The following is a 72089-nucleotide window of genomic DNA, read 5'->3' on the forward strand; positions in this document are numbered from 1 at the left end:
AATTTGTTACAATATTGCTCCTGTTTTATGTTTTGGGGTTTGTTTTTTTTTTGGCTATGAGGCATGTGGGATCTTATCTCACCGACCAGGGATTAAACCCACACCCGCTGCATTGGAAGGCGAAGTCTTAACCACTGAACTGCCAGGGAAGTCCCAAAAGACAGTTTTTAAATGGGAAAGTACTGAATAGATGTTTCTTCAAAAACAATGTAAAAATGGCCAATACACACATGAAAAGATGCTCAATATCATTAGTCAGTAGGAAAATACAAATCATAACCACAATGAGATACTAATTCATGCCCACTAGGATGTTTATAATAAAAAAGACAAAAAATAACAAGTGTTGGAGAGGGTGTAGAGAAATTGGAACCCTCATACCCTGCTGGTGGGAATGTAAAGTGGTATAGCCACTGTGAAAAACAGTTTGGCAGTCCTCAAAAAGGTAGACATAGAGTTACCAGCAATTCAATTCTGACTTTATGACCCAACAATTCCACTTTTATGTCTATACCCAAGAGAATTGAAAACATATATCCACACAGAAACTTATACATGAATACTCATAGCAGCTTCGTTCATAATAGACAAAAAGTGGAAGCCATCTAAATGTCCATCAATTGATGGATACACAAAATGTGCTTTTAACCATACAATGAAATATCATTCAGGCATAAAACAAAATGAAGTACTTACATATTCTACAACATAGATGAACCTTGAAAACATGCTAAATGAAAGAAGTCAGAAGGCCGTGTATTGAATGATCTGTTTATATGTGTAGGAAAATGTGTAGAAACAGAAAGTGGTAATCCAGGGGCTAGGAGGCAGGGAGGAATAAGGAATGATGGCTAATAGGTACGGGATTTCTTTTTTTATTATTATTTATTTATTTAGGCTGCACGGGGTCTAGTTGCGGCACAAGGGATCTTCCTTGTGACACGCGGGATCTTTTAGTTGCAGCATGTGGGCTCATTGTTGCGGCATGCCGGCTTCTAAGTTGCGGCATGTGATCTCTTAGTCACGGCACGCATGCAGGATCTTGTTCCCCGACCAGGGTTCGAACCCGGGCTCCCTGCATTGGGAGCGTGGAATCTTACCCATGGACCACCAGAGAAGTCCTAGAATTTCTTTTGTAGGTAGATGAAAATGTTCTGAAATTAGGTCATGGTGATGACTGCACAACAGTGAATACATTAAAAACCAAAGAATTGTACACTTTAAAGGATGAAGTTTTATGAAATGTGAATTATAGCTCAATAAGAAAAAAAAAAAGGAAGATCTAGGATATGTCACAAACAACTTTCTGATGGTTAGTTTCATGTGTCAACTTGATTAAGCTAAAGGATGCCCAGAGATCAAGTGAACCTTATTTCGGGGTGTGTCTGTAAGGATGTTTTTTAGAAGAGATTAGCATTTGAATCAGTAGACTAAGTAAAGAAGATCTGTCCTCACCAAAGTGGGTGGGCATCACATCCAAGCCACTGAGGTCTGAATAGAACAAAAAAGGAGGAGAAAGGGTGAATTTTCTCTCTCTCTCTTCTTGAGCTGGGATATCCTCTTCTGCTCTCAGACTTTGGAGTTCCTGGTTCTCTGGGCCTTTGGACTCCAGGACTTCCACCAGCAACATCCCACTCCCCCATCCTGTCCCTCATCCCAACCTCCAGCCACAATCTTATTGTGTATGCATTGGAGAATCTTGAAGGCTTCTAAGGAGGAAAATGATAAAGATATGTTGAGAAAGATTCTTTGGGTTGCTGTGTATGACATGATCATAGGATCATAGGCTGGGGGCAATATCAGTGAGAAAGCTGTCGTCATAGTTCAGTGGAGGAGTAATGAGCGCAGAGGAAGTGTAATGATGGGGATAGATGGAAAAGACATTGTAGTTGCAGAACTAACCTGATTTAGATTTAGCCAGATGTAGAAACACAGGAGAGGGGAGACCAGGATGAAACTGATGTTGGGGTGATGCTGTTACCTAAAACTGGAGATGCAGGTAAAAGAGCAGATTGGGAATGGAGGTTTTTTTTATGTTCGCCATATACTGAGTTTGAGGTACCAGAGGGAAAATCAAGTGGAAAAGTCTACCAGGAGGTTGAGGATGAGATTTGAACTTGAAGAGTCTGGGCTTGAACATCCCTCTTGTTATTGGCATAGAAGCAGTAATTGAAGCTACAAGGTTGTCAAAAGAAAAATATATAAAGAGAAAACAATAGAGTGATCCTTGGGGATATCCACATTTAAGGATGAGGAGGAGAAAGATACCAGGAAGACTTGGCCAGGAAGTCCTTGATAGAACTTCATAGTGGAACACCCTGGAGAAGTAAGAAAACTATGACGCCAGGGTCCAAGGACCACTGGTTTGGTAACTCTGGTTCATGTGACCCGTGGATCTTGTAGATTTGGTAAAATGATTAAGGTGAAATCCAGATGGCAGGCAAGTATGGAGTAAATGGGAAAGGTGAAATGGAGAGGGTGTAGACTAGCCTAAAATTCACATAAGACAGTGGCTTGAAAGAGAGGGACTTTATTTGAAGGGGGAAGCAGAGCTTGTTTTCAGACTGAAGGCTCAAAGAGAGAGGAAGAGATTAAAGATACAAGAGACTTGAAATAATGCTCAGTCTTGGAAGAGGACTGACCTATGCCAACAGAGGGACTAAGAATCCGACGTGAGGGACTAAGAATCGGACGTCTGGAGCAGGAAGTCCTTACCAAATAAAGAAGAAAAGATGCTTCTTATATCATCATTCAAATAGTGAAAAACTGAGAATGACTTACCATACAGAGACATATAGGTATAGGCATGACCACATAAATGAAAAGAGAGAAAACAGTGTTAAAATATTATGCCATTTATGTTTAAAATGAATATATTGTGTTTATATATATTAAAAGAGAATGAACATTTTTAACAATAAGTAATTTTTATTTTACATTTTAAAGTTACAATAATATGTGCTCTGTATAAAATGAAACAAAGAATACAGATGTGTTTATTCAAAATCACTGACTTTCCGGGCTTCTCTGGTGGCGCAGTGGTTGAGAGTCCACCTGTCGATGCAGGGGACACGGGTTCGTGCCCCGGTCCGGGAAGATCCCACATGCCGCGGAGCGGCTGGGCCCATGAGCCGTGGACGCTGAGTCTGTGCGTCCGGAGCCTGTGCTCCGCAACGGGAGAGGCCACAATGGTGAGAGGCCCGCGTACCACAAAAAAAAAAAAAAAAAAAAAGAATAAAAAATATATGATATCACTACATAGCTACTAACATAGCTGAAATACAAACCACTAACACCACCAAATGTTGGCAAGGATGTGGAGCAAAGGAACTCTACAAAATGGTGCAGCCGCTCAGGAATACAGTCTTTCAGTTTTTTCCAAAGTTACACACACATAGGCTTACCATACAATATAGAAATTGCTCTCCTAGGTATTCACTCAAATGAGTTGAACACTTACATCTACACAAAAATCAACACACAGGGCTTCCCTGGTGGCGCAGTGGTTGAGAGTCCGCCTGCCGATGCAGGGGACGCGGGTTCGTGCCCCGGTCTGGGAAGATCCCACATGCCGCGGAGTGGCTGGGCCCGTGAGCCATGGCAGCTGAGCCTGTGCGTCCAGAGCCTGTGCTCCACAACGGTAGAGGCCACAACAGTGAGAGGCCCGCGTACAGCGCAAAAAAAAAAAAAAAAAAAATCAGCACACAAATGTGTTTGTAACAGCTTTATTCATAATGCCAAAACTTGGAAACCACCAAGATGGCCTTCGGTAGGTGAATGAACAATCTCTGGTATATCTACACAATGAAGTATTATTCAGCAATAAAAAGGAATGAGTTATCAAGATATGAAAAGACATGGAGGAATTTTTTTTAATTAACTTATTTTATTTATTTATTTTTGGCTGAATTGGGTCTTCATTGCTGCGCACAGACCTCCTCTAGTTGCGGTGAGCGGGGGCTACTCTTCATTGCGGTGGCTTCTCTTGCTGCAGAGCACAGGCTCTAGGCGCGTGGGCTTCAGTAGTTGTGGTTCACGGGCTTAGTTGCTCCACAGCATGTGAGATCTTCCTGGATCAGGGCTCGAACCCGTGTCCCCTGCATTGGCAGGTGGATTCTTAACCACTGTGCCACCAGGGAAACCCGACATGGAGGAATTTTAAACACATATCACTAAGTGAAAGAAGTCAGTCTGAAAAGGCTATAGAATGTATGGCATTCCGGAAAAGGCAAAACTATAGAGAAAATAAAAAGATCTGCAGTTGCCAGGGGCTTAGGGAGAGAGAAGGATGAATATGAGGAGCACAAAGGATTCTTAGGGCAGTGAAACTATTCTGTATGATACAGTAATGGTGCATACGTGACATTATGCAGTTGTCAAAACCAGGAACTATACAACATGGAATGAGCCCTAATGTAAACCCTAGTAGACTTTCGTTTAATACTAATGTATCAATATTGTTCATCAACTGTAAAAATGTACTGCAATAATGCAAGGTGTTAATAGGAGGAGAATTGTGGGGCATGGGGGACTATATGGAAACTCTGTACTTTCTGCACAAATTTTCTGCAAACCTAAAGTTACTCTTAAAAATAATGTTTATTAAAAAGAAAAAAGGTTGGGGAGAAATGTTTGTGGAGCAATTAATAAATGATCTTAATCTTCTCTTTTTTTCCCTTTTTTTAAAAACTGAGGTGAAATCCACATAAAATGTACTATTTTAAAGTGTACAAGTCAGTGGCTTTTAGTACATTTACAATGTTGTGCAACCATTACGTCTATCTAGTTCCAAAACATTTCAAGAACCTCAAAGGAGACCTTGTCCCCCTTAAGCAGTCTCTCCCCAATCCCCTCTCACCCCAGTCCCTGGCAACCACCAATCTGCTATTTGTCTCTATGGATTTACCTATTCTGGACATTTCATATAAATACTGTCATACAATATGTGACCTTTTGTGTCTGACTTCTTTCACTTAGCATAGCGTTTTTGAGGTTCATCTGCATTGTAACCTATATCAGTACTTAATTCCTTCTTATAGATAAATAACTTTCCATTGTACGGATATACCATATTTGGTTTATCCATTCATCTGATGGACATTTGAGTTGTTTCCACTTTTTGTCTGCTGTGCCTACAGCTATAAGCATGTATATAGGACTACTTGTTCACCTGTAATCTACCTTTTAGGTGACCCTTGTGGGGAGTTGGATTAATCTGTGATACTTAGTGTATACCAGCCGATATTGCAGAGGCATTTATTGAAAAGAATTTGTATTTCTTGAATGTTTGCTTATTAAGTGTGTGATAGAGCCAAAGTGGAAAAGCCTGGACCCATGGGTCTTGCAGCTTTGGTATGGCACAAGAAGGAGAAGCAGAGGAAGTGTTTCTTGGAATAGAGAGGGCAGGTTCTTGAAAAATCAGTCATTACATTTAATGGCCTTGACTGAATGCTACATTTCCATCTCTGGAGCTACTGTAGGCAAGGAAGGGTCTGGCTGGGAAACAAGAAATTGTGGATTTACAAGCAGTGAGTCCTTTGGAGTCATTATCTGTGGCGATCCTAAATATATGTGCAGAGTTACTGTTTCTTCTTTTTTTGTTGTTGTGTTTTTTTTTAAATACTTATTTATTTTTGGCTGTGTTGGGTCTTCATTGCTGTGCGTGGGCTTTCTCTAGTTGCAGTGCACGGGCTGCTCATTGCGGTGGCTTCTCCTGTTGTGAAGCACGGACTCTAGGTGCCCGGGCTTCAGTAGTTGTGGCAGGTGGGCTCAGTAGTTGTGGCTCGCAAGCTCTAGAACGCAGGCTCAGTAGTTGCGGTGCACAGGTTCAGTTGCTCTGCGGTATGTGGGATCTTCCCAGACTGGGGCTCGAACCTGTGTCCCCTGCCTTGGCAGGTGGATTCTTAACCACTGCACCACCAGGGAAGTGCTACTGTTTTTTCTTTATATTCAGTTTTGTGTATGTATCTTTCAAACTCTTATTCACTGTAAACCAGGTCCAAAAGCTGGTCTATACTGATGATTCAGTCAGAACTTTTCCTTGTGGATTACATCTCTTATGAGGACAGTGTCCAAATCCTACTAATGTCTTAATAAAGCGTCTCCATCTCTCCAACAGAAACCACAAAACTATAAAAGGAAATAAATGAGAGCATCATACATACTAAAAACTTAGGTCAGCTCAGGTGTTAACATTACATTTTTTAACAATACATACATACATTTTTAAACAATAATTAAAAAATTAAAGTGATTGCCTAGGCAAATATTTATTTTAAACTTACAACATGCATAAACATAAAAAAACACTTTAATCAAATAACAATGTACCAGTCAGACTAGGTTAGGTTAAAAGAAATGTAAATCCCACATTTTTTTCTCTCACATAAATGTCCAGATGTAGGTAATCTAGGGTTGGTATGGTGACTCTGCTTCTTAATGTCTTCACCCAACAAGGCTCCTTCCTGTTCACCACTTGGTCATCCCTACAGTGTGGCTCTTATCCTCACAATTCAAGATGGCAGCTAGAGCTCCAGCCATCACATATGCAGTCTAGTCACTAAGACAGAAAAAGGGACAAAGGGGTGAAGGGCAAAAAACAGTTGCCTTTTAAGAAAAATTCTCAGCAATTGCCAAACAATACCACTGCTTACATATTATTTTCCAGGACTAGACACATGACCACATCTTGCTACAAGTTAAGGCTTGGACAGCTAGACTGTATTCCGTGAGGCTGTGTGCCCAGTTTCAAATTAAGACGTCTATTACTAGAGAAAAAGAGAATGGATGTTTGGGACAGTGAGCAGGGTCTGCCACACAGACAAATTGACAAGACTGACCTCAAATTGTGACCTCTTGGTGGCATAAGTAACATGCTTAATCCTGAAAACTTGCTCCTAGAATATGGGAGAAGAGATTCCCATTTCAAACACTGCAGACAGAAAAAGCTGTCAAGTGACCCCTACCATGGCCTATTCATGGAAGAGGATGGAAGGCGTTGGGGACTGGAACTGGGGTTGACGAGACAGTCCTCCTAACCAGTGGCCCAGAAAAGCAGCCCTGAGACCACGGGTGCTGCTACTGAAAAGAAGGGCTAGAGATGAGACAGAGAAGTGAAGGCAGAACTATAGGAAAGAGTAGTCCCTTCAGTACCAAAGAACCAGCTGGTCAAAAGCTGATAGAGGGACTTCCCTGGTGGTCCCGTGGTTAAGATTCCACGCTCCCAATGCAGGGTACCTGGATTTGATCCCTGGTCAGGGAACTAGATCCTGCATGCATGCCACAGCTAAAAATCCCTCATGCCGCAACTAAGACCTGACACAGCCAAATAAATAAATAAATAAATAAATGTTTTTAAAAAAAAGTTGGAGGAATTACCTAGACGTTACTTTAGAGACCAATATGTTTAAATATACAGAGATAGAAAAGAGGATTTGGAACACAGAAAGAAAAGATACCAGCCATAGTTCTGTCATCCATATTTTGGAATATTTCTTTCCAGCCTTTTGTTTTCCTGTGAGACATATTTTTTGGGTTTTTTGTTTGTTTGTTTTTGGCCACACCACACGGCATGTGGGATCTTCCCCAACCAGGGCTCGAACCCATGTCCCCTGCATTGTAAGCGCACAGCCTTAACCAGTGGACCTCCGGGGAAGTCCTGTTTTGCTTTAAACGTACTTAGCTATAAAAATAAAGGCTCTGTTTATGGCTTGAGTTTATATCCTAGGCTGGGGTGACCAAGGACAAGCTACTTAGCATCCCTTTGCTCACTTTCCTCATCTATAAAATGGGAAGAAATAATAATGAGGACAATAATACCTACCTCAAAGAGCTGTTTTGAGGATTAAATGAGATAATTCATGTAATGAGCTAAGAACAGCTTATGTAAGCCTTTATTATTTGTATATATAAGTTTAGCGGTTACATAAAATTCCAACCAGTGGACGTTTTATCATAACCATGCTCCTGTTACTAAACACTTGACGAATTTTCAGCTGGGGGCTATTATAAAGTTTTAAATATTTTAATACATTTATCTCTTTTATATTTAGGGCTATTACTTAAAGCAGTATCTTCAGAGTCTTCATATAGATTTTAGAACATTTCATTTAAGCTGGGTTGTGGGTATGTATTCATTATATTGTTGCCTAATATAATTCTCCTTTAGCATGCCTTAAATATTTCATTTAAAAACTATACTCAATGAAAAAGAATAAGGCATTTAGTAATCAAATTGCTCATATACACAAAAATGTCAAAGAAGTAGTTGTAGACTCCACTATTAAAGTGAGAAAAATAACTCACAAAATAACTTACATGAGAGCTGACTAAAAGACAGAGATGGGGGTCTTTACAGCTCTTCACATGCCAAACCACAGGCACCTCCTGGCTTATCACTCACCATTGCTCACATTCTCTCTGCTCCAGATAAAAGTTACACTCATGGTTTTTAAAACATGCCTTACATTTCCCTTATCTGACCCTTCGTTTGCTTTGTTTCTTCTCCTGCAATGTATTCTCTTCTCCACCTCAACCTGCCAAAATCCTACCAATTTTCAAGGTTTGATTCAACCTTTTCAAAATAACTCCTCCATAGTGTGCTATAATAATAACAGCTATGTTCGCATGGCATCACCAGTGCAGTCATAAAAACTCTCATTGGGTATGATCATAAAGCCTCTCTCATTTCATCCTCAGAACAATTCTGCGAAGTAGGCAAGGGAAGGCAAGGCTTTATTCCTCCCATCTTGTTGGCCTGCTCCTGGAATCAAAGTCCCTCTTTACTCCACCCCATACCCCTTTCCAGTGAGCAAAACACACAAGCAAACCCTTAGCACTCTTTTTCCTTGGCACCTGCGGCTTGACTGATGAATGGTATTAATAAAAATAAAGTAATCTAAAGACAGAAAAGTGACAAAAGTAAACAGCACAATATAATTTAATAAATATATATTTTTTGTTTTTGTGTGTTTGTTTTGTTTTTGGGTTTTTTTGGGGGGGCGCATGTGGGATCTTAGTTCTCTGACCAGGGACCAGAGATTGAACCTGAACCCCCTGTGGTGGAAGCGTGGAGTCTTAACTACTGGACCGCCAGGGAAGTCCCAATAAATAATCGCTTTTTAAAAGAGGAGGAAAGAAAAGATGGTGATTTAACAGGCTCTGTATTTTCACCGTGTCCATCAGATGGGATACGGAAAGCTATGTAGCCATGCTGCCTCTCTGCGGGGGGAAAAGGGTGGGGCTGGAAAGGTAGGGTAATGACTCTCACAAACAGCTGAGAGAGGAGTATGATGCCTTCCCTGGAATGCATGCTACACATCTTCCAAAGTTTGTTCTAATTTCTGGAGGACACCAGATCGTAAGGCTGGTTGTTAACATTCTAGACCTGGCACTACCAATGATTTTCTCTGAGATTTGGGAACAGCTCACTTAAAAGCTGTGTGCCTCAGTTTCTTCAATCATAAAATGGAGGTTCTCATTCTTTTTGGCATACATTATGGTTAACTACTCCCCAGGGAAGCTCCATGCCCCATTTTTCCCTAAAAGAACCCCAGCTTTTGGAGACCATGTGCCCAAGGGAGCTGAAGCCACTGAACCCCAGTCCCAGGGAACTGAGTCTGGGCTGGTATAAACCAACCATGGTAATCCCATTCCCTCTGCCAATGGTTGGTTTAAGGAAGAACATATCATGTGATTCTAGCCAATGAGAAGTGAGGGAAGGGAACTCTTGGGGAGGAGAGCTTCTGGGAGATTTTTCCTTTGATCTTAAGAAGCCACACAAGGAAGAGATGTTTTCTCTTGTGTGTTTGGGTATGATACTTGGACCTGTGGCCCTCTTGTGACCTTTAGATGACAAATTTGAAAATAAAAGCCCAAACCCTGAGACTACAGAGAAGAAAGGTGGAAAGCATCAAACCCTTGAGGACATTGTTGAGCCAATGAATTAACCAAGCCAGCAACTACCCCCCTACCTCTGAACCTGTTGTTTAGTAAGAGTAAACAAATTTTTTTAAAACTTTTTGTTTTAAGTTAGGTCTTCTCTTACTTGCATCTAAAACATTTTGATACGATTGTGTTTTTCAAATCTTTTTTTCCCCATTTTACTGAGAAATAATTGATATACATCACTGTATGAGTTTAAGGTATACAAGGTGATGATTATATATATTGTGAAATGATTACCACAATAGGGTCAGCTAACATTCACTGTCTCATATGTATACACTAAAAAGAAAAGAAAAAAGGAAAAAAATGTTTTCTCCTTGTAATGAGAACCCTTAGGACTTACTCTCTTAACAAATTCCCTATGTGTCACACGGCAGTGTTACCTCTAGTCATCATGTTGTACATTATACCCCTAGTACTTATTTATCTTACAACTGGAAGTTTGTCCCCTTTTCTTTTTGTAAATTTTTAATTTATTTTTAATTATTGGAATGAACATCATTTGATGTGAATTTTCAAGAGATTATAGCTGTCAGGTGTCATTATATTACTTATTGAAAACCTAATGTCACAATATGCCATATCCTAAACTTTAATTCTTCACTGTCAATCACACTTATACACTAAACCTGCTTGCATTCCATCCATCACACCCATCTTGTAGGACTTATTATTGTATATCACATAGCTGACTATCTTTTGTTCTCTCTCATTCCATTTCTAAAGCCTTTCTTCCATCTCTGGTTTACCTCTACCATATTCTCTATCAATTTCACAGGTTACAGCTCATGGGATTACAGACTGTAGCTGCTCCTAAACCCTCTCTAACTAAAACTCTCATATTCATCATGTTCAGTTTTTGTAAAACATAGCTTAGGTGTGGGATAAATCGGGGCCTACATCAAGAATCTGATATTTCAGCCTCACATTGGACAATGCACTGCAGGTGCTTACCCGTGCTTAGAGAGTCTTTTTTTTTTTTCTTTTTTTTTGGAAATTTGTGCCTTTTGACCACCTTCCTCCAATTACTCCCTTCCCACACCTCCAGTAACCACTGCCTGATCTCTTTTTCTATGAGTTTGGCTTGTTTTGTTTATGTTTTTGTTTTGTAGATTCCACATATAAATGAGAGCATATAATGCTTGGTATTTGTCTTTTATTTCACTTAGCATAATGACTTCAAGGTCCCTCTTGTTTTTATATTTAATGCAAATATAAGTTATCTTAATAATATATAAAAATATATAAAACTAAAAAGTAATATAAATAAATACTCTGCTTCTGTTTTATGTTTCCAGTTTTTTTGTGAGTCAAAGAAGATAAACGACATTTTTCAAGAGGGGTGGTGATCCCATTTCCAAGGTAAAAGAAAAGGTGCAATTCTCATCCATGATAGGAAACAGAATACGGAAAATGCCTGTCACCCGGTCAGGATGGGACAGAGAAGGATGCAAAAGCTGCCAGGTCATTAAGATCCCTCACAAACAGTTTCCCTCTCTAATACTTAACACAGGGTTCTGGTTCACAAGTCCAAGCATATACATTGTTCCTGCTGGTGCCCCCAGCAATGTGAAATTCAAAGACACCCTCAGGAGTCCCACATTCATTAATACAAGGATAGAAAATTACTTTTAAAGTAGAAATAAGTGTATGAAGTGTCTGAAAACTGTTCCTTTCATACTTTACAGCCTTTGTTGAGTGATCATGTGAAAACACATATAAACATACCCACACAGATACATACCACTTAAAACCAACTTAAAAATATATAAATAAGTTTTCTTTTCACGTCAAGTGATTTTTTTTGGCCGTGCCTCAGCATGTGGGATCTTAGTTCCCCAATCAGGGATTGAACTCATTCCCCCTGCAGTGGAAGCACGGAGTCTTAACCACTGGCCCACCCGGGAAGTCCCTTTAAATAATATTTTAAACAATAATATTCTTTTAGGTCATGCTTTCAAATCCAAGGAGGAAAGGTATACTGATTACTGTAGAATGCCATGTGAGTCCTAGACAGAGAAGCAACCTCAGATCAGAAAGCCACTGTTTTAAATTGAATGTTTGTGTCCACCCCCAGATTTATAGGTTGAAATCCTGTCCCCCAATATGATAGTATTAGATGGTGGGGCCTTTGGGAGGTGATTAGTTCATGACAGGGCAGCCCCTATGAATAAGATCAGTGCCCTTACAAGAAGAGACACAAGACAGCCTGCTTTCTCTCTGTTCTCTTTGCCATGTGAAGATACAACAAGAGGGTCATCTGCCAACCTGGAGGCGGGTTCTCACCAGACACCTGATCTATAAGCACCTTGATCTTGGACTTCCCAGTCTCTAGAACTGTGAGAAATAAATGTTTGTCTTTCTGGCTAGCGATGGAGACTGCAAAGCTAAGAAGGGTCTTTGGCTTTTCATTTGCAAGAGAGGATGAGTTTCTTTCTCAGAGTGTGCTGCAGCCAGACACAGTACCTCTCCTTAGCAGACACTCTGCTGTTCCAATCATACACCTTGCTGTTGAGTTCAATGTGGAGTTCCAGGAGTGAGTGTTTTCTGGAGGGGATGAGAAAGGCAAAAATTAATCCCACGCAAATGTCAACGAGGAGACAGATTAGCATTAGGTTGACATCAGCTAACAGATAAGAAAGTGCTTTAAAATTGTTCCTTTCTAAATATTCTACAAGCTGCTTAGCAAGTGATCCAAACAGGTTTGCAGCACTCTGACCCAATGACCACAGTCCCCACCCACAGGGGCAACTGAGTTTTAGTCTGGGTACACACCAGCCAGATGATAACCCATCTGGATCATCCATGCAAATGCAGGATGGATGTAAAAGGCCAATAATACCGTTGGCCCGTGGTGTATGTACCTTGGAAGGCTGAGTTGCCCCTGCTCTAGCCCTCCCTTTTTGCTCTGCCATCCCTGAGGAGGCTAGGGGTCCCAGGCCCTGAGATTTATTCCTGGGGTCCCCCAAGCTACAACGGATGCCTTTCACAGGTGACTCAGAGAAATTCTAAATTGTGATTGGGGGGCAACAGAAAAGGGACTGCTAATCTTACATTTGAGGTACAGTGAGGCTTCCCTCATCCCAGATGGACACCAGGTCACCAACGTTTCCCTTAGAAAAGTATCCTTGCCAATAAACATCAAAAACAAAGACTGGCAGACCTGTATAGCTAGGTACCATTTTTCACCTATCAACCTCAAGACTTGGGGAAATAAACGAGCACACGGTATCAGTGAGAATTCAGGGATGCAGACTCTCTCATAAAAGCTGATCTATGGGAATTCCCTGGGGTCCAGTGGTTAGGACTCGGCGCTCTCACTCCCAGGGGCCCGGGCTCAATCCTTGGTCTGGGAACTGAAGTCCTGCAAGCTGCGTGGCGTGGTCAAAAAACAAAAAGCTGGTCTAACTGTCCTAGAGGACAATCTGACGAGATGCATCAGAGGCTTTAAAAATGCTTGTCATTCAACACAGTAATTCCACTTCTGGGAATTTTCCCTTCAAGAAAACAATTAAGAATAAGCACAAATACTGAGCTACAAAGACGTTGAACGCTTTCTTTTTTGTGAAAGTAAAACATTGCCCAACAACTAAAGACTGGCCAAGTAAATTATGCTATAGCCATATTAGGGACTGCTCTGCAAACATTAAAATGATACTATAGGGACTTCCCTGGTGGCGCAGTGGTTAAGAATCTGCCTGCCAACGCAGGGGACACGGGTTCGAGCCCCGGTCCGGGAAGATCCCACATGCCGTGGAGCAACAAAGCCCATGCACCACAACTACTGCGCCTGCGCTCTAGAGCCCGCGAGCCACAACTACTGAGCCTGCATGCCTAGAGCCGGTACTCCGCAACAAGAGAAACCTGCACAATGAGTAGCCCCCACTCGTTGCAACTAGAGAAAAAGCCTGCACGCGGCAACGAAGACCCAACTCAGCCAAAAATAAATAAATAATTAAATAAATTTTTAAGCAAATAAATAAAATAAAATGATGCCATAAAAATGTGATTCCTGACATGTAAAAATATACTGTTGCACAAACTAAAAGCAGGTTATAAAGTAACAGTAGATTATGATTTCATTTTGGCTTAAAAAACATCTTTATATATGATTGTATCAGTATCCAAAAAAGATCTAGAAGGCAACACACCAAGATTTGGTTAACAGATTAGTTCTACTAAGTAGGATTATAACTGCTTGTTATGTTCTGCTTTCAGCATCTATATCTCATGATCTATGTTCAGTAAGGAGTATGTATTGCTTTTGTAATAAGAAAAAAAAACATTTCTTAATTTTGAAGGAAAATATCCAAACCACAAGCTGACTACTATATGACCTTCTGAAGTACAAAGCATTCATAAACTGTGCAGAGTCTATTATCATACACCTAAGGCAACCCCAACAAGGAATGAAAAATCCCTCCCCCTGAAGAAGAGGGCATCAGATATGGCACAGTGGCACTTCCATCCTGGTAGCAGAAAATAAACAACTGGGGCCAGGATCCGCCACAGCTTGGGTGGCTCACCTTTCTTTCCCCAGCTTCTGGGAGAGGCACTTCAGGTACAGTGATGGTGAAGGGGAGGACTGCTCCAGCAGGGACACGTCCGCTTTGCACAGGCTCCAGAAGAAGTCAGCTTCTCGGTGAATCATGCAGGCCCCGGGCTGCCTGGCCTTGGATTCTGCACTTTTCACTGATGGCCTATCCACCTCCAGGAAGCTGCTGTCCTCTAGCTGGCCCTCTGACGTCACATAGTTCTGAATAAAAAAGACCTTTGGCTTCCCTGAGAGAGAGGGGCATGCATCTGCCATGAACATCCTTCTGATATGATCCAAAGGGACCCCTGAGTGAGTCTGATCCACGCCAAACACGCTCTGGGAGCCCCCTCGGCTCACCAGGATACACACGAAGCTGTCGTAGTCTTGGTGTTGGGGCATGTGCGCAACTTGGCCAAGAATGTGCATTATATTTTCCACAGTGAGATATAAGAAACGCTTGACTTCATAGCCCAGGGCAGTGAAGGTTTCCTCAAGAATGTCTGGAAAAAACAAACAAACATGAAAAACGACACAGCAGGGACTTCCCTGGTGGCACAGTGGTTAAGAATCTACCTGCCAATGCAGGGGACATGGGTTCGCGCCCTGGTCCGGGAAGATCCCACATGCCGCGGAGCAACTAAGCCCATGCGCCACAACTACTAAGCCCGCGCTCTAGGGCCTCCGAGCCACAACTACTGAAGCCCATGTGCCTAGAGCCCGTGCTCCGCAACAAGAGAAGCCACCGCAATGAGAAGCCCGCGCGCCACAACAAAGAGTGGCCCCTGCTCGCCACAACTAGAGAAATCATGTGCGCAGCAAAGAAGACCCAGCGCGGCCAAAAATTAACAAAAAAAAACACAGGAGTAAGAAAAGCTCAAGAAACACTGGGTAGCAATCCTAAACATGGTCTAATTACTTGTCTGTTTCTGCTTTTGTGTCATAGTTTGAGGCTTTAAAGGACCTAAGAACAGGGCAGGAGGGATAGAATCAGCCTAAAACATGAAATGTGTGACTTTCATGTCCCAGGTTCCCAGTTATGGTCTGTCCCCTGTTATACCACATCCCCTGCCTGAGGCCACCACCGCATCTGGCCACGGGCAGAGACTGAGCCCACCTCTAGTCTAAACGAACCAAGAGAGGAAATACTTTTTCCTTTTAGCCAAAACAAAGTTGGGGATTGTTCAAAGGGCTCTTTCTTACAATAACTCACAAGTTCATAGGAATGGGTGCATTTGCAGCATGGAGATCTAAACCTAGATCCAATGGCCGCAGAAAGGGTGACCCAGGTCATGAGTTCCCTCACCTCCACCTGCTGTGAGCTGATCCGGAGGCCCCTGGATCTAAGCTGGGACCATTCCCAGACTCCCCAGCTCCTCTCATGACCTACTTCCCAGTGTAGCCTTTGACTGAGCAAGGGAGGGCCCTTGGCCAAGACGCCCTACAGCAGCGGTCCCCAACCTTTTTGGCACCAGGGAACGGTTTCGTGGAAGACACTTTTTCCACAGACTGGGGGTGGGGTGGGGTGAAGTTTCGGGACGATTCAAGCGCTTTACATTTACTGTGCACTTTATTTCTGTTATTATTACATTGTAATACATAATGAAATAATTCTACAACTCACCATAATGCAGAATCAGTGGGAGCCCTGAGCTTGTTTTCCTGCAACTAGATGGTCCCATCTGGGGGTGACGGGAGACAGTGACACCCAAAGTGTGTTTTTTTGTTTTGGTTTGGTTTTTTTGCAGTACGCGGACCTCTCACTGCTGTGGCCTCTCCCACCGCGGAGCACAGGCTCCAGATGCACAGGCTCAGCGGCCATGGCTCACAGGCCCAGCCGCCCTGCTGCATGTGGGATCTTCCCAGATCAGGGCACGAACCCATGTCCCCTGCATCGGCAGGCGGACTCTCAACCACTGCACCACCAGGGAAGCCCGAAAGTGTGTTGCTTATGTCCAGTCTACTCCATGATCTCATTTTGGTTGCTGTCACTGCAGAAAACCCTGCTTCACAAAGATAGGATGTTGGAAATGAAAGCAGGCTTTTCCGTGCTTTTGTGGCAATCTCAGGATATTCCACCTTGACTTTAATCCAGAATGTATGGAGGTCTGAAGTTGTCTCAAACATACTTTTAAGGCCACCATCATTTGCGATCTCAAGCAATTGATCCTCTTCTAGCGCAGACAAAGTCGATTCACCCAGCTTATTCACAAATGGGTTACAGATCCATTCCTTCCCAGTTCGGGAGTCTTTTGTGGTTGGGAAGTAATGCTCAAACTCTTTTGAAAGCTGAGATAGGTGATCATGCATCAGCTGGGAGAAAGAAGGCCCCAGTTCAGTCTCTTTCAAAATCTCTGCTAATGTTTGAAACATGTCAAAAATCCCAATGTTCACTCGTCACCCCCATAATTCCAGTTTGGCTTTGAATGCAGTCACTTTATCTGCCAACTTGAACACAGTTGTTGTTCTCCCCTGAAGTGACAGACTGAGTTCGGTGAGCAGGTTGAATATGTCACACAAGTAAGCAAGTTTTGCGACACATTCTGTGTCACTGAAATGTGCTGCCAGTGGTGACTGTTTTTCTACAAGAAATCCCTGGAGCGGCTCTCATAACTCAAAAACTCTGGCCGGTGATCTACCTTTAGAAGCCATCTCATTTCTGTGTATAAGAGAAGACGTGTGTGCTCTGGGTCCATCTCCTCACAGAGGGGCACGAACAGATGTGAGTTAAGGGCATGTACTTTAATGTCGTTGATAATTTTAACCATGTTCTGCAAAACATTGTTAAGTTCAGGTACCATTTTTCGGCTAGCCAGCATTTTGCTATGGATGACACAGTGTGTAGACACACATTCAGAAGCGACCTCTTTGACCTGTAGTGAAACCAGAAAGCCGTCCAGTCATGGCAGCCGCTCCATCTGTGCATATACCAACACAAAATGACCAATTCAGTTTTCCTGATATGTAATCATTCAAAGACTTGAATAGTTCTGCAGCTGTGGTGTTGGTTGGCAACAAAAGTGCACATAATATATCCTCATGCACATCCTCCTGAAAAATATATTGCACAAAAACAAGCATTGTTGCCTTGTTGTCAACATCGGTAGACTCGTCAACCTGGATTGAGTACCACGGTGACTCATTAATCCTCTCTAACAACTGTGCCTCAATATCGTCTGCTATTTCATCAATTCGTCTAGTTATGGTGCTAGCCGAAAGAGGAACACGTGCCACCTTTTGAACTGCAGCCACTCCTGAAAGTTCATGACACATATCCTTAGCAGTAGGCAGGATCAACTCTCCACCAATAGTAAAGGACTTCTTAGCTTTAGCAATGCAGTTAGCCACTAAGAATGATGCTCTCAATGCAGACACATTTGATGAAGTGGTAGCCTTCAATGATTGTCTCTGTTCTTCGTGTTCACGTTTTTTTCTTTTGAAAAACTCCAAAGGCTTGTGGGGGTTTTTTTATATATAAATTTATTTCTTTATTTATTTTTGGCTGCGTTGGGTCTTCGTTGCTGCGAACGGGCTTTCTCTAGTTGCAGTGAGAGGCGGCTACTCTTCATTTCGGTGCGCGGGCTTCTCTTGTTGCAGAGCAGGGGCTCTAGGCGTGTGGGCTCAGTAGTTGTGGCTCGCGGGCTCTAGAGCTCAGGCTCAGTAGTTGTGGGCTTAGTTGCTCCGCAGCATGTGGGATCTTCCCAGGCCAGGGCTCGAACCCATGTCACCTGCATTGGCAGGTGTGTTCTTAACCACTGCACCACCAGGGAAGTCCCCAAAGGCTTGTCTTTTAACGCAGGGTGCTTGGTCTCCATGTAGCGAAGCAGTTTTGAAGGTTTCATGGCTCCGTTGGATAGCCAGTTGCCACAAATTATACAAAGCAGGTTTGGAGAATGTGAATCACCTGTTGCAATGAACCCATAATGTAAGTAGGACTCTTGGTATTTCCTTTAAAATGAAGCTTTCTTTTTGTTGGCAGTCTTAGAGTCTTCTGCTGTCTCATCATTGGGTCTTTCCCTCTTTTTTTTTTAAATTAATTAATTTATTTATTTTTGGCTGCGTTGGGTCTTTGTTTCTGTGCTAGGGCTTTCTCTAGTTGCGGCAAGCAGGGGCCACTCTTCATTGCAGTGCGCGGGCCTCTCATTGTCGCAGCCTCTCTTGTTGCGGAGCACAGGCTCCAGACGCGCAGGTTCAGTAGTTGTGGCTCATGGGCCCAGCTGCTCCACGGCATGTGGGATCTTCCCGGACCAGGGCTCGAACTCGTGTCCCCTGTATTGGCAGGCAGATTCTCAACCACTGCGCCACCAGGGAAGCCCTTCCTCTTTTCAAAAGAAGCTCTCCAGCACTGTTTGTTTTTTACCTATTTTGGCTAGGGTTAGCTTGAGGGCTTACCAAAACCGTGGCTGAGACAAGTGCGCAGTACGGGAAAGAGGTGTGGACGGAAACGGTAAATAAAATAATGGGTGGGCCACGCATGGACTAAAGTAAGTGTTGGATTCTGACTTAAAGCCTGCCACCAGATGCAGCTTAACTGTCACTTGCCCCTCACTGATAGGGTTTTGATATGAGTCTGCGAGCAATTGATTTATTATGGTCACTGTGCAGTCAAACTCCTCTGCTAATGATAATCAGTATTTGCAGCCGCTCCCCAGCGCTAGCATCACTGCCTCAGCTCCGCCTCAGATCATCAGGCATTAGATTCTCATAAGGAGCGCGCAACCTAGATCCCTCACATGCGCAGTTCACAGCAGAGTTCGTGCTCCTATGAAAATCTAATGCCGCCACTGATCTGACAGGAGGCGGAGCTCAGGCAATAATGCTAGCGATGGGGAGTGGCTGTAAATACAGATGAAGCTTCGCTTGCTCACCCGTCACTCACCTCCTGCTGTGTGGCCCCAGACCGGTACCAGTCAGTGGTTGGAGGGTTGGGGACCCCTGCCCAAAAGGCCCCCAGAGATTCTTCTCCTAGTTTCCAGGAATCCTGGGTTGACTTTGCCTCGAGAAGCAGTGTAAAGCAGTGGAAAAAGCAGACAAGCCTGCCTTCTAACACTGACCTCACCACACCTAAGGCTGCATTGCTTTAAGGAAGTGGGTCTCCCTAGCTTTAAGTGGAAGTGAAGATACCCACCCCATGAGGATGCTGTGAAGATTAAATGAGATAATACAAATAAAGCTCCTGGTGCTCAATAAAAATATTCCCTGTTCTCTTTTTAAAAATCTTTTTGTTCATCTTCTAGAAGTTTCTATGGCCTTGGAACCCTAGAAATCCTACCCATCTACTTTGTTCCCATCTGCTCAGTTTGCCTTTATTGGAGAAGTAGGTACCGAATTGTTTCATCTTTCTAATAGCAAAGAGAGACATCTTTCTCTTCCTCATCCAAAAAGTCCACATCCTATTGAGCTACCCATTAAGTTTCTACTCCTTGTCTGAGGGATGCCTCCAGTTCTTAGTCCATTTTCAGAGCAGAAAAACCATTCTGTCCTAAGCCCAGAGGCTAAACAAGAATCTCCTAATTCAGGCTGTCATCCAAACTATTAGCCACTTCTCTGGATTTGCTTCCCTGTCTCATGACTATGTACCCACTTCTCTTCCTCCCCTGGGGTATGACCTTCCAGAAGTCTACGACTGCATTCACCCCAAACCAAACAACATGGTAGTAATCAGAGTACCTATAACTTCCACCAAGGAACAGAGGGGTCCTATCTCATACCAGTTTAGGCATCACACAAAGGGGTCAAGGGGAGATAAATAACTGAAGCTACATATAACAGTTTACTACAAATTCTCAATTCTCGACACTAAATGGGAACAATACGAAGTATGGATAGACAAATAATTCAGAGACTCACAGCTTCAACCAATAGTTTCAACTGTCTTGTCTTGCCAACTTTACCAACCACTAGTAAACTATAAAAGTAAAAGTAAGCAATCACAATTTCTCTTCTGGCTTCTCAGCAGGAAACAGGAAAAAGATTAAAAGTTGGAAAAGAAACACAGCCTTGGGTTAACAAAAATCTGGAATCTAAGCAGCCACTGGACAAATAAGAGCTGGCTTGTGTGCTCTTAATTTAATTCACCCAGCCTATGAGCAGTATCTGGACACAATCACATAGAGTCTTGTAGAACATTCCACTCAGGAGACCCACATCCTGCCAGATATGGCGGTTTTAAATAAGTCCATGATTCTTCGACACTCCTCCCTTAAAAAGATAGAGTGTAATTCCCCTCCCCTTGAATGTGGACCAACTTGGCAACTCGTTTCTAATGAATGGAATGTGGCAGAAGAGATACAACGTGACTTCCAAAGCCAGGTCACTGTGGAACAACTCACTCTGGGGGAAGCCAGTTGCCATGTCTTGAGAACACTCAATACAGGTCCCCAAGGCCACGTGGAGAGGCCTCCATGGAGAAGAACTTAGGCCTCGCACCAACCAGCCACGTGACTGAGTACCCGAGAAGCCCCTCCAAAGCCAAGCAAGCCTTCAGATGACCCCAGCTGACATCTGACCACAATCTCCCAAGAGACTCAGGGCCAGAACAACCTGGCTAAGCCATTCCTAAATTCCAGACCCACAGAAACTGTGAGAGATATAAATAAATTAATGCTGTTGTTTTAAGCTACTAAATTTTGGAGTGATTTATACACATTATCAGATAAATATCTCACCAGGTAAGTCAACAAAAGGGAATGATAATAACCATTCCCTAAGAATGTAGTTAAGCTACTTACTTTTCTCCTTCTGCCTGGCCCGTAGGTAAGGGTGAAAAAAATGAATTTGTATATATATATATATGTATGTCACGTCATAATGAAGAAATATAAAGAAGGTGCCAACCTCCTTAAAGCCCTGTGATAAGTAAGTATCATCAGGAAATGGCAGTTGCTAAAAACCTATTAAATACCTCACTTGTCCACGTAGGATCTCAGAGTGGTAGAAAAGGCGTAGCAGCACCGCCCACTAGGCATGGCTTCTGAGGGTGTAGGCTAAGGCTTCAGTACCCAGTTCTGTGCTCGGGGTGAAACAAAGCGCTGTACCATGTGAGAGAACCTGGATTAGGACCCCAATGCCATCCCCACTGCTTTAGTCCAAACTCTCCGTTTCAGGAGTCACACTCTCCAGTCATGGAGCATTCTCTCCTCTAGGGGGCAGAAACAAACAGAGAAACACCAGACGCAAAGCTCTTTTGTTTACTTGTTATCTCAGACTGGCTTGCTCCCCTCAAAAGCCTCTTTTCACTGATAGATTTAGTTCCTTATCAAAGTCCTTGAAAGAAAGCCACAGTCTCCCTTTCCATCCTGATATGCAGAGGTCTGGACAGAATACATGCTGTCCTGTGCCTTAATCTCTTTTCTTTATCTGGCCTCCCCACAGGTTCTGGCTGCAGCAGCAGCTGGGCTGCCACAAGGCAGTCAGCAGGCAGCTGCGTGATACGGGTGAAAGAGGAACAGTCTTGGAATCACAAGATCTGAGTTTCAGTCCTGGCTCTTCCACCCACTTACTGGTCTGAACCTTGCCTGGTCCTGAAAAAAAACGAACTGGTCCTGAAAAAAAACTAACTTATATTAGTAGAAGAGCTAAGAAGGAGATGGGGTCTAGGGCAGGAAGTCCTTACCTAATAGAACAGAAGGAAAAGGGCTAAAAGCTGGAGGGGAACCCAGAAGCCATACAGGTCCCCAAGGCCAAGTATAAGGCCAATCAGAGCACCAAATCTGGATGGGCCTCAGACCAAGACGGAGCATCCCTTAAATATCCCTGTGGCAACAGTCACTCAATGGACACAGCCTGAAGTCATCACAGCTGGCACTTCCCAATAACAGCACATCTTTCCTCTATCAGTTGGTGAGGACTGATGCTAGCTGTTGTTCTTCTCGGGCCAGCAAGAACACAGATATAGCCCAGTCTAATTTATAGGATCAAGGGGGTTGTGACAGTGTGACTTTGAACAAAGTACATCTGTAGTTTATTCATATATAAAATGGATCAATACCAATGCCTATACCGTGTCCTCCAGAAGGTGGCTGAGAGGACCCATTGAGATTTCTGTCAAGATGCTTTGCAAACTGTGAGTGCTTATTCAAATATATTAGTTTTAAAGAATATAGAGGCAGCCACTGCACCACAAATCATGGAGCCTGCCTGCGATGCATCTCTTGCATGGAATATACCTCCTTAGAAACCAGAGGGAGGTCTCTACAGTCTAAACTAAAACGGACTCAGAGCAGCCAGATTCTATGTCCCATGTATCAACAGTAACATCCTTGTCCTTACTTGCAAATAGGGGAAGAAAAACATGGGTGCTGAGTTTGGAAAATAAAGCTTCAACCAACTGCATTAGTCCCACTTCTCCTTCTACCCACCCTGGAAACCCCACTCCTGACCCAGCCCTATCTCTCTAAAATTCAGCTGTTCCTTTATTAACTTCCTGAAATGATGAGGGATTTCTTCTGGCCTTGAAATTAGTACAGGGCTGTTAGTGAAGGGCTAGGATCAGCATTACCCACCCGTTTGGGGACTGCTGAGATGAAATCCAAAGAATTAAATAAAATGTCATGATCTCATTCATTTAGAATGTGTTTTGACCGAAGATGAGCTCACATTTATCTTGACACTATCTAAAAAAAGGGATTCGTTAAATAAATGTATAGAATAAATAAGAAAGAGGGGATGCTTTATCAGTCTATTTATGATCACTTATTGAGCACCTTTAATAAGCCCAGCTCAAGTTACTATAAGGCGCATGAATGGAACACAAGTGGGCAGGATATTCTTAGTGGAAAGGGGAGTTTTGAGGTCAAATGTGAATGAGAAATGCAAGGTTGACAAGACTTAACCAGGTTTCGTTACAGGAACACTGCTCAGAAACTTTAAAGCCAACATGCACTGCAAATCTCCTAAAGAGGAACAAATTCTTTTTTTTTTTTTTTTTTTTTTTTTTGCATTACGCGGGCCTCTCACTGTTGTGGCCTTTGCCGTTGTGGAGCACAGGCTCCGGACGCGCAGGCTCAGCGGCCATGGCTCACGGGCCCAGCCGCTCTGCGGCATGTGCGATCCTCCCGGACCGGGGCACGAACCCGTGTCCCCTTCATCGGCAGGCGGACTCTCAACCGCTGCGCCACCAGGGAAGCCCAACAAATTATTTCTTAAACTCACTTAACCCCAAAACTCATGTTTTACAAAGTTCCTCTTCCTGTGTTACAGAAACACTGTGATGAGGGGATACAGATGAAGTATACAATGTAGTTCCTGTTCTTCAAGGAGCCCATAATCTTGCTAGAGAAGCAAAGTGTATAAATGTGCACAAAACAATGACTGACATGTCACATAGAACAGTAGGATTTTAGGTAAAATAGGAAATCAGAGTAGGGAAGATCAGTGTGGTCTAAGACACCTGGAGAGAAGATTATGGGAAAGGTGCAATTCAGCTGCGGCTCCAAAAAAAACAGGGCAAAGGAAAGGCCCCCAAGTGGAAGGATGATGGTGAATATAGACAGAATAAAGAGTGAGGGAGGAAGCGGGGTTGTGGGGAGTGGGGCTTGTATAAATCTGACTTTCCACTTGTTCAGGGACACCAACAATCAGGGGTGTTACTGGACAATCCATATACACTCGAAATTATAAACTACTTTATAAATGTCTTTTTTTTTTCTTTTAAGCACAAATGATCACTAGTAATTCCTTCTGGACTAGCTTTTCTTAGGAGAAAACAATATCAATAATAAACATGTCAAGAGAGGCTTCTGTGGTCCCTCAGGTGGCCTAAAAGTCCTCTGCTTTTCCACATACCCACCACTCCTATCCACAATTCCAAGGCCCCAAAGGCTCTGAAAAACTTAGGTTCTTTTCCTTGACTCATTTTGTGGCAAAACCTTTCCTGAACTGATGAGAAGCTATTTATAGTCTTTATTCCACTTAGTGTAAATATCCATTCCTTTTGCTGTAGAAATAGTCACATATTTGATTATGGGGAACTGCCCTAGACCCCACTGGAATGTTCTATAAATTACGGTATATGGGCCATGTCATCTTTCTAAACTCTTAAAACTTTAAAATTTTGAAATGCAAGGGTCTCCAGTAAGGGATCGTGGACCTGTAATTCTTTATACCCTAGCTTTATGCTGTCTGTGAAAAAAGGGTTTGCTATGTAGCACTGATTTAAAGGGAAATTTCATTAGTGATGCTAGGTTTCCAACTGAATGGCTGCTTAATCTCAGAGGATAAGAATGCCCAGAAAAAAAAGCATACCACCACAGACTTCCTGGTCTTTTGCCCACAGGGAAGCTATCGTTAATAGTCTGCTAATCCCACAGGAGTTAAGAGGGGAGACCCCACTTCCTTGGCACTCAAGCTGGCAGGCAGCAGTAGCCGCTCCATGGGAACAAAGCCTCCATCTACCATCTCATGCGTCACTTACCACGTGTCTTCAAAGCTCAGGAGCAGAGGCCACAGTGGCTGCTCCGATCCCCCTTGCTGAGATTTGTTTACATCTATCAGTGCAGGAAAATGCTACTGATTTGGGTTGTTGCCCATTCCACTAAGGGAAAATGAGGAAAGGAGGCTGGGTAATCCCAACGAGCAGCCAAGCTCCAATCAACACCAGTGCAAAGCTCTCTACGATCAACTCCGGGCTTTCAGGACTACTGCTGCTCTGTTAGAAGAGGAAGTTTACTTATGCAAGATTTCCCAGGGAAACATGCAGCATCTGCTAGAAGAATCTAAGCCTTAGCCTGGTTGAAAGTATAGAAAAATCTTCAAGCTTTTCAGAATGAGCAGGGAGAAAAGAGAGGAATAAACACGTCCTCTTAAAATCTGCAAACACCAGCTTTCATTCAGCAGCCTAAAAACCAGCCAGAGCCCTAGGTCAAGGTCCAGAGTCCAAGTGTCTGTGATGTGAGGCTTTCGCTTCTCGGCTCCAAACAAGAGCAAAAGTCCAGTGCTATGTCAGGGCACCTCAAAGCAGGGCCTCGCATAGGTCTAGCTTTGCTAGGTCTCTGACACAGGTGACGCAACACTGAGGACACCAAGCGCAAAGTCACTGAACTAATTAGCCTCAAAACCTTAAGTCTCCATGTCTGCTCCAAGAAGAGGTTACTGACTTCTCCAAGGATTCTTCTCAAGAATGAGCCACCAAACAATAACCTTATAACCTTATCTTTGTTCACAATGTGGCTCTGAGGCCAGACTCTACTTCATGGCCTCCATACCTGCTTCACAAGGGCCAAGCATGGTGGGGTGTTTTTGTTTTTAATTTGAATAATTAATGTGTCCAAACTTTAATATGAACTTATTTCTTTTTGCTTCAGTACTCTACCAAACTTATCTTTTACTGCAGTAACATGATTTGGTGTATCAACTATACCATTCACTGCTTTTTATATTTAAATGATTTTTTTAACATCTTTATTGGAGTATAATTGCTTTACATTTTTGTGTTAGTTTCTGCTGTATAACAAAGTGAATCAGCTATATGTATACATATATCCCTATATCCCCTCCCTCTTGTGTCTCCCTCCTACCCTCCCTATCCCACCCCTCTAGGTGGTCTCAGAGCACCGAGCTGATCTCCCTGTGCTATGCGGCTGCTTCCCACTAGCTATCTATTTTACATTTGGTAGTGTATATATGTCAATGCTATTCTCTCACTTAGTCCCAGCTTACCCTTCCCCCTCCCTACGTCCTCAAGTCCATTCTCTACGTCTGCGTCTTTATTCCTGTCCTGCCCCTAGGTTCTTCAGAACCATGTATTTTTTTTTTTTAGATTCCATATATATGTGTTAGCATACAGTATTTGTTTTTCTTAGTTCCCCGACCAGGGATCAAACCCACAACCCCTGCACTGGAAGGCGGATTCTTTACCACTGGGCAACCAGGGAAGTCCCAAGCATGGTGTTCTGCAATAGCAGGGGTGCAATAAACATTTATGGGATAAAGGAAGTATAAACCTATAAAGGTTTGCGGAAATTACATATTCTGGATAAAAGTCTGATTTTTTTTTTTTTTGAGGACAGGAAAAGATAGGTATGAGAGAGTCTTCCAAATTCTACAGGTACAAAGGAATGGTTTTAGAAACACACCAAGACCAGTAGAGCTTACTCCTTCATTCATTCACCCAACAAATATTTACTGAGCTCCCACGTACCAGGCATGGTTCCAGGTTCTGGAGACACATAGGAAAAGCTCCCCACCCGCATGGAACTTACAGCAAAGTAGCTAAAAGCAGAGGCTTTGCAGTCAAGCGTTCAAATCCCAGCTCTATTACTTAACTAGAGAAGTTAGAAAGGGAGTTTATTGTGCTCTACTTGCTCACCTTGAAAATGGGGATAATAGTACCTATCTTGCAGTAATATTTATGAAAATTAAGTGAGAATCCCTGTAAAGGAATCAGCAAAGCACCTGACACATAGTATATTTTTAATAAATTTTACACCCTGGGACTTCCCTGGTGGCACAATGGTTAAGAATCTGCCTGTCAATGCAAGGGACATGGGTTTGATCCCTGGTCCGGGAAGATCCCACATGCTGTGGAGCAACTAAACCCGTGCGCCACAACTACTGAGCCTGCGCTCTAGAGCCCGAGAGCTACAACTACTGAACCCGAGCACCACAACTACTGAAGACGGCGTACCCTAGAGTCCGTGCTCCACAACAAGAGAAGCCACCACAATGAGAAGCCCACACGCCACAACGAAGAGTAGCCCGCACTCACCACAACTAGAGAAAGCCCGCGTGCAGCAACGAAGACCCAACACAGCAAAAAAAAAAAAAAAATTTTACACCCTGATCACTACCACCCTCAAGTTAGTCTTACCATATTACTGTTAGTTTCTTTCTTTCTTTTTTTTTTTTTTTAATGGGTTTGAGAGAGTTAGATCCTTAGGAAGAGAGAACAATTAGTGGGCTGCTGAAGTGAACCTGGGCAAGAAGCTGTGAAGAGGAAGAGAATTTGAGACAGTTTTAAAAAAAGGTGGTGAGGGGAGTGGTATTTACCAGCAATCCCACTCAGGAGAATTGAAAATATATGTCCACACAAAAACTTGTATTAGTCGGGGTTCTCCAGAGAAAAGAACCAATAAGATAATACAGTGATATGTATAAGAGATTTATTACAAGAAGTGAGAGCCCTCATTTCTAGTAATAATGTTTATTGCCAGACTCCTGCACTCCTCCCAAATGTTCAGCGTTAACCAAGTGAGAAAGTTAACTAGGGAAGAGACAAAGGAACCCCCACAGAATCATCTAGACGAACTGGTGTCTAGACGAATTGTCTAGACGAATCATCTAGACAATCATCTAGATGTGACCTCAAGCCCAGTTATTTGCATTGGGAGAGCTTGAGTCAAGGAAGCAGATGTACAAATGCACCTCAGGCCAATACCTGTTGTTACCTCATCAAAGATGCCCCTGCTCCAGCTCCTAGAGATTCTGATTCTACTCTCCTTTCCATTTTTCTCTCCCATCAGGCCTTGCCACTCTCTGCCCTCCCTCCCCCTGGCGTTTGCGTTCAGATTCTCTTTCTCTGTCATGCCCGCTCATACCGTGACTAGTAGTAGTCCCCCCAGCTATCCACCTGCGTATGTCCCCAAAAGTTACCCCCTCTTGGGGTTACCCCTTCTATTCCAGTTAGCCCCAGGCTATGGGGACCTGCCCCACTCCCCCATGAGCCCAGAGCAGGCCTCAGGACTCCAGCTCTCTGGTCCCTCACTTGTCTGGGTCAGGCTCCATGTACCAAGCACAAAGCCATGGCAAGTTCTAGCTCAGTGGTTTGCAACTAAAATTAAACAAACAAAATGGACAAATAACATTAACTGGCATTTAGTACGTGCTTACAGTGTGTGTGTCAGGCACTGCCCTAAGTTCTTTACAGGTAGGACTCATTCACTCCTCCCAACCTCCCTATGAGGTGGGTCCTGTTATTAACTCATTTTACAGATGAAAAACTGAGCTACAGAGAGGCTAGAAAAACTGCCACAGGTAACAAGCTAGGCCATGGCAAAGCCATGATTCATACCCACACAGTCGTATTCCAGGGCTCAACTCTGATCTCAATCCTATAATACAGAAAAATACAAATATACACTCAGTCCCTGCCTAAAAGAGGCCCCTAACTCAGCAAGGGAAGCAGACAGTGGATTATAGCCACAAATTCACAACAAGTCATGGCTTTATCTTTGTGATTCTCCTCATACAACAGCTACACATCCTGCACCAAGTCCAGTCGGGAACTTCCTGCTAACGCACAAAGCAGAACTAATTACAACCAAAAGGGGAGGACAATTACACAATCTCTTTTAAAGCAGGAAGTTACTCACTGAGAAAGTATTTTCTCATTCTTATGTGAATACTAATGGCTAAAACAGAAAGAACACATCTTGTACATCAACTACACCTCAATTTAAGAAAAATAAAATTAAATAAATAAGTAAAGGACACATCTATCGCTCAGGAGATAGCATTTCTCACATCAAACCAAATATAGGACATGAGAAAGTGAGATCATACCTGAAATCCTGGGAAATTCAGCCTAATATTTGCTAATTTGACCTTCTGTTGGATTCTCTTCCCATAAAACTCACCATGGTAACATTCTTTTTTTTTTTGCGTTACGCGGGCCTCTCACTGTTGCGGCCTCTTCCGTTGCGGAGCACAGGCTCCAGACGCGCAGGCTCAGCAGCCATGGCTCACGGGCCCAGCCGCTCCGCGGCATGTGCGATCTTCGCGGACCGGGGCACGAGCCCGTGTCTCCTGCATTGGCAGGCGGACTCTCAACCACTGTGCCACCAGGGAAGCCCCCCCCCACGGTAACATTCTAAGTGAGCCTAGAAGACAGTTCTGACTCATTCTAAGAGAATATTGAGAAGCTGGACAACTGTGGAAATAGAACGAGCAATCCTTTCAAGAAAGAGATAAGGATTTCCCTGGTGGCACAGCGGTTGAGAATCTGCCTGCCAGTGCCGGGGGGCACGGGTTCAAGCCCTGGTCCGGATGGATTCCACATGCCGCAGAGCAATTGGGCCCGTGATCCACAGCTACTGAGCCTGCGCTCTAGAGCCCGCGAGCCACAACTACTGAAGCCTGCGCTCCTAGAGCCCGTGCTCCTCAACAAGAGAAGCCACCGCCATGAGAAGCCCATGCACCACAACCAAGAGTAGCCCCTGCTCGCTGCAATTAGAGAAAGCCCGCGTGCAGCAACGAAAAGCCAACGCAGCCAAAAATAAATAAATTTATTTATTTAAAATAAATTAATTAATTTTTTTGAAAAGAAAGAGATAAGTAATTAAACCGAATGTTATTGTACTTATCTAGGCTCTTCTCCTTCTTTTTTGATGCATCACCAGTGACTAATTCAGTTCGAATCAGACATCCAAAAACTGAGCAAAAGAATCGATTCAGATCCAAAGTTGACACACAGGTAGTACACACTCAGGCCAATAACCAAAGTCCAGGGTGACAGAACTAAGGAACACATTGCCTCTAAGTGAACACAAATTTAACCTATTTTTAATGTTCTCCAGAAAAGCTTTCAGAGTCTATCTAGGTGAAATGATGGGGTATCTGATAATACTGAAGCCCAGAAAACTTTCCATTTTAAACCCCCCTTCGGATCCCAGGACTCCTCCCTGCCACAGCATCCAGCATGGAAAGACAAGACTGAAGTTCACCAACTTTCACAAAGTTTGCCTTTGTGCCAGAGACAACGCTATGTGTTCCCCCAACCTCCTTTCATTTTCTTCCTGACACACAACTTGTCTACTGTGGTTGGATGGGGCACATGAGTTCTAACCAAAGGAATGAGGGTGGAAATGATGCATATCACTTTCAGGCCTGTCCCTAAAGTCTCTTGTGAGATCTTCCACTCACTTCCTTCATCCACCAGCCAGATAGAGAGGATCCTGAGGAAAACTCAAAGCCCTCAGATGATGACGCCACTCATGAGCACATGGAACAAAGCTCTACAGTACCACCCGCACCAGCCTGCAACATGAGTGAGAAACCACCCTTCATGTGTGAAACCACATTTTGACATCGGTTTGTTACAGTAGCTAGTGTGGCTCGCTCGATGAATACAGCTTGTGTATGCCGTGATCTCACTGTGATCTCACTGTGGGAGCATCAGTTCATCTGGAGCATTCACGCCTACCTGTGTCATTGCCAATGCAATCAATTATCAGGCAGATTCCCAGGGGCTCGCTCTGCATCTTGTATCTATCTTCCAGCACGTGCTGGAAAGGAAAGCAGGGATTGTTAAAGACCCTAAACATTGTTCTTTTCCTCAAGGTTCCACCCATATGATCTTTTCTTTTGGATTTCCTTAAATTTCCTTTTGGCAGGTGACTCACTCAATAGACACAGGCTGAACTGACATTTCCCTTCAATATCAACACGCTATTTCAGTTTCTATTTAATTTTAATAAAAATTGCAGTCTCTTTACACATGTCTTAGCTTTGTGGGATAAAGATAATTTAAAACACAGAGAAAAGATGGGTCATATGTTTCCACAGTAACCTGAGATTGTACAAGTGATATCTTTCCAAACCAATACAAAAGGAGGCCTTTCTATTATGGAGAAGAGGTATCAGCGTAGAAAAAGTCAGAACAAGTCAAGGTTCAGTGTCACTGCTTACTTATATATTCAGCAATCACTCAGCTGAGAAGAGAAATGCCACTTTGGAATTTTCCTGCAAAGTTCACTAATGCAATCCACTTCAACATCTTTCTCTTTGCTACATCCAAGGTTCCCCTTTAGAACAGAAGAGTTCTCAGAATAGCACACCCTCAGCATCCTATTGTTACAAAGAATTCTTAATGGACAGATATTTTTAAAGCCATCAGTGTTCTCCACAGATACTGTGCTTACAATACAATACCAAATCAGATCATTTAATTCTGTACCTGAGGTAAAAATGCTTCTGATTCCTGAATGGGTGTCTTCACTGGTTCTCCTGGGGGATGAGAGAGAAATCATTTACAAAGCGGAAGGAGAACTAGCCCTAATCCTAGTTCCTGCGGGCTGCGTTTCTTTATGTCACACCATTTTTCTTTCCCTATTTTCTTCCCCCTACTGTCTTTTCTTTCCCCAGCTATAGTCAGCCCCAAGCTTCTAACCTCACACTGAAAAACCTAACTGATAAGAAAACACAAGTCCCCATGCTAAACAGGGGTTATGTAGAAAAACTGCTTAAATAGAAGTAAAAGAAGGCTCTCCCTTGCCCATCTCCAGGTAAGGACCCAGTGACCGGTGAGGTTTTAACCTGATAGGGAGAATTTAATAAACTAACCACCCAACAATATCAATAGCTTTACTGCATGTGCTGAAATTGTGCACAGTGCCTCAAGGGAGCAACCTTAGAGACACAGAGAAGGGAAAGCTTTTGTGGGTTTGCCACTTATAGAACAGATGGCCATGTTTTCTTAGTCCAGTGATATTGGGAGATCACAAAATAAAATGTCAATGGTAAGATAGGGGACAGTGGGCTTAGCAAATATAGATGAACCTAGAGCAAACTCTGTAGATAAAAAATGACTTTACTAGTCCCAGGGAGGTGGAGAAACCACCAGTTTTGAAGCCATAAAGGGCTGGCTGAAACCCTAGCACCATCACTAACAAGTCCTGTGACCTTGGGTAAGTTTCTGAAGTCTCAGGGTGCGTTGGGTTTTGTTTTGCCTTGTTTTGTTTTTTAATCTCTGAGATGAGCATCTAATTTATGACTGCTGCAAAAATGAGAAATAATGTCTAAAGACAGGCAAAGAAAATGCCAATATTTGGTAAGGTTTGGGGGAAATGAATACTTTCAAATGGTAATGCTGTATAAGTTGAAACAGTCTTTTTTTTTTTTTTTCTTTCTTTTTGCGGTACGCAGGACTCTCACTGCTGTGGCCTCTCCCATTGCGGAGCACAGGCTCCGCACACGCAGGCTCAGCGGCCATGGCTCACGGGCCCAGCCGCTCCACAGCATGTGGGATCTTCCCGGACCGGGGCACGAACCCATGTCCCCTGCATCGGCAGGCGGACTCTCAACCACTGCGCCACCAGGGAAGCCCTGAAACAGTCTTTTTAAAGGACAATTAGCAATACCCTTTAAACCAACATTCTGCTTCTAGAAGTTATCCTAAGGAAATAATAGAGCACGTGTGCAAAAATGTCAAGGAGATGTACTGAAGGACTGTTTGTAATGGCCCTAAGCTAGAAAGAAACTAGAAGTCTACCAACATGAAACTGGTTAAATAAACTATGATACATACAATGGAATACTATGCAATGTTAAAAAGGATATGAGAAATCTTTATGTATTTGATAAGAAAAGATATGCAGGATGTATTAAGTGAAAAATAGATTACTGAATAATATGTATAATATGGAGCCAACGTACTTAAAAATTTTACATGTGTTTGTGTGCGTATACCTACATATACTTACTAGAGGTACACAGATCAAATATTAATAGTAGCTATGTCTGATACTCAGAATTAAGAGGAAATTTCACTTTATCTTTTTGTATTTTAGCAATCATGGCTTAACAGAATTTAAAAAACACACAAAATAATATATGTAATATGTCCATCTCAGTTCAGGGCACTTAGCACTTACTAAAAGTGCTTAATAAACTGTAGTTATTATCATCATCAACCAATTGAAATCTATTTGGAAGTCCAAAATAATATGAATACCTGGCTTGATTATTTTAAACTTCTATTAGATTAAGGTCAAGTTATCAGGATGCTTTTCTCTTTTACTAGCAAATGAACCACATCCGGGCCAAAGCAGGCAACTAGCTCTCCTAAGGACCTGCAGGGCTGTTGGGAGCCTCACTTACCTCACCTGTTTAATTACCATCAAGGGTAAACCTGTCATCAGGGAACCCAATGGAAAAAACACTGATTATTTTAAATTCCTATCCAAATCTACCAGGTCTCCCATTTTAAACAGCTAATGCTCACCACCTCACCAGTGTTTTAAGAAACATACTGTCACCTCAGAAATTAATTTGCTCCTCAACAGCTTTTGCTGGAGAGCTGACTTTTCCATAGGAAAGGCTGGGCATGAGCTGCTCCATCTGGCTGAGCTGGGCAGAATGCTTGCAGGTGCACACAGACAGCATGTCGGCTGAGTCATGAGGTGTTGCCATATAGAGGAGGTTTCCATCAGGCCACTGCCCTGCTCTCTACCTTCAGGATCGCCCCTGCACACAAATTCCAAGCTCCTCAGGGAAGACTGAGTCCTCCTTACCTGTCTATGCAGCCCCACCTCCGGGAGTTCTTAAGTACTACAGTAAGAGACTGAGTCTCAGCCCTCACTTCAAGGAGGACTCAAGACAAGCAAAAAAATACACTTCTTGAAAATGATGGGATCAAGTACTGATGTTTTAAGAGCGATGAGAGGGATCTTAAATCTCTTAGATCTTATGGTTGAAATGACTAGGTGGTTTTTTTTTTTCTTCCTTTCTTTGTAGGGGTGGGGAATGTCATCTGTACAGTATCTAGATTTATTAAATGGGCTATAAAACAAGATCCTAGTAACCGTTCTTCTTCCTGCTGCTAGATATTTGGTTCAACATGGCTCATTACCATGGCTAGATTAATGTTTAACATGGCCTGGTTACAGTTCTGTTTCAGGCATAAATGTTATTATCTCTTAAAAAATATAGTCAAGATGATGAAGCTGATGAAGTAAGAGGTGTTTAAATTCAAATAAGCTAATTTGATGGATAACTAGAAATGCCAATGAATACATTTTATTCTGAGAACTTAAAATGTGTAGATAAAAGAAAGGCAACTCTAAAAATGCAACATTCTGTACTTGAATTATCGATCAATTATAAAGAATGACTATAAAGAAAAGCTGGTCTTACTCTGAATGTCAGGTTGTCCCGTCATGAGTCTGTGTTCTTTACTCCTCCCATTCTGGAACTTCAAATATAAAAAACAAGGTCACACTCCCTGTTCATTTTTCAGAGACATTATATTACACCTCTTTAAATATCTCGATAGGATTCTTACCCAGGAAAAAATAAAAGTATCACATTCACTGTTAAATTATCTAAAGAAGGCTAGCAAGAGCCATTAACTCCATAAATCCATATTCTATGGCCAAAGCAGCAATTCAAAGTGAAAATAAAATGAATGTGTAAATATGCTCAACTAGCATTTAGAATATGGTATAGGAGAGTTGCTACAATAGCTCCAAGTTAGAACAAGCTGCTGGAACATGCAGTTGACATTCAACCTGGTCTTTAACACAGAGGCAAGGTACAGTATGGTTAAGAGTGGGAGTGGGATTCTGCCACTTACTAGCTATGTAACTTTGAGCAAGTTCTTTAGCTATATGTCCGTTTCTTTATCTTCAAAATGAGGATAATAATAGTACTTACCTGATAATTTTTTTGAAGATTAAATGTACACAAAGCACTCAGCACAGTGCCTTTTAAGCACACGGAAGTGCTTAATAAATATCCAGTTATTATTTTTCTATAATGCCTAGCTACACAAAAGCCACGTGTGGGAGTGGTTCTTGAAAATTAGCTACCCTTTCTGAGGGCCAGAATGGGATGAATCAGAGAATCAAAGATTGAACAGACCCTTTCTCTTCTCAGATGACAGGTCCTGTGTAAGGTACACATAGCACACACTGTCAACCATCTGATACGCTCAGCTTTCAAATGACAGTTCTCCTCTGAAGCTATCCTAGCCAAAAGAGAGAAGTACACTATTTATTAAGCTGTGTCTGTAGCTAAGTCTGTGCATCCAAATGAAAGAAAAACATATAAGTTGCTTTTATCACTAATAACCAATGACTTAGCCAGAGGGTAATGATATTAGATAGAATTTGGAACCCCACATAGGTGTGCATTCACTTTTACATACTATTAAAGAGATATAACATGAAATCAAAGCTAGATTTATTGCAGATAAATATAAAAAGCATTATATTACAGAGTCACAACTTTTTTTTTTTTGGCTGCACAGCGCGGCTTGAGGGATCTTAGTTCCCCAACCAGGGATCAAACCCGTGCCCTCTGCAGTGGAAGCACGGAGTCCTAACCACTGGACTGCCAAGGAATTCCCACAACTTCTTTATTCTATAGTATGTTGGTATCATGTGTTATTTAATGCCACCGTAATTTTTAAAGCACTTTTGCAGCCTTGTATGAGTTAACATCCAGGTATTCAGTTCCCAAATCTTGTGAGGAATTCACCAAATCCATATGCCACAGTGCCTGCTAACTAAATGAATGAATGATCAGGGTCACAGATTAATATGGCAAATTTAAAGAAAAATTTACACACAGAGCATGTGGGTTCCTAATAGGCTACAGGGATAGTGAATACAATTACTTGCATTAACAAAATAGAAAGACAATAACAAAAATATGGCAGGCTTTTAACTAAGAATGACAGTATAATTTATGTTAGATAGACAATAGCAGAGAAAGCCCAGAAAATCTGGATCTGAATTCTAAATCAGTTTTCTCTCATGATTTGGTATCATAGAGATTCAGAAGGACAAAAAAAAGCATATTTAATTCTTGAAAAACATGACAGATATATCTAAGCTATGACTTGATACCATGTAGTTTATTAAATACACCATGGTGTAGAGAAAGGAGTATGGACTGGCCCAGATCTGGCGGTAGGTAGCAGTGGGCAGTCACTTAATGTTCCTTAGGCCTAAATGTCCTTATTTATTTAATGAGGGTGTTGGACAGTATAATGCTTACCATCCATCTGAGCTCTGAAATTCTATTGCTTAGTGGTATCTCTTACAGATTATATTCTCAACAAAGCTATTTTTATTACAGGTATAGTCAAGATGTTCATCACACACTTTTATGAAAGTGCTTATGATTTAATCACAGATTATAAACTGTGGTCTAAGTCCTGACTACAAATTCCACATATCCTTATATGGAATTAGGATAAGGATGAGATTACACTAAGGTTAACTTCTCAAGATAAAAGATTAACCAAAGCACAATTCTGATGATAACCTTGCACCATTGACTAACACAACAACCAGAAGTGACTACATATTATTTATGGTCACAAATCAATCACTCAGTAACATCACCCAATAACAAAAACATGTTTGTTGAAATCATTAAAATAAGCTCAATGAAAAGCAAATGCACAGAGAGGTAAATACAAGGTTATTTATTTTGAAGTATTGTTTCATAACAAAAGATCGGGGATAATCTAAAAGTCCACATATACAAGAAAAGGCTAAACATATTGATACATCTAGAAAGTGAAACTATGTTCCATCATTAAAAACAATGATTAAATAAAGGCAGTCCCGTATGATTCATACGAAACAATTTCTAAGAATTCTCAGATCAGGAAGTGGACATAGTGTATTAGCATTTGTACAGAAGAAAAAAATACAAATTAAATATGATATGTGTATAGACTATCTTTGGATAGAAGAAAATGGTTAACAATAGCTGCCTCTGGGGAAAGGAACTGGGGTAAGAGGAAATATACTTTAAAAATTCTTTTAGCACATTTTGAATTCTTTGTCCATGGGCATGTCCTACCTATTTTTACTTAAGAAGTTAAATTTTCAAAGGGACAAGTGAACAATGAAAAAAATGTTTGTATATGTAGATACACACACAGGAAAACAAAAAGACTAGAAGGGAATAACTGTTAACATGGAGGTGATTTATTTTCTTCCCTTTATATATATTTCTCTGTATTTTCCAAATTATTTCAATGAACACATGTTAGCTTTGAAATTATAAGAATTTATACATATTTTAAAACAAATGCACATTTCTGTCACAATTTTTTTCAGATATTAAACAAAGTACATGCTGGGAGAATATGTACATTTTTATCAAAGTTCTTAAATTGTTTCATGCTGGGATTCCACACACTTGCTCCAGACTCACCCTTAGGTTATAGGAAGGATCCTTAATACTCAAGTTTGGCAGAGATGCCTGGAGAGCATTTACATAATTTGTTTCCACTCCTTGAGCTGCAAGCAGAAGACAGGCTCTGAGTTAAGATTTACAAATTATCATCAAATGAATCTTCAACAGTGGCTCAGTTCATGGTCAATCATGATCTTTCAAAATATCCTAAACTTTCCAGCCCCCTTACTGAATTCAAAATATCAGATCAGATGACTCTTCTATCAATGTCATTAAGAACAGACTAAATTCTACTCCTGTTCTTGATCTTGAATCAACCATTGCGGGCGTGGGGGCAGGGCTGTGTGTAGATCACTGAGTATCAGCCATGCCCTGTGGTGGTAGTAGACTGCTAGCAGAGCCCACGCTGAGTGTGAATCTAATAGACAACGGGTAGGGGTGCCATAAGAGAGAAGGCCAGGGTGAGCTGGTCCCCTTTATGGGAGGAGGGGTTCTCAGCAGAAAAGATGCCCTTTTGCATGAGGAGGTTTTGTGCAACTGGAGACATATGCAGGGCAGTTATAGGACCCCAGCGATAGGATATCATCCCAAGTCAGGCCAAACTCTGGAGCAAGGCAGCAGGGCTCAGCATATATTCAAAAGCCCTGAGTGCCCACAGCGCCACCAGCCAGTACAGAAAGTGGGGGTGCAGACTCTTTCCTGAAGACCAAAATGTTAAGAACTGCTTGGCGGCATTTTGCAGAGGGCCAAGACTGTGTGGTCAGGGGTGCTGGGTGATGAAGTTAGCAGATGCGGGGTATGGAGGATACAAAGGGTTCTGATCTCTAGCCACAGGCTGGTGGGAGCTGTGGACCTTCGGGTTCTGTTCCATCCACTCGTCCAACACATGGGTCTCTACCAATGAAACACACTGTGCACAGATACTTCCTTAGGCCACAGAGAGGCCAAAATGCTACTTACCAGACTGCTTGTATTTCTGGATTTTTGTCTTCAGGTCTATTCTGTGGATGTTCCTTAGGCATTTTTCTAATAAATCCAAGTGATCTGGAGCAACCAGGTTTAGCTTCTCCAATTCAATCACAAGATCCAAGAAACTCTAAGAGAACCACCAACAAGAAACAAATGTCAGTAGGGCTGACTATTAGGCCTCATATGCAAACCTCAGGTTGTGTAATTTATTAGAGCAAGAAAATGTGACCAGAGGAGCCCTTTCAGTGACCTTCAGTGATCCTAAACCAGACCTCTCTGTTTTATAGTCCCTCCAAAGCCATGAGCAAATTACACTCCTGGAATTTACTCAGAAAAGAGGTAAGTCTTTGGGGGGCCAGCCTGTACCTAGGTTGGGGATAGGTACATGGGCCATTTGTGTCATGAAGGATTGAGAGAGCAGGCCTGAAAATAAAATCCTCCGAAGTTCAGTCTCTTCCCAAAAGCCAGGCTGGTGTTATACTGAAAAACTCTGAGGGCTTTACTGAAAAAAGGAAGTGAGAAGGTAGCTGGGGGAACGTTTTTACTAGAAAAATTCTAATGATACAGTTTTGAAGTCCCTAAAATATTTTAATCAATGCTGGAAATTCCAACTTATTCTGACACAGCAGACATGAGGTGGCGAAATTACAGGGTTAGGGTATTTTGCTACTCATTCACCCTGGACCATAGGGATTGTGAAAGAACTATATTTCAGAAATAGGCACTGCTTTTGGTGTTATTTCCTTTCTGTTTAACATTTGGTTACTAATGTGCTATCTTTATTTTTAAATTAATAATGCTAATTAAATCTACATAAATGATTGGGAAATAAGTTGATTAGGGGACACCATAAAAGGAGTTGTATTTTTTCATCTTCCTTCCGATTTTGCATTTGATGGTGGGGGCATACAGTCACCCTATATTTCCAAATTTCAGAAATGAAACAACAATCATTAAGGAACATGAGGAAATTCTTAAGCAATGATTTACCAGAGTCCTCAGAAGCAGGTCCTTGGTGGACATACTGTCACATACTAGAGACCCGAGCTTTCCCTGGCCTGTCCATAGGTCAGAGGTACCATATAAGGCCAGCTGGAATTTATATACTTTTCCAGCAGTCACAGCATCCCTAAGATCTTCACCCCTACCTCATTTCAACCCCAAATCTGTACTTTTGCCATTCCCTGGGTACATCAGTCTCAAGGACCTACCCCTGCCCAGCTACCCTGCAGCCTAATGACTCCACACAGACCCTGAGCTCGCTGAGGAGAAATAGATGACAGTCAGAGAGCAAGATGGGAGTGGACCAGCATTTCCTCCTGTTTCTACTCAGCATGAGCAGAAGGGACTCCCTAACCCTCCCAGATGATCTGTCAAACCAGGGAGAGAAGCTGATGTATAAGCCAGGCCTATGAATTTTACACAAATAAAGGATAAAATACAAAGATGAAAGAAACACCCAGGGCCACACCAGCCGATATCACTCTATTGCCTCTCAATATATGAACCAATTTTCTTCCTATCAATGTTACTATGAAAAATAAAACCCATACTCTTCTCCCTTCCCACCTTCACCCCCGACTTGGTCCTCCCTGCTTAAGTACCTGTTTCCCTCTCTTCACACCATAGAGAGCACCCCTCCAACTTCCGATAGGCTCTTGGGAACATGAATGAAGAAAAAGAAAGAAAACTCACCTTATCCTTGGCTATCTTGCCTCGGCCCATATAATCTCTCATGAGGAATATTAATGAGGACACATCAGATTTATCCAAACCCTCACCAATTTCCATCAACAGCACCCTGTAAACCAGATAAGTTTCTTTAGTAAATTCAGAGATCAGTCCTACTGAGAACACCAAGAGCCTAGGCCTCCTCTATGCCAATAATTGGTTAAAAGATTAATTCTTGCCCCCATTTGAATGCGCCCCCAAGAAAACAGAAAGCTTAGATCACCCCAGGAGGAGATCTTAAGGGAAGTCAAAAACCAAATTTATCCTTTCCCCAGTTTTCAATAGGAGATGGTACCTCTTTTTACAACTGCTATGAAAAGAAAAAGAGAATAAAAACTTCCCCAAAGAATCCCCTAGCTCCCCCAGAAGTAATAATGAAATAAATGAAGAATCTAAATGACTAAGACGAAAGACGTAAATAGAATTCAGAGTGATCTTGTCTTCTCTGTTTAACAAACCCCCAGTGATACTGATGCTGCTAATCCAGGGACAATACTTTGAGTCACAGGATTGTGAAGCAAAGTAACACCTGGGCTATTGGCCCGCGTCCGAACTCAAAGGTTAAAAGGCATCTAGATCCCGGGGATTGTGACTGTAAATATCTCTGTCTAGAAAGCCCCTTCTGACTTAGCCACCTCTGTTCCAGCTGGAGTTACCACCATGCTTTATCAGGGCTCCCAGGGACACCTCATGATTGTCATTATTACCTTGACATTGCCGTCGTTACTTAGAAGCCTGTTTTCCCAATTAGACTCTAATATTCTTGAGGATGGAAGAGTCTTCATTCATTTTGATTTAGTGCTTACCAAACGCCTGGCGTAAGTCAACCCACAATAAAGCCCACTCAACAGAAGAATAAATGAATCTAGCACTCCCGGGCCTCTCTACTCAGAGGCCCAAAGGAACCACCTCCATTCACCACAGCAAGGAAACAAGAGATGGAGAGAGTCCCCTGACTTATTCACAAAAACCCAGTCAGTGCCTGCCGAAAAGTTTTAAGAAGATTATGACATCATGATGGTTGGAGAGGTGGAAGATGATCAAGAATAACAGCAACAACAATAATAAACCCTTATATTTGTAGAGTGCTGCCCAGTTTTATAAAGTACTTCACATAATTTAAAATAATAATAATTTTTAAAAAGTACTTCACATACTAAATTATCACAATCGATCCTCACAAACACACTTGTGAAATCAGATATTATTATTTTTAGCTTCACAAGTAGAAAAACGAAGGTCCAACTGATGTCAGTGGCTGGCTCAGCCTACGTGGCTTGTAACTGACAGTTCTGAGGCTTCAAACAGGACTTTAGACCTCAAATCTCATATACGTTCCAAGGGCCACACAGCTTGCAACTCTCTTTAATATAGTTTTTAATCATGTACGTCCCCTCCAAATATGTATTATCAATATAACTAAAGGCTGGTGGTCTGGAGAAAAAGGAATCACTGATTTAAGGTTACAAATTATCTTTCTTTCCCCAGAAACACAGCCTTTCGGCTGGTTTCTGTGCTCCTCTGAGCCTCCAAGAGAATATTATGTGAACAGGAGGAACAACTCAAAGGCTGTCTGAACTAGAGGGGACTCCAGTGGCCGTTCCTCTCCTGAACCAAAGGGGGTCTAGAGATGGTTAATTGAAGAAATGTTCAATCTGGGCTCCCCAGAGCCTCCGGGAGCAGGGACCTCACAGAAAGCAAGCCCACCCCACTAATTTCCTCAGCAGGGGAAAGACCGGAGGGGGTTCAGGAAGGATCACAGAGCTCTACAAAGGTCAGGAAGATTGCTGTCAGGCTTGTTATTTCCTTTCTCAGTAACCGGAAATTACCAGGCTCTGACATCACAGGCTAGCAAAGAACACAGCAGATCTCACAGAGGCCTGCAAGAGTACTAGCTCTTAGTCACTCCTCTCTCTCTCATTCTACCCTTCAGGCAAACACATACCATCCAACCCTTCCACTTTCACTCTGATCTTCTACCCAATTACTTTAAGCAGACATGTCCTAAGAATTCAGAGTTCAGAGGAATGAAGTAACATCGATGTGGCAAGAGGATCAGTGGGTAGAGAAAGTAATGAGGCTGCTTTTCTTACTGTCCTCATTTCTGTGATTCTGAAGTCTAGACCTCCTCCCTCCCTCCCACCAGTCCAGCCTCAGGAGGGGCTGATGAATTACCTATAGTCCGAAATAAGATGTGGGTGCCTGTGCAGGAGGGCCTCCGCTGTCGGTCTGTCCATCTTCAAGACCCTCTTGAGCAAGTCAAACCGCCTTACTCTGTAGAGCAGCTCAGCCAAGCTCACAGAAGACAGCTTTCCTCTCTCGCTTAAAACATCCAGAAGGTCCCTGACATTAAGTGGAACCACATCTGCAGCAACGTCTCGGCACAGAAAAAGCAGCAGCTCCTTCTCATCTTCATCAAGTGCTTCTTCCACCTGATGGATGACCTCAGCAGACATCCTGTACAGTGTCATTCCAAGGAACAGCAGTAAGAAAAGTCTAGTCCAGTCAACAGAAGGCCATGAAGCTACCGATTGCATTTCTGATGGTTTTCTTCATTTCTTTCAGAATCCTTTCCAATGGAGGAGTTCTGTGGTTAAAAGGGAATTTTTTTTAATCCTTCTATCAAAGTAACTTTTGCCTAAAACTCTAGGTATAGGCTCTTCCTTTCTTGATGGTCTCTCTAAACTAGCAGATTAAATTCATATTGTTAAGTCTACAGAAAGCGATCCTCTCAGTAGACAAAGAGACTGACCCCAAATTCAAGACTGACAAAGAAGATAACCTACATTTTAAAGAAAATGAGACCAGAGACAAATTATTTCCCAAAAACCCCATGTGCTTTATCAGAACTTATCAGAATGTAAAGTGTGGTAAGGAGGAAATCACTGCTAGGGAATTAATGATGAAGTGGCAAATGACTGACCTTGGTGGGGGCAGAGGAAAAGCCCAATGACTAAGCTGCTTTCTGGATGAGAGAAATTGAGGTCATAGGGGTTAACTCCTTTTCGGTGACCTCCCGGTTGGCTTGAACAAATACAAATCTTAGCAAAGGGGACCCTCTGCAAGGTGTCAAAAATGATGGGAGAAAACAGGTTTCTGTCCCTACCCCATCCCTTTTTTCCAGTTGTTCTACTTTGAAACCCTTCATTCACTCCTGCTGCCATCCTCCCAAAACCCAGGCCCTTTACACAGCATCATCATGAATGCTCATAGGACCTGCCACCATGGCTGAACTTAGGCCTTGTCAAGTTTTGATCACCTCTTTGGACCTTGAGTCCCTTGGAAGAGTCAGAAGTCTGCACTCACAACACACTGCTGGACAGCAATTATCACTAGAGTTCCTGATGGTATCAGTGGAAGGAAGGAGGTTGAGCAGATCTGCAGAAAGATCTGGGAATTGGGTGGGAATGGTGGGGAGTTCATGCCATGGGTCTATTCTTAACTTCTTGCATTGGAACTCAACCTATTTTCTTTCAAAATTTAAGTTGCAAATGGGGGTCACTGTCTACTCTAAAGTTTCATAGCTATATTTTATGTTAAATAAGCCCTTATGTTCTAGGAGAGTACCCTATCTGTTTCTATCAGACAGCATTTCAGGTTAAAAGCTAATCTTAGCAAAAGATAACTGGAAAACAACCTAACTGTAAGTTGCTAACTGTTGCTACATATTTGTGTACAAGCACATTTATGTATTTATATATCAGGATTTACTCAAAGGAACACTGAATCTATTTTATATATTTATATACAATCTCAGTTCACAAAAGATGAGGCATCTTACAATAAAAACATGTAAGTAGAAAAAAATTTATATGAGAACAAGGGGGAAAAATATTAGGTAGAAAGTCAAAATGAGATGGAGGGATAAAGAATACAATGCAAATATGCAGGCCAGAAAGACCTAAACAGACTTTAGTAGACCTTGAATTTGTCCTGAGCTTCCTGGCAGTCAAAGCAGAAAGGGAAAAAGGGGATGTTAAACAGCTCTTGCTGTCAAAAATAAGAAAAATTGGGCTTCCCTGGTGGCGCAGTGGTTGAGAGTCCGCCTGCCGAGGCAGGGGACACGGGTTCCTGCCCCGGTCCAGGAGAATCCCACATGCCGTGGAGCGGCTGGGCCCGTGAGCCATGGCCGCTGAGCCTGCGCGTCCGGAGCCTGAGCTCCGCAACGGGAGAGGCCACAGCAGTGAGAGGCCCGCGTACCGCAAAAAAAAAAAAAAAAAAAAAAGAAGAAGAAAAAGAAAAATTCAAAGATTCTTAGAGGAAGCATAATTTCCCTAGAGTCCCAGAGTTCCCCATCAATGAAAATATTAGTGAGTACTTTAGTGTCTGAAATTAACAAAATTACATTTATTTTAAATTTTGGTTTTTAAAAATTTTAAATATTTGACTTTAAAATAAATCCATTCATTCATACCTTTCACACTGGCCTTCCCCCCAATAGTCTAAATGGGTGAGTCCTTAATAAAAACAGACATTTTAGTTAATGTAGACTTGTTAAAAAGTATTGGCGTGTCTATGCCAATCCCATGCTCATTCATCCAAGCCTCACTTAAACACGGCCATTCTAAATAACTGGAGAAATGAAACTTAATAAATGATTGTTTACTGAAAGTAGAAAAACTGGTACTCAGACTACTTTATTATTATGTTTTTAATCTGAAAGCTCAATACTAATTTTATGTGTTCCACAGAGCCAAAATCTGTACTCCACTCACAGGCTAACAGGACTTTAACCTAACCACTAGTTTCCATAAAAGAAGGTCAAGTTCTTTTTCTATTCACTAAAAGTCACAATTTTGTTAGTTGCTGTTATTATAAATTAACCTGTAAAATATTTATACACACTAGAAAGTATAAAATAAGTAAACACAAGAAGAAATGAGACGTTATCTACATTCATCAAACATACCTGAAATAGAACCAGAGCTACTAGAAATGAAATGTTCAATTCCCTCTTTTTAAAAACAGTAACAAACTTTTGTAATTCATAATTATCAGTGATATAATCATGCCATCAAGAGTTAACAAAATTAGATAATGTTTTAAAAAATATTATCGGGCTTCCCTGGTGGCTCAGTGGTTGAGTCCGCCTGCTGATGCAGGGGACACGGGTTCGTGCCCCAGTCCGGGAAGATCCCACATGCCGCAGAGTGGCTGGGAGAGGCCACAACAGTGAGAGCCAAATATATCATCTGCTCAGTTCATTTCCTCCAGCCATTACACCCAAGGCTGCCTTCTGCCAGTCACGCACCATCAGCAAGAGAACAGGCATGCTGTCTTCCCTCTGTACTAACAAAGGTATAGTTTGGCAGTAAAATCCAAATTACTCGGTGGTAGCATCTGGCATAGTCAAAGAAAATATCAAAAGGAAAACTACAGATCCTGTGCTGACCCAGGCCAACCAGATGCAGCAAAATACCAGTGCTTATATGTTGGGGTGGTGTTGGGGACAGTTAATTGGGACTAGAGGTGATAGGCACTTGAGAGAGGGGAGCATGAAAGGAAGAAGTAGGGTTACAGTCCAAATAATCACTACTTTGTTGGGGTTTCTTTCAAGCCCAAACCAAGAAATTAACATAAAAATTACTCTCAGACTAAGGAAGCCCATAGGGTCTTTTTTTTTTTTGAATACAAAATTTTTTTGAGGTGCTTTTAACAATTCAGACACCATAAATAGCAAAAAATAAATATTGCAAAAACAATACAAAAAGATTTAAAATATATAATTTACATATAACCATCATGTAAGTATATGTCTTCATTACATACATTTTATTCATAATTTTGTTTATAGCTTTATTTTATTATCTGTTATGGTTCCAGTAATATAAGTTATATCCTTTATAAAAGCCTTGCAATATTTTTACTAGAAGTCAAGCCCATAAGGTCTTGAGAGGCAAACTCCAAACCACCCTATAAGGTCAACTTCCCAACCCAGGGGATATGAAACATCTATTCTGCTGGAGGTGAGCTCATGATTAAAAATCACCATGCATAAACATAAAAATCACCACGACAGCAGACAAAACAAAACTCACATCCTAGGAACCTACACCTGAAAGAGTTTAAAATAAGCATCTTAAAAGTTTCAAGGGACTTCCCTGGTGGCACAGTGGTTAAGAATACGCCTGCCAATACACGGGACACGGGTTCAATCCCTGCTCCGGGAAGATCCCACATGCCGCGGAGCAACTGAGCCCGTGCGCCACAACAACTGAGCCTGCGCTCTAGAGCCTGTGAGCCACAACTACTGAGCCCGTGTGCCACAACTACTGAAGCCTACACACCTAGAGCCCATGCTCCCAACAAAAGAAATCACCACAATGAGAAGCCCGTGCACCACAACGAAGAGTAGCCCCCGCTTGCCGCAGCTAGAGAAAGCCCACGCGCGGCAACAAAGACCCAATGCCGCCAAAAAAATAAATTAAAAAAAAATTTCAAGAAGATAAGGGCAATTTCTGAAATGTGACAGGCCAAATCAATGGTTCTTAATCAGGGGCAATTTTGCCCCTCAGGGGACATTTGACAATTTTTGGTTAAATTTGAGATATTTTTGGTCATCATAACCAGGTGGTGCTACTGGCATCTAGAGAATAGAAGCTAGGGATGCTGCTGAACATTACACAATGCATATTCCCCTCAACAAAGAATTATCCAACCCTAAAAGGCAATAGTGCCAAAATTGAGAAACGCTGCATGAGACAATCTGAAAAAGAAAAATGCCTATAATACACACTGAAATGCTAAATAAAACATAAAAAACATTTGCTCAAATATATAGTTGAGCATTTAAGAAAGTAAGTAAACTTGTAGGAGGGCAAAAAGAAAAAACAACTCAAAACCACAGTGCTGGTTCTTTAAGATTTGCCATATACAATAGCATTAAAACATGTAGGAATTATTCTAACAAAGATATGCAAGACATTAACAGGAAAAAAACTATAAAATATTATTGGAAAGACATTAATAAAGATCTAGATAAATGGAGAGCTTTACCTTGCTCATGAATAGGGAGATTCAATATAATAAAGACATGAGTTCTCTAAAAATGATGCTCTATGGATTAAAAGCAAGGGACTTATGAGGCAGCAATCTATACACAGTTCAATAGTAATTATGAGAAAAAGAGAAAAGTCCACTGCAAATATTATACTTAATGGTGACACGTTAGAAGCATTCCTTTAAAAATGAGGCTCAAGACAAGTATATGTATGATCATCCCTTCTATTCAACATTGTACTAGAGGACAGAGCTTAGCACTAAAATAAGAAAAAAAGGTTAGTTAGAGTATAAGCGTCGGAACCAAAGAAGCAATTATCATTCTTCACATGCAATAAGATTTTCTACTCGGATAGGAAACCCAAGAATACCAACAGACAAAATGTTAGAATTCATAAGAGGTTAAGGTTTTGAGATATATGATTAATAAATAAAAGTCAATTACATCTCTGTACATTAGCAAAAAACAGGAAGAAAATGTATATTTCAAAGAAAAAATGATACTATTTACAACAGCAACAAAACCTGTAAGGTATACAGAATAAATCTAACAAAAGATACGTGAGACATTAAAGAAGAAATTATAAAACTTTATTGAAGACTTCAGTTAAGACAGATAATTGAAGAAATGTACCATAATCATGGACAGAAGACTCAGTATCATCAAGATATCAATTCTCAAATGAATTTATAAACTTAAGCCCAATCAAAAATCCAAATCCAAAAACTTTTGCCATGGACTGTGGCAAGCTAATTTTGAACTGATATGAAGGAGAAAGGTCAAGAATAACCAGTATAAGTTTTAAGAACAACCAGTTGGAGGAAGTTGCCTTAGCAGATATCAAGATTTAATACAAATGTATAGTAATATGACAAGGAATAGATAATAAAACAACTAATACACAGATGAGAGCTCAGGAATTAATCCACACACAGATGTCTAGGGTGGTCCTGTAAATCAACAGGGAAAGGACATTAATGTCCAGAAATAGTGCTGAGACAACTGGGTATCCATACATATAGAGAGGATAAACTGGGATCCTTTCCTCACACCATTTACAAGTCAGTTCCACATGTACTAAAGTCCTGGACATAAAATTTCTAGAAGAGATTCTCCAAGAATATTATTATAACCTACAATTACAAAAATGAATATGTAAGACATAAAAAGCATACATCCTTTTAAAAATGAAAAAAAGATAAAGAGCAGACTCAGAAGACAAACGCATCATATTTAATTAACAAAGAACTAGTATCCACAATGTAGAAAGCATTTCTGCAAATCAATAAGCGTAAGACAAGCAACTCAAGGGAAGAATAGGCAATAGGCAGTTCCCAGAAAAAAAGAAAGCTCCAAACAGCCATAAACCATATGAAAAGATATTCAAACCAAAACAGTATTCAGAGAAATGCAAATTTAAACTACAGTGAGATATTATTTCACATTGGCCAAATGCTATTATCTGTTACCAAATGTCAGAGAAAATACAGTGAAATATGAAACCTTTTACATTGCTGGAGGAATTATAAACTGCCATAGCCACTTTGAAGAATAATTTGGCAATACCTGGTAAAGATGAAAGCACTCATTACTCCATGACATGAAAATTTGATTCCTAAGTGAATATCCTTTTAAAACTCTTAGACAGATATACCAAGACATGTACATAATGTTCCAAGCAGCAATAGATGGTATAGCAAAATAATGGAAACCACTTAAAAGTCTACCAAGAAGAGAATGAATAAAATGTCACAGTCCTTTGATGAAACACTATACAGCCCTGAAAATGAAAAACCATGAATGAATCTCACAAACAAACAAAAAACCAAACAACAAAACAAATATTTTTGCTAAGGCAAAAAGTTGTTAAAGCATGCATACCATATAATTACTTTACATTAAGGTCCTAAATGTTAATAATAACACCATATATTGTTTAGGGATATGTGTGTGTGTTTGTGTGTGTGTATACTGAAAACATTAAAAGGGATTAACAGAATGTGACTAGATAAAAATACAAAGGGGAAATGACTGAATTTGTAACATTTTACTTCATAAACTCGGCAACAGGTATATAGATAGTAAAATAAATATACCTCTGACCACATTTTCTGACCACAGTACAATAAAATTAGAAAACGATAACTAGCCAAAAGGAAACCCGGTAAGTTTTTGACCTGAAAAAGGCATTTCTCTCTCTCTCTTCTGCACTCAGCATTTACAGTCCAGTTAACAAGTACTACATAAAAAAAAAAAACTGGAGTATGCCATATAGAAACTATCTCACAGCATTCAAAATGCTTTTAGAGCTTTTTTGATGTATATATAGACAATCCTTAGGACAAGAAAGGCTAGAGGCATCCCAAAGTTATCATCAAAAAGAACAAGTCAGATTTTACTTAACATGGTTCAAAAGATAGGGTAGAAGGAGTGGGGAGGGGGATGGCAGGTAGAATAAGTTCTTTAGAGTTTGGTGAAAGGATAGTGCCCACCACTTACCAGCCTCATTCTACCTGAACTTCCTAGTTCAACACCACACACCTCCTCTGAAGTCAAGGGCTTCACCTCACTCAGGGACAAAGGAGCTGTCCAAGCCCAATTCTTTCTCTTTCCTGCTTTCAAACACCCAGTCCTCCAGATTGATCACTATTTCTGTTAGTGTCCTTTCACTCCCACTGTCTTCCCTAACTGGGGGAAACCAGCAGCTGTATGTGTTTAGAATGTTTAAGGAATTCCCCTGTTCTTGTACCCCCTCACTGGCAAATTGTAATTAATGACTGTCTCTCCTTTTCCACCCCCACAGAATTTCCACAATGGTACAAACTGTCCCCCACCTTCACAGCCAGAGCAGTTCCAGTTTCATTTCTCTAGCAGTTGCCAGCGATCACTGAAAACACCAAACAAAGCAGATGTAAGTCACCAGGGTTCATTTCCACTGGCTAATGGAAAGGGTGTCAGGTGCTAGAAGCAGAAACCACTTCAGTTATTTTGAGTAGAAATACATTGAAATAGGCGCTTACAAAACTGCTGTAAGGGCTGGAGAAATGGGCCCTTGAGTGAGCTTCTGAGAAAGATTCCCAGGGCTCCCAGAAAGATCTTGTCTCAGCCAAGGCAGCGAGGAAGCAGGAGGCCATCACTGGTAGCACAGAGCTCAAGAACACCTCGGGCAGTGACCCCGAGATCAGAGGGCCAACTGCCACCCCATCTGCCTCCACTCCTCCAAAGCGGGTGACTGGACTTCATAATGCTGCTGCCCAAATCCCCACGTCACCACCACCATGCTTGCCAGCAGAGAATTGAACAAAAGCAGCCAGCTATTGGCCTCTACCCCACTTGTTTACAAATCTTGCCCAAATGCACCTTAATTCACATCCTGGTTGTAAAGGAGTCTGGGAAAGGCAGTTTGTAGTTTGCTACCCTCTAGACAGAAGTGGGAGTGGGTCCTGGGCACCAACTGACCTTAGCCACCAGAGAAGGATATTCCATGAGAATATTTTTATCCTCTTTGTGGTTAGATCCTCTGCACAGACCCCAGTGCCTGACTCCTAGTAAGCACTCAATGAGTATTTGAATGAACGAATAAATGGAGTTCTGTAAGTCGCTACCAGGTGACGGCCTCACTTCCTTTGCTCCCCAGATGGGACCTAGAGCATGTGCTACAAACCCTCTTCTGGCCAGCACCTCAATTCTTTTTTGCCCTTTTGCCGCCTGACTGCCAGCTCTGCAACACCTTGGTGTGCCAGAACTTTCCAGTTTGAGCACTGAAAGTCCCATGTTCCAGGAAACTCCTCAGTCCCGGACAAACTGGGATGATCACCTCCACATCCCATCCTCAGATGGTGAGCCTCCACCACTCATACATCTAGAGGAGAAGTCGTGCTGAACGGAGGGGAAAGATCACCCCACAAGCTTGTAGTCTTCAACCTCAGCTGGCCCCTTACTGCTGCTCGGCATGCTATTCCAGGACTGCGGTCAGCTCCTTTCAACACCCTCTCACAGCTTTCTTCCATCCTAACACCACGCACTGGGGCCACTTTTCATCGATGAGCTTGCCACTAATCAAGAGTGAGCTCCGGGGGCTTCCCTGGTGGCGCAGTGGTTGAGAGACCGCCTGCCGATGCAGGGGACGCGGGTTCGTGCCCCGGTCCGGGAAGATCCCACATGCCGCAGAGTGGCTGGGCCCGTGAGCCAGGGCCGCTGAGCCTGCACGTCCGGAGCCTGTGCTCCGCGGCGGCAGAGGCCACAACAGTGAGAGGCCCGCATACCGAAGGAAAAAAAAAAAAAAAGAGTGAGCTCCGGCAGCCCGCTACCTTCCCCTGCTGTCCCTCGTCCTCCAGGGCCATCCACTTCCCCTGTGCCCTCCTGTCTCCATAAGCCCCTGCGCTTACCCTTTCATCAACCTCTCTCCACCTTCAGGGACTCCTCCCCTCAGCTTGTAAACATGTTCAGTCTCTTCCATCTTAAAAATAAAGAAAACAAAAAACCCCTTCAGCCTGAGATCCCCTAGACCAACCAGCCTTTCACTCTCTTTCTTTCATGTTAAGCTAGGATTTCAGAAAGGCAGACTGTAATGTGTACTTCAGCTCCTTCAACTTCTCAGTTCCCTCCTCAATATGGCTCCACCTGCATCCTCCCTGCCCCACATGCTTTACACAACGACACTCAGTGCCATATTGGAAAATGAGGCAAAGGAAGAATCAGTAATGTGGATACTGTCTTTATTTAAAATTTTGATATTTTGTTCATCATAGGTCTTTTGCATTCATGTCAATTTTTTCAAAATTTTAAATTAAAATATTATTTATCTTGATTTTCCCACCCCCTTAAATGTTGTGCCTGAGGTGAGTGCCTAACTCTCCTCACCCTAGTGTCCTCACCTGACAGTGTTCTTCTAGAGGCCTTGGTGACCTCCTAGTGTCCACATCCAAGGTCACATGGAAGTCTTCTTTTACCCAAGCATTCTGACCTGTTCCTTGAAACTCTTCTCTCTTAGCTGATCTCACACCACTATATTCTACACGGTCCCCCTCTAACCTTCCCTGACTCCTCAGCACCCTTTCTGCACCTGCTTCTTTTTTTTTTTTTTTTAATAAATTTACCTATTTATTTATTTTTGGCTGTGTTGGGTCTTTGTTGCTGTACGCGGGCTTTCTCTAGTTGTGGTGAGCAGGGGCTACTCTTTGTTGCAGTGTGCGGGCTTCTCATTGCTGTGGCTTCTCTCGTTGCGGAGCACAGGCTCTAGGCACGCAGGCTTCAGTAGTTGTGGCACGCGGGCTCAGTAGTTGTGGCTCACGAGCTCAGTTGCTCCGCAGCATGTGGGATCTTCCCGGACCAGGGCTCAAACCCATGTCCCCTGCATTGGCAGGCAGATTCTCAACCACTGTGCCACCCGGGAAGCCCCTGCACCTGCTTCTTAAATGAGGGTGTGCCCTAGCATCCATCTCTCACCCTGGTCTTTCTGTTCCCTCTGCCTATGGCCTCACCCTCTCCAAACAGATCTTATCAGAATGAACTTCCTGAAGCTCTTGCTTGAACCGAATCACTTTCCTAAATTCAGACCTTTCAGTGATTCCTCATCTCCCATTGCAGGTTCCGATTTTCTTTGTATTCAAGGCCCCTCCTGGTCTAGCATCTGCATTCATCTCTCATTAACACACACCTTGCGCTTTCGGATTCAAACAAACCTCAGCGAGGAGTTCTTTCCCGCGCCTCTGCACATTTGCCTGGATTACTCGCTTCCACTTACCTGCCTGGCAAAACCGTACTCGGTTTGCAGGGCCAGCTGAAGTGTCTCCTAAGTGTAAAGCTTTCCTGGGAAGAACTCATCCAGACTTGGTTAGTAGCTTCTTTGTTCCACCACCATATTGTGTACCTAGCTCCGTGGCACCCAGCATAGCTCCAATAGGTGACAGTAAAATGTGGTTAAATCAGGCTTTTCAGCCTTTCTCACAGAATGTCAACTTTGCCTCCAACCATCTGGTATTGAAAACACATAACACTCCCTGTAGATAGCTGCCAGCATGACTGGCTCCCATCATACTTAAACCTATCCAAGGACAGACATACTTAATATTCCATACTTTGTACTGCTCTGGTCATGGCATGCCTGAAAGCAAGGTCATGTTCACTGAGCCACAGCCTGCAAGCAAATGTAATTTCCCAGCAGCGTTACAAAACTGAGCCACAGTGGGGAGAAGCCTGCCTTGCCAGCTGCAGAAAGCAGCATGCAAACCTGGAACGTTCAGGTGTCTGGAAATCCCCACTAAGATATGAAGTTGACGGCCCTGAGGGAGTCACCCAGAAGTTTCTAAAAAGATAAAGGAGAAGGGGTTACATGATCCTGGGCAAAAAGAATGTGACCACCTCATAGGAGTTCAGTGCATCCCTGAACATAACAGGACCCACCTTCCCCCTCCTCCATCCGTGTACGGAACCTGTGGGTGTGGGCTCTGTGTGTAGCAATTCGAGCAGCTAAAATAATGAACCCACCTTTACTACATCTGTGGGCATTTTAACCCTAAGATAGTGTACAAAGTGCCACTTTGTGCCCTTTTCCCCCGATATTTAAAATGAGGTATTTAGTAATAGATCATCATGTGGGTTCTGATTTCTGCAATGCTGCAGAAACATAGTCTAGAAGACCAGGTACTGAGGCTGAAGCATAAACACATTCCAATTTGAGATTTAATGTGTAGTTTTTAATTTAATATTTTTCTGTTTTTTAAATTTAATATTTAATAATTTTAATGCACACTTTTAGCTACTGATACATAATGTATCAACAGCTAAAAGTATGCATTAAAAAATTATTTGGCTTCCCAAGCACTGCATTTCAATTATAGCAAATTGCCCACAAACTATAGATGATCCCAATTATAAAATGGCATAAAGTTCTTTGATGAGGCTCAGCCCCATGACTCTCAGGGAAACTCCCACAAATTTCAACATAACATTACCTCAAATAACTTCCCTGGTTCGTAACAGCTGCATACGGGCTGCAGAAAATGAAGGAATGAAAGAACCCCAGAAGGAGAAAAGATCAAGATTGAAAGGAGATCATGAATCATCTAGTTGGATACAGAAACACGAGCAGAGCCACTAGAGAAATCCATTTCATGCAGTGGCCCACTCCTCCTGAATCAAAGTTATTTTCACTAAGGCAAACTTCTCATACAGAGCCCAAGCACCTCAGAGTACCTCCCCTCCTCTGCCCAACCCATAATCTAATTCAAGACATTTATCTCAGTGTTCCCTGGACAGTGTTTTTCTGTCCCAACATCTTTGCTCAAGCACTTGCCTCCAGTTGGAAAGCCCCTTCCCTCTTTTCAGTCTCTGCCTATTGAAATTCTATACCATCTTTTAAGGCATCTCTTCCTAAAGTTGTCCTGATTCCTAAATCAGGTCATCTCCTCCTGCTTCATAGCACTGTTTTTACTTTCTTCTTGAGTACTATCATATATGGTAAGCTCCCACTCATCTGCATTAGGCTGTGGTGGGTGCTGACCACAATCACCAAGCTCACCCTCCTAGGCCTTGAACAGACTGGTCATCATTACAGAGCTCCAGCAGGCCTGTACTTGTGTAATGCCTACTCATCCTTTCATAATCTACAATGAATATGGAGCTGGTGGTGGAGTAAGAACCGTACTTGGAACCTGATTGTTAGATCCAGGAGACAAAGCTCGTGAAAGGAAGTTTTTGCACTTCTATGGGGGTAACAATGCTGTTATTTAAGAGCTGGGTGATGCACCATGCAGGGCTTCCTGGGAGCAGACAGGATCTCATCATGAACAGACAGAATACAATGTCTCCAGCCAAGCTCACCAGACATCCCCTGGCCTTTTAGCAAAAGGTACATCTCCCCAGTACATCTGGCTAAAAATTTATCCTTTGCACTTATCACAAGTTCTAAAACTCTAAGATTTATGGGTGAGAGTTTTCATTTTGCCAAACCTCCAGGCCAGTCCTCTGTGTGTAGTATGGACTCAAAAGTGCCTAAAATTTAAAGTAGTTTTTCCTCAAGTAGGACAGTCCTCTGACATCCCCATGATTACTGATAGCATCATACAAAATAAGAAAAATAAAAGAGAGCAAACTACATATTTAAAAAAAATACTTAGACTGTATTTAAGTGCATAAATGTCTGGAAAAGACAATAAACTGCAACTTTTGGTTATCTTAGGGAATGGACCCCTGCAGGCTTTCTCTATTTACTTTGCATGTATTTTAACCCAGATAATTATAATACAATTTGACTGAAAATTTTTTAAGAGAAAAAATATTACAATACAGAGTGTTAAATGCAATCCTATGGTAAGTGCAAAGATAGCCCCTGAGTACAGGAAAGTATAGAGGAAGGGAATCCTTACTTCCTCTATGGAGGGTTGTGAAGTCTTTCTTGAGGAGGTGGCAGTAGCCGAATATAAAGGAGAAATAGGTCATTTCAATCATAGTGTTTCTTACATAACTGATTTACTCTGTAACCTGTTACCACTTTCCCAACCTGGCCCAACCGGCCTCCTCCCGTTCTAGACTGTTGATTCTAGACCCTTTTCTAGGCTGCCTTGAATCCAAGTTAACTTTGCAGGTAATTTTGCTGGGTCTCCCCAACCACTCCGTGATTTTTTCTCTGTGGGGAAAAAAAACCAAGTTCAGATCCATCTCTATGTTCCCACCACCCAGAACTCTGCCTGGCCTTGAAGAGTGCAATATATATTTATACTGAATTATACTGAATTAAAGGAAAGGAGGCATTTCAGTCCATAAACACGAGTTTAATTAGCCTTTGGAGTCCTGTAAGGAAGAAAAAACCAAAAAGAATTCATTCCTGAGATTGTAAAAAGCGAAAGACACTCCTGGCGACTTGGAGTGCTGTGGGTGAGTCCCAAGGAGGCTCAAGGAAGGGCTGGAAGCGGGAGACTCAAGCCTTTTTTGCCGGGATCAGGGGACAGTGCCCCGACGCCCCCAGAGCTGAGGGCGACGCCAGCAGGGGGCGCAGGTCGGGAGAAAGGGTTCTCCGTCCATTCACCCCCGGGCAGCCGCCTGCTCTTCCCAATGGCTTCCGCCGGGAACCTCGCCCACCCTTGCCGGACACGATCGTACTTATGTATTATTTATGTGAAAAGTATTATAAACCTATTACATTACAGTACTATATACCCAGTTGTGTTAGTTGGGTACCTAGGCTAATGCTGGACTTAACGAACGTGCTCCGGTTTGTATGTGGGGGACTTACTTGTACTCCAGACAGGACCAGGAACTGGAGGAGAGCATCGCAGGCGCCAAGAGGCGGCTTCCAAGCCAGGCATAAAGCCTCTGTGCGCTTCCTCCCAGCAGCCCGCCAGGAACGCACAGCCCAAACAAAACTTCCTGCTCCAGAACCCTCCGCCCCTACACCTTAAAAACTCCACAGGAACACACGGGTGTCCCTCCAGAAAGTAAACTCTCCCTTGTGTGGGCAAAGAGCCCACCTGGTATTGCGGGGAATTACTTGCGTCAGGTCAGGAACCAGCGGGCGTGGCCGCTGCGCTCCGCCACCCCACTAAGAACCGGGCTGGGACCCGCCTGCCCCCCGGGATCAAACCTACTTCCATTTCAGCTGCCAATCGGCCCTCGGCCACCGCTCAAAAAAAACTGCCGCCGACTACCCTCCCGACACTCCAGTTGCGCAAGATTCCCAGCCGGCAGGGGGCAAGGGGCACCCAGTCCCTGCGGGCCTGCAGGTGGATTCACCTTCGAGAGCGGGTGCCAGGTAGTAATACTGTTAAATGAAGTGTAAATGTCAGTTACAAACAAATGTAAAACAAGAAGTCGTTAGGAAAAGCCATTTTAATCAGGACGTCCAACCCAGAAGCTGTAAGTAAAATAAGTATTAATATTAAAAATGCAACTTCTGTAGGGCAGACACATTCAAAAGTCCCTTCCAGGGCTTCCCTGGTGGCGCAGTGGTTGAGAGTCCGCCTGCCGATGCAGGGGACACAGGTTCGTGCCCCGGTCCGCGAAGATCCCACATGCCGCGGAGCGGCTGGGCCCGTGAGCCATGGCCGCTGAGCCTGCGCGTCCGGAGCCTGTGCTCCGCAACAGGTGAGGCCACAACAGTGAGAGGTCCGCGTCCCGCAAAAAAAAAAAAAAAAAAAAAAAAAGTCCCTTCCAAACCCGAATCTCTCTCTCTCTCTCTTTTTTTTTTTTTTAAATTTTGGAGTTGGCCCAAGTTTTTAGCCTCTCCCCATGAAACTTTTTAACGATCATTTAGGGGAACCACCGGAGGGAAATTACCAAAAATTCAGTTTCTCTTATCTGAAATCTCTTATCTGAAGCAGGCCAAGCCTGCCAGAGACCGGTCTGGTCTTAGTTTTAGATTATCATGGTCTGTCGGTGTCCAACAGGTTCCCTACTGGCACTACCTCTCGTTTCGTAAATAAATTTCAAATGTCAACAAATGAAAATATTCGAGAGCTTTAGAGTCCTTGAACTTACTTCCTGTTACCTGAACCAAAAATTTGTTCTTAATTTCAATGGTCTTTGTTCTATTGCATTCCACTGTTAATATTTTAAAAGAATATGCCCTGACCAGACATTCCCCAGACGCTTTGAAGGGGAAAAGGGTGGCAGCGGGAAGGAGAGAGAGTAAAAAAATTCTTGCCTCTCCTGTTGCTTCCGCCAAGACACACTACTGCACAAAATGTCCTAGTTCTCAACAACCTTGCCAAAGGAAGACTGCCAGATCTTTTGAGCAGGTCACCCCCGGAATTGAGCAACCCTCAGGATGTTCTTAGACAGGTCCCCGGTGTCCTTAGGCAGGACACCGGGGACCTGCCATAAAGCTCACGGCCCGTTTTCTAGTGCTTCAGTTTGGGGCGAGAGTCACTGGGTCTGGGCGATCCGCCGCTCCGACCGCACCGGAATCCCGGAAGACTCAAGCGCCCCTCCAGAGAATCGAGGCTGGGGCGCTCCGGCCCGCCTGGTGCCCGCGGGGCAAATCGGAGATAAGAGATCGGCGGGACTGAGTCACCTGCCAGAAGTCCCACCCCTCCCCTGGCCCCTGCCAGGCACCCCCTGCCCAGGCCGAGTGCAAGGAAGCGCCAATCCGGGAACGCGAGAGGATACGGGGCCTGGCGTCCGGCGGGGAGCTGGGGAGGGTGGGGAGCTGCGGGGTCCCGCGCGGGCACGTACCGTCCTGCCCGTGGCTAGGCTCTCCTTTGGCTGCGACCCGTCAAGACTTCACTCCTCTGATACCTGAAAATCGCAGGCAAGATGGAGGCAAAGAAACCGAAAGCCTGAAAGCGGATGTGGCTTTGCTGGCCAGTCCCGCATGCGCTCGCCTTGCTCACCCTGGTCTTCTCTCGTATCGTACAAAAGCTTTAACCCTCTAAAAGGTTGATGGTCTGACATTCACTGTTAGACCCAGAGACCCCTCCCCACTCACCAGCCCTTTGAGTTGAAACACTGCCGTGCTGTTCAACAACCCGCCTGCCTGCTGTTTCCTGTTTACACCCGCTCTGACTGGGCTTGCTGTGAACTCTGGGTGTTTACCTAAATACGCAGATCTACTTGTCACTATGGACAGAACAAACTGTGAACGCAAGTTCTTGTGCCCAAGAGCACAGTGAGGCCAAACAAACGGAAACCTTGGAGTTTGGAGCAGAGAAATGTTTTTGGTGAGGCCGTGCAAGAAGAGGAGGTGGTCCGTGCCCTAAAAAGCCTGGAGCTCCCCAAAGGGTTTTGGCAAAGCACTTTTAAAAGCCAAGTAGGGGGTGGAGGTGTCACAGGATACGTGATCAGCTCTTGCACAATTCTCTGATTGGCTGATGGTGAGGTAGTGGGGTGGTGTCACAGAGGTGAACATGATCAGTCTTTAGGCTTCAGGAGGCCTGGGGCTCTGTGCTCATGGTCGTCAGTTAACATCTTCCGTTTGTTGAAGTGGGGGGGGGTTTATATCTGCAAAACAACTCAGGAAATGTGCGTCAAATACTATTATCTAGGTACTTTCAGAGAGGAGCTACAGCAGAGGACATGGCGGGGGAGGCCTGTCCCACGGGAAGGCCCCCATGGGGTCCTGCTCTTTACTGCACTTCTAGTGTTTGTTACGGATGCCTTGGAAAAATAATAAAGAGCATATGTAAAAGTGCTTTATGCTTCATTCCTCATAACGACTTTCTTGTGATTTTTTTAAAGTTTCTAAACTTTTCTTAAATATATTTAAACTTACAGGAAAGTTGCAAAAATAATACCAAGAAAAATTCACCACCGCATGACAGCATGAGGAGCTCTGCTGACCCACTCCCTAATGAAACTGATGAAAATTGTTTTAAGACAAGCAAAAACAACCATTTACAGCCTTGGAAATATTCCTAAAAGAGCAAATAAATATCTATTCAAGAAAATCTAGGAAAAATTGGTAAGAAAGGCGAGAATCTGTGGTATTTCAACCAAGCCCTCTTCCTCTCTTTGCCCTCCCAACTGCAAGGCGGAGTCCCCACTCTGTCTTTAAACCGGGAACACTGGGCCTCCTCTTCCCAGGCTCCCAGTGGGAGGGGCAGATGTCAACAATTCTCACCCTGCCTGGCCCTGGCTACCTGATACTGAGCCTAAATCCTGTATAAATGTGGTTGAGAGATGGAGGATTCTTTCTTCCATCCAGCCCCACTCATGCAACAGAGGCTCTACCTTGGGCTGGAGCGCTGAGAATACTGGGGTCCTAATCACCCTTACCTCAGCTGCTGTAGTAGTGGTTCAAGCCAGAAGAAGAAAGCCAAGAAAACCTCGGGCTGCTACGCATCCTCACCTAGAATTCAGCCTCTAAAACAGGGATGTGAGTCTGAGAGAAGCTTGCCATTGTTCCACCTCCTGCTCCAAAGCCCAGACTCAGTGATTGTGCCCCCCCCCCCATGTTTTATGGATCGGTCCATAAAACAGATAGCTCTTAATCTCTTCCCATAGAAACTGACTTCATTTGCAACAGAGCGTGGAGAAATAACAAGCCAAAGGGTGCTCTCAAAAACCTGGAGGTTGTGGTGATAGGCAATTGGGAGGAGATTCAAGATATGAGCTAAATTGTAAACTGGCTAGTTTGCAGGAAAGAATCAAAGATAAAGACAGCTGAGGGAAGCCCTCCTGGGGTAAGACAAATATTAGACACTGACCTCATAAACTTTTGCTTCAAAGGGGCCAGATTTTGATTAGATTTATTTGTAGAACAATATATGTACAAGCAAATAACAATAAGGAGGTTGGGGTGGGTAGAGAGGGTGGAGAGGGTGGGGAGTGGGGAGGAAACAAGTACCCAGAGTTGCTACAATACATTATCTAAAATGTCCAGTTTCCAACAAAAAATTATGAGGCATGCAAGCAAACAGGAAAGTATGACCCATACATTGGAAAAATAACAGGCAACAGAAACTGCTTTAAGAGCAACAGGAAGTTAGATTTATCAGAAAAAAAAATTCAAAGTATTTATAGCTATTATAAACATGTTCACAGAACTAAAGAAAAACATGGTTAGAGTATGATGACAATGTCATACCAAATAGAACATATCAATAGATATTCAGCCCCTAGAACAGGGATGTGACTCAGAAACCATAAAAATGATCTAAATAGAAACTCTGGAGTTGAAAAGTACAATAACTGAAATAAGTTCATTAGGGGCTTAACAGGAGACTTGAACTGGCCGGAGAAAGAATAAGCTGACTTGAAGGTAGATGGATAGGGATTATGCAAGCCAAAGAACAGAGAAGAATGTAAAGAGCCTCAGAGAAATGTGGGACATCACTAAGCACATGAACATGTGCATAATAGGAGTGCTAGAAGGAGAGGAGAGTGAAGAAGGAGCAGAAAAAATCCAAAGAAATAATGGCTGAAAACTTTCCAAATTTATTGAAAAACTATAACTTACATATCCAGGAAGCTCAACAAATTCCAAATAGGATAAATAAATGCAAGAGATCTACAGACACAACAGAGAAAAAATGCTGAAAGTCAAAGACAAGGAAGAAATCTTGAAAGCAGCAAAAGAAAAATGACTCATTACTTACAAATAAATGCCAGTAAGGTTAATAACTGACTTCTCAGGAAAAGCAAGAGAAACCAGAAGGCAATGAGATAACATTTTCAAAGTGCTCCATCCAAGGAACAATCTTATCAAAGTAAGTTGGTGAAATAAGGTGAAATTTTCCCAAATAAACAAAAACTGAGTGAATTTGTGCTAGCAGACCTGCCTCACAAGAAATACTAAAGGACATTCCTCAGGTCGAAAGCAAATAACCCCAGACAGTAATTCAAATTCATATGAAAAAAAAGAAAAGAACATCAGAAAAGGCAGTTATAGACTGGAATTGACACATATACATTATTGGTACTATATATAAAATAGACAACTGATGGGAACATACTGTACAGCACAGGGAACTCTACCTAATGCACTATGGTGACCTAAACGGGAGGGAAGTCCAAAAGGGAGGGGATATCTGTATGTGTATGGCTGATTCATTTCATTGTTCAGTGGAGGCTAATACAACATTGTAAAGCAACCATACTCCAATAAAAATTAATTAAAAAAAAGAAAAGGCAGTTATATAATTATGAGACAGTATAAATGAACATTTTTCCTACTCAACTGATTTTAAAAGCAATTGTATAAAATAATATACTGGATTCTTGTGCCTATAACATATAGAAATTAATATATGTGTACTGGTAAAAGGAGAGCAAACTAAACCTAAAGCAGCCAGAAGGAAGAAAATAATAAAGATTAAGGTGGAAGGGGCTTCCCTGGTGGCGGAGTGGTTAAGAATCCGCCTGCCAATGCAGGGGACATGGGTTCGAGCCCTGGTCGGGAAGATCCCGCATGCCGCGGAGCAACTAAGCCTGTGCGCCACAACTTGAGCCTTCGCTCTAGAGCCCGCGAGCCACAAATACTGAGCCCACGTGCTACAACTACTGAAGCCCCCGCGCCTGGAGGCTGTGCTCTGCAGCAAGAGAAGCCACCAGGATGAGAAGCCAGCACACTGCAGGAAGAGTAGTCCCCACTCACTGCAACTAGAGAAAGCCCACTCACAGCAACAGAAGACCCAATGCAGCCATAAAAAAATAAATAAATTTTTTAAAAGGATTAAAGTGGAAATTAATAAAATATAGAATAGAAAAACAATAGAGATAATCAATTAAACCAAAAGCTGATTTCTTGAAAAGGTGAACAAAATTGCAAACCTTTTGCTACATTGACCAAGAGAAAAAGAAGACTCAAATTACTAGAATCAGAAATGAAACAGAGAGAATGAATGAATTGGGAGATTGGGACTGACATATATACACTAATATGTATAAAATAGATAACTAATAAGAACCTGCTGTGTAAATAAATAAAATATAATTCAAAAAATAAATTATATATTTAAAAAAAGAAGAAAAAGAAAGTGGGTACATTACTACTGACCCTACAGAAATATAAAGGACTTTAAAGGAACACTATGAATAAGTGTACTACAACAAATTAGATAACCTAGATGGACAAATACCTAGAAAGACACAAACTATCAAAACTGACTCAAGAAGAAATAGACAATTTGAGTAGACCTATACAAAGTGAAAAAATTTTAAAATCTACCCACAAAGAAAAGCCCAGGCCCAGGCAGCTTCATTTGTAAATTCTACCAAACTTTTACGGAAGAATATTCTTCACAAACTCTCAAAAAACAGAAGAGGAGTGTGTTAGTTTGCTAGGGTTGCCATAACAAAATACCACAGACTAGGTGACTTAAACAACAGAAATTTATCTCTCACCATTCTGGAGGCTAGAAGTTCAAAGTCAAGACATCAGTAAGTTTGGTTTCTTCTGAGGCCTCTACCCTGGACTTTAGATAGCAGTCTTCTTGCTGTGTCCTCACATGGTCTTTCCTCCGTATGCACACATCCTTAGTGTCCTTCTATGTGTTCTCTTCTTATAAGGACACCAGTCATATTGGATTAGGGCCTACCCTAATAGCCTCATTTTAACTTTGCCTCTTTAAAGACCTTATCTATGACTACAGTAACATTGTGAGGTACTAGGAGTTAGGACTTTAACATATGAACTGGGGGTAGGGGAGAGGGGTAGGACACAATTCAGCCCATAACAAGAAAGGAACACTCCCCAACTCATCAGGCCATTATTACTATGATACCAAAACCAGACAAAGACGTCACAGGCAAAGGAAAGTGCAGACCAATATCTTGTGCATGTGGATGCAAAAGCCCTCAACAAAATACTAGCAAACTGAATCCAGCAACATGTAAAAATAATTATCCACCATAACCAAGTGGGATTTATCCCAGGAGTGCAAGATTGGTTTAACGTCTGAAAATCAATTAATGTAATACATTATATCAATAGAATAAAAAATAGAATTCACATGACCATTGCAATAGACACAGAAAAAGCATCTGACAAATTCCAGCATGGTTTCATGATAAAAACACTCAACAAACTAGGGACAGAAGGGGACTCCACAACTTTAGAAAGGGCATCTAAACTTAGGAATAAGTTTAACATAAGAAGTATAAAGTAGTGTGGTACCGGCACAAGGATAGATATATAGATCAATGAAACAGAATTAAGAGCCCAGAAATAAACCCATATATGTATGGTCAACTGATTTTAGACGAGAGTACCGAGATTATCCAATGGGGGGAAATAGTCTTTTCAACAAATGGTGCTAGGACAAATGGATTTCCACTTACCAAAGAATAAAGTTGGACCACTACTTCATACCATATATAAAAATCAATTTGAGATGAGTCGAAGACCTAAATGTAAGAGCTAAAACTATAACATTCTTAGAAGAAAATATAGGAGTAAAACTTAATGATACTGGATTTGGCAAAGGATTCTTGGATATGACCCCCAAAGCCTCAGCAACAAGGGAAAAAATAGACAAATTTGACTTCCTCAAAATCAAAACCTTTTGTGCTTCAAATGACGCAATCAAGAAAATGAAAATACAACCTACAGAATGGGAGAAAATATTTGCAAACCCTGTATCAATAAGGGACTTGTATCCAGAATATACAAAGAACTCTTACAACTCAATAATAAAGAGGCAAATAAAAGAATTTTTAAATGGGCAAAGGATCCAAATAGATATTTCTCCAAGGAAAATATAATAGCCAATAAGCACATGAAAAGATGTTCAACATCATTAGTCATCAAGGAAATGCAAATCAAAACCACAATGAGATACCATTTAATGCTCACTGGGATGGCTAGAATCAAAAAGTCAGATAATAACAAGTGTTGCTAAGGATGTGGAGAAATTGGAACCCTCATATACTGCTAGTGGGGATGTGAAATGGAGCAATCACTTTGGAAAACAGCCAGGCAGTTCCACAAATGATTAAACATAGAGTTACTATATGAACCAGCAATTTTACTCCTAGGTATAAACTCAAAAGAAATGAACATATGTCCATGCAAATACTTATACACAAATGCTTATCGTAGTATTATAGCCAAGAAGAATCCAAATGTCCATCAGCTAATGAATATTTAAACAAAACATGTTATATTCATACAATGAAATATAATTCAGTCATGAAAAAGAATAAAGTACTGATACATGGCATAATATGGATGAACCTTGAAAAATCCTGCTAATTGTGTGTGTGTGTGTGTGTGTGTGTGTATAGTTTATATAAACTCTTACAATTAAAAAGAGAAATGCTTATTATGGAGGCTGTGGAAAAGATATATAAATAGACAGTTCCCAGAAGAGGAAGTATAAATGGCTAAAATACATTTGAGATAACCACTCCTGCCTCCCCTCTATCCCCCCATAGATACCCCCACAGCTTGTTTGGGCTCTAGTACTGCACACCAGACAGCCACTCTGCTTGGATGACTATTCTGCTCTGCCCCACATAGTGGGGCTTTAAGGCTGGATTATCAGGAAGGAAGAGGGGAAGAAAAGAAGGAACAGAATTTATTTTTTTAACCATGAATGAATGCTGAACTTAATAAAGTGCTTTTCCTGCATCTAGTTAGCCTTTCTCCAGAGGCAACCTTTCACTTCTTTTAGATGATTATTTTATTTATGTTTCTAAATAACATGCTTACATTGTTACTTCTCGATTTTTTTAGGTTTTGGTATTTCCTATTGACTTCGTATTATACAAGATGAGACTATAGCTCTCTTTTTCCATAAACTCCACTCGATGTTCCCTCCAAACTTTCTAATATCACCATGTTCCCAAGATAGTTATATTCTGATTTTGATTAGGTCAATTTTAGTACTTACGCTATTATATTAATTTTTTTCGCTATTGTAATCATACAAATGATAGTCACAGCAAAGTCAGGTAAGAACCTATGATTACTTTTCCTTCCCTGCATTACTTTTAGTTTCCCCTGGAGTTAATAATTGTCTTGTTTTGTTTTGTTTTCTAAGTAATTCAACCTTAGACTCTTTGTCACTTATCCAAACCTTGCTTCAATTTATTGACACATAAGTTATATAATTAATGTCAGTTTCCTGGAGAAGTGACTTCCAAAGCTGTTGGATATGCTCTAGGCTGTGCTGTTACCCTCTACACAGAGTACCCAGCTGTCATCCTGGGATCTCCCTTAACCATCAGCCTGGAAATTCCTTTTATCTCCTTTTTATGTGTATCTTCTGTATCATGGACTCCATGTCTTTCTCTTTCTTGGTTTGTTCCCTCATTATGCTTCAGCAGCATCCCACTGTAGTCTCCTGAAAATGGATGAGAATTTACAGTCTGTAAATGTCTTTATTATCTTCATTCTGGGCATAGACATTCTAAACTGGGAATATGTTTTTTTCAGAATGAGGAAAACATTTCTCCCATTGTCTTCTATCAGTTTTGCTATTGAATCATCCAAAGACATTTTCATTCCCATTTTTATATGTGAACTTTTCCCCCACTCCCCTCTCTGGAATTGTGATCGTTAATTTTGTGTGTCAATTTCACTGGGCTAAGGGAAGCCCAGAGAGCTGGCAAAACATTATTTCTGGGTGTGTTTGTGAGAATGTTTCTAAAAGAGATAAGCATTTGAATTGGTAGATTCAGTAAAGAACAGTGGTGGGCATCATCCAATCTTCTGAGGACCTGAATAGAACAAAAAGGCGGAGGAAGCATGAGTTCTATCTCTTCCTTAGCTGGGATGTCCACCTTCTCCTGCCCTCAAACATTGGTGTTCCCAGTTCTTGGGCCTTCAGACTTGGACAGGGACTTACACCACCGGCTTTCCTGGGCCTCTAGCTTGCAGATCATGGGACGAAGATTCCATAACCAATGAGCCAATCCTTCATAATAAATCTCTTTCTTTAAATCTCTTTATACCCTATTGGTTCTATTTCTCTGGAGAACCCCAACTAAAATAAGAAGTGGGTAGCATCTTCTCACTTTTCTTAGTATTCTGAAATTTCACAGTATATGCTGTACATCCACAATTTGCATTCACTGTGCTGGACACTCAGTCTTCAATCTGGAAATACATCCTTCAGTTCTAGAAGACTTTAAGCATTTAGCTGGTGATTTGTCCTACCCATTTTTCTCTGTTTCTTTTCCCTTTCCCTCTTTCTTCTCTGTTTCTTTTCCCTTTCCTCTTTCTTTCTTTCTTTCTTGATATTGTCCTTCCTTAACTTGCTCTGTATTTTTTGTTCTATTTTCTCCTTTTTTCTTTGTCTTTTACCTCTACTTTTGGGGACACTTCTATTTTCTAACCCTTCTATTGAGGTTTTCTTTTCTTTTTTTAATCCCAGAGTTAAGAATTATAATGAAGTTAGGGCTCCTTGAATTTTTAAAAACTGTGAAATGTAAAAGAATTCAGAAAAGTGTATGAAACGAATACACACATTTAATAAAGAATTATAAATCAAACATCCGTGTAACCACCACCCAAGGCACAAAACAGAAACATCTCAGAGGTCCCCTGTGTGTCCCTCCCTGATCATAACCCACTTCCTCCCCCTAGAGGTACCACCATCCCAACTTTGGAGATAATGATTTTCTTGACTTTATAAGTTTTACCACTTACATATGCATCTCTAAACAGTATAGCTTAGTTTTGACTATTTTTGCACTCTATATGAATGAAAATAAACCATATTCTTTTGTGCCTTCCTTTTTATACTCAACATTATGTTCATCGAGATTTATTGTGCTGTATGTCTGTATAGTTAATTGATTTTCATTGCTATATACTACAAAATTCTTAGAAGAAAATATTTGAAATTTTGGGGTAGGCAGAGGTTTCTTAGACAGGACATAAAAAAGCACAAATCATGAAAGAAAACATTTACAAATTGGTATCCATCAAAAATCTGTTCTTCAAAAGACCCTCATTAAAAAAATAAAAATAGGACTTCCCTGGTGGTCCAGTATTTACGACTCTGTGCTTCCACTGCAGAGGGTGGGTTCCATCCCTTGTTGGGAAACTACGATCCCTCATGCTGCTCAGTGCAGCCAAAAAATAAAAAGAAATAAAAATTTAAAAATAAAAAATAAAATTCCTGTCCATAAAAAAAAAGACCCTCATTAAGAAAATGAAAAGGCAAGCCATAGACTAGGGGAATATATTTTCAATATATATATCTCAAAGGACATAAAGCTTGAATATATGAAGAATTCTTACTCTGAATAATAAAACAAATGACCCATTTTTAAAATGGGCAAAAGAGGGGATTTCTCTGGTGGTCCAATGGGTAAGACTCCATGCTCCCAATGCAGGGGGCCCAGGTTCGATCCCTCATTGGGGAACTAGACCCCACATGCATGCTGCAACTAAGAAGCCCATATGCCACAACTAAACATGCTGAACGAAGATCCTGCGTGCTGCAACTAAGACCTGGCGCAGCCAATAAAAAAATAAATATTTTAAAATAATAAAGTAAATGGGCAAAAGATTTGAACAGACACCTCATAAAATAGGATACACAATGGCCAATAAGTACATGAAAAGCTATTCATTATCATTAGTTATCAGGGAAATAAAAATTAAAAGCCTACAGTAATGGCTAAAATCAAAACAGCTGACAATACAAAGAATCAGTGAGAATGTGAAATAACAACTCTAATACATTGCTGGCAGAAATGTAACATAATACAACTTGGAAAGCAGTTTGGCTATTTGCTATAAAGTACACTTAGCATATAACCAAGCAAAAGCATTCTTAAGTCCTTACTCAAGAGAAATAAAAGCATATATCTATACAAAGACTTGCATATGAATGTTTATAGCAGCTTTGCTAATAATAACCCAAAACTGGGAATAACTTAAATATTCATCAACAAGCAAATGGATAAGGACTTCCCTGGTGGTGCAGTGATTAAGACTCCTCACTCCCAATGCAGGGGGCCTGGGTTCAATCCCTGGTCAGGGTACTAGATCCCACATGCATGCCGCAACTAAGAGTTTGCATGCCACAACTAAGGAGCCTGCCTGCACAGCTAAGACTGGGTGTAACCAAATAAATAAATAAATATTAAAAAAAAACAACAGGCAAATGGATAAACCATGTTAAATATATTCATATAATGGAATAGTAGTCAGCAGTAAAAAGGAAGAAACAACTGATCCATGCAACAACATGGATAATTATGCCCAACATACATGCTAAAGTATTTAAGGGAATTGTGCTGATGTCTTTAAAATACATCAAAAATAAGATGGATTGACAGACAAATGGAAAAATGGATGTGTTAAAGCAAGTGTTGTAGGATGTAATGGTATAATCTAGTGGTAGATATATGTAACTGTAGACATATGTCACTGTAAAATTCTCACAGCTTTGCTTTGTGATTGACCAATTTATAACAAAAGGTTTGTGCAGAAAACACTGTGTGAGTGAAAGAATCCAGGTACACAAAAAGTACATACTGTATGGCTTATTTATAAAAAAAATTTTAGAACAGACAAAACAAATCTATAGTGACAGAAAGTTCATCAGTGGTTGCCTGGGAGAAGTGTTGATTGTAAAAAGTCATGAGGAAATTTTGGAGTAATGGAAATATTCTGTAGATTGATTGTACGATAGTTACATGGAAATATATATTTGTCAAAAGTCACTGAACTGTACGCTTAAAACGTATTTATTTATATAAACTACACATTGATAAATTTGATTTTTTTTTTTTTTTGCTGCATGGTACAGCTTGCGGGGATCTTAGTTCCCCGAGCAGGGATCAAACCTGGGCCCTCAGCAGGGAAAGCACAGAGTCCTAACCACTGGACTACCAGAGAATCCTGATAAAGTTGATTTTAAAACAAAAAGACAAGGACTTCCCTGGCGGTCCGGTGCTAAAGAATCCGCCTTAGAATGCCAGGGATGCGGGTTTGATCCCTGGTCAGGGAACTAAGATCCCACATGCCGTGGGGCAACTAAGCCACCCACCTCAACTAGAGAGCCTGCATGAGCAGACTACAGAGCCCATGCGCCCTGGAGCCCGCGTGCCACAACTAGAGAAGAGAAAACCCATAAGCCACAACTAGAGAGAAGCCCATGCACCACAACTAAGACCCAACAGAGCCAAAAATAAATAAATAATAAATAAATCTTAAAAAAAAGACAAATGTTGTTAAATAAATAAGTAAATAAAACAGGCAAAAGTGAATTGGAAGCACTGAGCTCCTAAGTGAGTCTAATCTATTCTGAGCATCTCAGTGGATGATATGGCTGAGCTATGTCCTTGGGGAACCCCCATTGTCAGTATTTTCAAAGTTTTCCTTTTCAGTTGGTCAGATTTAGCAGAGATGACTCTTCTAATCTCCTGCCTGCAGAGGTAAGGCCTGGTTGCGAGAGCTTCTGGAGTGGAGTGAGAGAAGATTGATGAGGTAATCCAATAGGCATACCTCACCTTAGTTGGATACTCTTGACATGTCCCTCTTATTGAAACCCTTACTTCCCTTGCTTCTAGGATCCAGCTGTCTCCAGATTTATCTCCCACTTCTCTGATCTTTCCTTCTCAGTCTCTTTACAGACTTCCTTTCCTTTGTTTGCCCCTTAAATATTGGTTCTGTCTTTGACTCTCTTCTTTTTGTCAACCAGGATTTAATTATCTTTTGTTTTAATGATCATGCATCCCTCTACTGTGTTTTTCTAGTTTCCATGTACATCTGATTTCCTCCATGGTCTGTTGGAGTTCTATCTGTCATCTGCCTTTGTGAAGCACTGAAGAAATGTGTTGAGTACAGAATGTGACAGAGAGAGGTCAGAGGAGAGAAAAATCATCAGAGCCCAAAGGCCACCAGCTGGTTCAGCAATGGCCCAGGCTTTGAGGAAGATGCTGACACAGATGGAGGCCAAGCCTAGGTACAGATGTATCACTTCTCTGTTATCCTGCTGCTGTTCCTTACTTGTGATGAGCTATTTCTGTGCTGTTGCTCCACAGCAAGGAGCCCTCTCCCAACACAAAATAAATGCTCGGGCACCCTGGTTTTCCCTTCTTGATGACTGAACATTTTACAATAAAATGTTAAAACATTGGGCTAAGTGCAAGAAGTCAGACACCAAAGAATACATACTGTTTCAATACCTAAAATGAAGTGTAGCTCAGGGCACAGACTCCAGGGGAGAATCTGTCATGCACATATGCCCTCCTGGGGCCTGCAAGGAGACATTGACAAGGAGAGCCATCGTTTGAAAGTAGGAATGCAGGGGCTTCCCTGGTAGCGCAATGGTTAAGAATCCGCTTGCCAATGCAGGCGACGCGGGTTCGAGCCCTGGCCCGGGAGGATCCCACGTGCCACGGAGCAACTAAGCCCCAGCACCACAGCTACTGAGCCTGCGCTCTAGAGCCCGCGAGCCACAGCTACTGAAGCTTGTGCACCTAGAGCCCGTGCTCCGCAACAAGAGAAGCCACCACAATGAGAAGCCCGCGCACCACAACGAAGAGTAGCACCTGCTCGCCGCAACTAGAGAAAGCCCGTGCACAGCAACGAAGACCCAACGCAGCTAAAAATAAAAACAAGCAAATAAATAAATAAATTTATTTTTTAAAAAAAGAAAGTAGGCATGCAGTAAGTGGTAGCTATTATTTTATCCTAGACCTATTAACATGCTTTTTATGTACATCAACTCATATAATTCTGTGGTAGGGACCATTGAGTCCACTTTACTAATGGGGAAACTTAGGCTTAGAGATAGGTAACGAGTTTAAAGTCATACAGGTAATAATTGGCAGAGCTAGGGTTCACAAGCAGGGAGTCTAACTCTCAAGCCCAGGCTGTAGGAGAGGTCTATTGCCTGCTGTTAACCAAAGAGATGGCCATGTTGGGAATGCAGGTACCACCTACTCCCACCTCATACAGAGATACCACTACCACTGATCTTTTTATTGTCTCCATTGTCTTTTCTAGGATGTCACACAGTTAGAATCATATAGTATGTAGCCTTTTCAGATTGGCTTCTTTCACTTAGTAATTTACATCTAATGTTCTTCCATGTCTTTTCATGACTTAATAGATCATTTCTTTTTAGCACTGAATAATATTCCATTATCTGGTTGTACCACAGTTTATCCATTCACCTACTGAAGGACATCTTGGCTGCTTCCAAGTTTGGGCAATTATGAAAACTGCTATAAACATCTACGTACAGGTTTTTGTATGGGCATAGTTTTCAACTTATTTGGGTAACTACCAAGGAGCACAATTGCTGGGTGGTTTGGCAAGAGTATGTTGAATTTTTTAAGAAACCCCTAAACTGTCTTTCAAAGTATCAGTACCATTTTGCATTTTCACCAGCAATGTATGAGAATTCCTCTTGCTCCACATCCTTACCAGCATTTGGTGTTGTCAGTGTCCAGATTTTGGCCATTCTAATAGGTATGTAGTGGTATCGTATTATTGTTTCAATTTGCATTTTCCCCAACATATGATGTGGAGCAGGTTTTCTTTTTTCTTCTTTTTTAAAAAGTCTTTTCCATTATGGTTTATTACAGGGTATTGAATATAGTTCCCTGTGCTATATACTAGGACTTTGTTGTTTACCTATTTAATTTTATTTTTTTATAAATTTATGTGTTTATTTATTTTATTTTTGGCTGCAT

The 72089-nt window shown here is 41.9% G+C and overlaps 1 protein-coding gene across 14 annotated transcripts; it reads right to left on the bottom strand.

Annotated features, from left to right (window-relative positions):
- Window positions 1-1187: 1187 nt before the first annotated feature.
- Window positions 1188-58748, bottom strand: CFLAR (CASP8 and FADD like apoptosis regulator). 14 transcript variants are annotated; one of them, XM_029225192.1, is made up of 13 exons: window positions 58221-58741; window positions 51437-56808; window positions 49883-49935; window positions 42224-42635; window positions 40013-40118; window positions 38309-38444; window positions 37367-37452; window positions 34328-34385; window positions 31371-31420; window positions 30618-30699; window positions 14472-14982; window positions 12412-12492; window positions 1188-6559 (listed from the first exon to the last, which is right to left on the bottom strand). In XM_029225192.1, exons 4-13 carry the CDS (start codon window positions 42583-42585, stop codon window positions 6553-6555), a joined length of 1479 nt encoding a protein of 492 aa, XP_029081025.1. In that variant the 5' UTR covers window positions 42586-42635; window positions 49883-49935; window positions 51437-56808; window positions 58221-58741; the 3' UTR covers window positions 1188-6552. The 14 variants fall into 14 exon arrangements, with proteins under 14 accessions (XP_029081025.1, XP_029081026.1, XP_029081017.1 ...); XM_029225184.1 differs by lacking the exon at window positions 1188-6559 and having other exon boundaries at window positions 10648-12492; window positions 51437-51507; window positions 52148-56808; XM_029225180.1 differs by lacking the exon at window positions 1188-6559 and having other exon boundaries at window positions 10648-12492.
- Between the last annotated feature and the right edge of the window lie 13341 nt (window positions 58749-72089).

Source organism: Monodon monoceros, unplaced genomic scaffold (genome assembly GCF_005190385.1).
Source record: "Monodon monoceros isolate NGI ecotype Baffin Bay Population unplaced genomic scaffold, NGI_Narwhal_1 Super_Scaffold_16, whole genome shotgun sequence".
NCBI lineage: Eukaryota > Metazoa > Chordata > Mammalia > Artiodactyla > Monodontidae > Monodon > Monodon monoceros.

Bases quoted from the DNA above. Each gene is read 5' to 3' on its own strand.
- CFLAR (XM_029225188.1), bottom strand. From the start codon at position 42,585: ATGCAATCGGTAGCTTCATGGCCTTCTGTTGACTGGACTAGACTTTTC. The intron at 37,453-38,308 runs GTAAGTAGCATT...TTCTGCTTGCAG, and splicing joins CCAGAAATACAAGCAGTCTG to CTCAAGGAGTGGAAACAAAT. The intron at 30,700-31,370 runs GTACAGAATTAA...TTTCCTTTCCAG, and splicing joins CAGAAGCATTTTTACCTCAG to CACGTGCTGGAAGATAGATA.